The 72089-nt window shown below is 48.4% G+C and overlaps 2 long non-coding RNA genes across 2 annotated transcripts; both read left to right on the plus strand.

Moving 5' to 3' along the window:
- Positions 1–32003: 32003 nt before the first annotated feature.
- LOC145541973 (uncharacterized) lies at positions 32004–36411 on the plus strand. The gene is made up of 2 exons (XR_014079480.1): positions 32004–32200; positions 36282–36411. It is a non-coding gene; the product is annotated as an uncharacterized LOC145541973 (long non-coding RNA).
- A 13606-nt stretch (positions 36412–50017) lies between these two features.
- LOC145541974 (uncharacterized) lies at positions 50018–59210 on the plus strand. The gene is made up of 4 exons (XR_014079481.1): positions 50018–50638; positions 54495–54574; positions 56132–56306; positions 57122–59210. It is a non-coding gene; the product is annotated as an uncharacterized LOC145541974 (long non-coding RNA).
- Positions 59211–72089: the final 12879 nt, after the last annotated feature.

Below are 72089 nucleotides of genomic sequence, written 5' to 3' on the forward strand. Positions count from 1 at the left end.
AACCTACTCCAGGCCTTATGCCTGTGTAAAGACCTTCTATGGAGGTGCCTTTGTGGGCATTCTGATGTCTCTTTTGCTTTAAAAAACATGAGTGGGGAAAGGGAAAACCTTCCAGCATCTGCTTCCTTTTTTTTTTTTTTTTTTGAGGATGAAGAAAATAATTTTATTAATTGTTGGCAGTTTTTAACCAGTATTTTAAAACATACTATTAATATATATCGAATTTAAACTGCTATTAATATGAGAAGTTTCACTGGAGACCTTTACTATCGTTGTAAAGAACTATGGGGAAATCTCTTTTATTTTATTTTTGTGTGTGTGTAATTATTTTTTTTTAATTTATTTTAATTGGAGACTAATTACTTTACAATATTGTAGTGGTTTTTGCCATACATTGACATGAATCAGCCATGGGTGTACATGTGTTCCCCATCCTGAACCCCCTCCCACCTCCCTCCCTATCCCATCCCTCAGGGTCATCCCAGTTCACCAGCCCTGAGCACCCTGTCTCATGCATTGAGCCTGGACTGGAGATCTGTGTCACATATGATAATATACATGTTTCAATGCTATTCTCTCAAATCATCCCACCCTCGCCTTCTCCCACAGAGTCCAAAAGACTGTTCTATACATCTGTGTCTCTTTTGCTGTCTCGCATATAGGGTCATCATTACCATCTTTCTAAATTCCATATATATGCATTAGAGGTGGCTTTGTGGGCATTCTGATGTCTCTTTTGCTTTAAAAAACACAAGTGGGGAAAGGGAAAACCTGCCAGCATCTGCTTCCTAAACTACTCGCACCTGACACAGTCACAGTATATTTATATGCACTTGCCCAAGACACCCCCCCACCCACCCCCATGTAAATGACAGGAGTGTCGCTGTCAGTGGTGATTTGCATTTAGATTATCCACAAATCTCCTCCCTATTGTGAGCCAGTGGAGCTTAGAGTGAATTGTGGTTGATGGAGAAAAAGGTCTGGTTTATATTTGAGTAATTCTTTCCAGTTTTCTATTTTCCTGTTCCTTGGGGGGTTTTAGATGAAGTTTATGGATCCTCTGTTTCAGCTGCTCACACAAGGTTGCAATCATGTTGTTGGCTAAGGCTGAGATGTTATCCAAAGGCTCAACAGTGAAGAAACTGCTCCCAAGGTCACGTGTCTGTTGGCAGGTCTGTTCCTTGAAGGTTGTTGGACTGAGGGCCTCAGGTCCAGCAGCTGGTGGCTATTGGCTCAAATCTACTGTCAGTTCCTTGCTATGAGGACATTCCCCATACAACCTATTCCACTGAAGCATGCAAGCCAAGAAGGCAACAGAGAAAGTTGGCTAGCAAGAAGAAGGCCACAATCTTTTGTAGCTGGATGACGGAAGTGACCTCCTATCACCTTGTGTGTATTAGTTGCTCGGTAGTGTCTGACTCTTTGCAACCCCATGGACTGTAGCCCTCCAGATTCCTCTGTCCATGGAATTCTCCGGGCAAAAATACTGGAGTGTTTAGCCATTCCCTTCTCCAGGGGATCTTCCTAACCCAGGGATCAAATCCGGCTCTTCTGCATTGCAGGCAGATTCTTTACCGTCTAAGCCACCAGGGAAGACCTTGACTGTATTCTACCATTAGAAACCACTTGAGGGTCCTGCCCACTCTCTTCTCCCAGGAAGCAGAGATCATGAGGCCATCCCAGAAGGGTCCCCACCACAGGGTAATTCATTAAAGCTCTTAACACAGCAGTAACTCAGCTTCCCATTACATCCCACTTGACCTCTCCGCATCTCTACCCTTCATCACTGTTTATTCATTTACTCAGTCATTCATTTAGCAGGTGTTTGCTGACACCTGCTCCATGCCAAGCCCTGGGCTGAGCGTTGGGAATGAGATGGCTCAGCCCTAAGCAGCTCCCATTCTAGTGGAGAGAGGTAGGAAGTCATAGGAATGTCATCCCCCAGGCCACTTGGCCCTCTCTGCCCACCATGCACCCCACACAGGACCCTCAACAGGGTGAGGATATACATGACATCCCAGTCCCTTCAATGTTCCTCTTACATCAGCTGGGCAGCACCTCCTCTTCAGAAACAAGACATTTGGAGGCCTCCCTCCTCTTTCTCTCTCCCAACCCCCTGCCAAAACTTTCTTTACGAACTACAGAAGACAACTTGTTTATCCCAGGGCTTTGGTGCTGGGAACGCAGGCAGATGGCACCAGAATTAGCAGCTCAGTAGACACAGAAGGTTCCAAACACAATCAGCTCAAAACAGCCAGAACTTTTCTCCCTCTCCCAGCCAAGCATGGGGAGCAGTGCTCCAAACCCTTTCCTGGGTCATTGCAGCCAGAGGCTCAGAGAGAGGTCCCAGGGCCCAGGGGCCTCAGGAAGAGGAGAAAAATGACAAAGAGTCATCAACTGCCACCGCAGAGAGGCAGAGATGGCTGTTGACCATCTCTGTGAAGATGGCTGTTCACTCTCTCCTTTCACAGTGCAAGGCTGGTGCTGGGGTTGGCTGTCCAGCCTGGGGTGACATTTCTCAGCCCCCATGCATCCAAGGGGGGCAGGAGGCACATTCATTCTAGCCGGTGATAGGTGGGTAGAGATGAGGTGGACCCCTCTGGGCTGAGCTGGTTACTCACCTGGTGACCTTCACCTCACTCAATCCCCTTCCCTGGTGATCCCAGAGGCCTTGTGTGGAGATGACATCATCACCGATGGAAGGAGCCTGGATCCCTGCATCACTGCTCAGAGGAGGTGCCTCCCTGCAGGAAATCCTCAGACCAGCAACCTTCACGTGGACTTCATGAGGAGAGAGACCAGCTCTTCCTGGGTGAAGTCACTGGGATTTGAGGGCTACTTGTTACAGCATCTCACCTGTACTGACTGATACAACCTGTCCCACTCCTCATCCAGCCCTTCATGCAGGGACTTATCAGGCTCTTCTGGGTGCTGGGCTCTGTGCTGAGCACTAGGCAAAACCATAAATAAGAACCACAGTCCCCTGCCCTCAGGGAGCTCTTAAGTGTACTTGGAGAAACAGCCAAACTAAAGGAGGAGATGATAACAACAATATAACAGACGATTGGGTGATGAGACATCAAGTGACAGATTTGGGGAAGTTGTGGGGATGAGGGGACCTTGAGAGGGTTGCTGTGAAGTGCCTGAAGGAAAAGGGAAAGGTTGGGTGAGAGGAGCTTTCTCCAGAGAAGACAGGTTGCTGGCCACGTGCCCCCACCTTTTTGCAAATTACTTCATTCCATCCTCCCAACTACTTCAGGGGGTTGGGAGTTTTTATTTCCCTTTTCACAGGGGTGGACTATGGCCTCAGAGGTGGATTGAAGGAGCCAAGTCACACAGTCAGGATGCATGTTTTTTGTGATTTTTGCTCTTTCTTATTAGGAGAGGTGTCTGTAAGAGTCAAAGACACCTGGGGAAAGGCAGGCCTCATGTTGGGCTCTGACACTTGTCTCTCCCTCACCTGCAGGGCCAGGGCATCTCACACTGTATGTGTCCACACGCCACTTTGGACACTGGTTCAAGTGCAGAGTCAGGCTCATTACAGATCTGCAGTGGGGCCCAAAGTTTCACCAGCTCCCCACTGATGCCACCACTGCTGGTGGCCACTGTGAACAATAAGAGTCTAGAACAGAGAGCAGCCTGTATTTTTGGACCCAGCTGGTTTGACCTCACAGTCCAGCACTCAGCAAACAGGCCAAGAACTTGAGCTACTCAAGTCCAGAGAGGAATTTTTGGAAGAGGTGGGGTCTGACCCTAGAGCTGAGCCCAAGGTCACAGAGGGTTTTGGAGAAGCAGAAAATAAAAGGGAGGGTGAGACTCTGGTCATCCAGGCCCTTTTGGGGTGGGAGGCTGAAGGTCAGAGTAATCTGTTTGAGGACGTGCCACTGGGTAGACCAGATACCCAAAACAGGCACAGCTCAGGTCCTTTATTCTCTTTCAAGAGCCCAAGGGGATAGGATTCTCTCTGACCCATGGAATCTGTGTATATACGGTTCAGCATGAAACATGCCTCTGGAGAAATGTTTTACTCCAGAAGGCTCTTCTGAGGGCAAAGTCTGAAGAGGTCTCTGATCTACCAGGTGCAAAGTAATTTGTTCCTGATAAAAAGAACTAAAGAGCCTCTTGATGAAAGTGAAAGAGGAGAGTGAAAAAGTTGCTTAAAGCTCAACATTCAGAAAACTAAGATCATGGCATCCAGTCCCATCACTTCATGGCAAATAGATGGGGAAACAGTGGAAAGAGTGGCAGATTTTATTTTGGGGGCTCCAAAATCACTGCAGATGGTGACTGCAGCCATGAAATTAAAATACACTTACTCCTTGGAAGGAAATTTATGACCAACCTAGGCAGCGTATTAAAAAGCAGAGACATTACTTTGCCAACAAAGATCTGTCTAGTCAAGGCTATGGTTTTTCCAGTAGTCATGTACGGATGTGAGAGTTGGACTGTAAAGAAAGCTGAGTGCCAAAGAATTGACGTTTTTGAACTGTGGTGTTGGAGAAGACTCTTGAGAAACCCTTGGACTGCAAGGAGATCCAGCCAATCCATCCTAAAGGAAATCAGTCCTGAATATTCATTGGAAGGACTGATGCTGAAGCTGCAACTCCAATACTTTGTCCACCTGATGTGAAGAACTGACTCATTTGAAAAGACCCTGATGCTGGGAAAGATTGAGGGCAAGAGGAGAAGGGGATGACAGAGGATGAGATGGTTGGATGGCATCACCAACCCAATGGACATGAGTTTGAGTAAACTCTAGGAGTTGGTGATGGACAGGGAGGCTTGGCGTGCTGCAGTCCATGGGGTTGCAAAGAGTCAGACATGACTGAGCAACTGAACTGAACTGAACTGAACTGAAATGTCATGGGGCAGAGAGGGACCATTTTTAATGTTCAAGGCATTCTGCCTTCCACTGCTCCCCACTGACCCAAGTCTATGAGTTTCCAAGTTTCTCCTCTGCCTGCTGTCCTCACTTGTGCCTTAGCAGAAGGCTGCTCTGTTTCTCTTCCTTCTTCTCTCCCTTCCTCACTTTCTTTCTCCTCATTCCCTTCTTTCTTTCATACTCTGTGCCCCACACTATTCTAAGCTCCAAGGAAACAACAGTGGGTGAAATGGGCACAGCCCAGCTTCTTCCTGGAATCCCCAGCTGCTCAGAGGAGATGGCAGAGGAAATGATTAAGGGGACCCCTGTCTGCCCTCTGGAGACTTGCCCTTTCACAGAACCCTGGGGGTGGAGAGGGACACATATGTCAGAAGTGGCAATCCAGAGACACTCCATGGTGCAGCAAAAGCACAAAGTGGGAGGGGATGACTAACCCTGGGTATCAGGGAGAGCTTCCTGGAGGAGGAGACACTTGATCTAACTGTTAGGCTGTATGAGTGTGACCAGCAGAAGGTAGTGCCAGGGCAGACCATTGCACGAGGACCCTCTTCCAACTTGTGGTTATTGACTGAATAAATGGATGAATGAATGAATGAGTGCAATCAAGACCCTCCTTCTGGCAGCAGAATTGGGTGTGGCATCTCCAGGCACTGTCAGAGCTGGGTGAGCTCTGACAGCCGTGCAGGTAGGTGAGGAACAAGGGCTTGGTGACTCTCAGTCCTGTAAGGCCCAGCTCTGCCCTGTATCTTCTCCTCAAAGCCCTGTAATTGACTTGGGGTGATTGTGATTCTCTTGTTTTTATCCAAATGGCCCCAGCAGGTCTTTGGTTTCTCTCCTGACAAGAGATCCAGCTGATCATCACAATTGCCCAGGCATTCTGAAAGGAGCTGACCCTCCCTGAAACCTTAAGGATACATCTGACCTCTCCCTGGTAAGAGGCTTGAAGACAGAGACTTGATTGCTCTCGTCCATCCTAATACCCCCTCTCCAAATTCAGCAGGACCAGGCATGTAGTTGGTACTCAATAAATGTGTGTCAAATGACTGAGGGATGTCCTGGGTGGTTCAGTGGTAAAGAAGCTGCCTGACAGTGCAGGAGAGGAGGGAAACCCGGGATCAGTCCCTGGGTCTGGAAGATCCCCTGGAGGAGGAAATGGCAACCCTCTCCAGTATTCTTGCCTGAGAAATCCCATGGGCAGAAGAGCCTGGCGGGCAACAGTCCCTGGGGTCACAAAGAGTCGGACGTGACTCAGTGACTAAGAATTCACACAAATAACTGAGGGAACATCCTGCAGGTGTGGTTGCTCCTGGTTGCTCTCTTCTCCTCCTCTAGAGGCCCTGTTCCTCCCTCCCAGCATAGTGAGTGCTCCACCTTTAGATCAGACTGTAATGACACCTCCCTCCCTCCCAATGCACCTTCCTGTGGTCTGAAGGCTAATTTGGAAACAGATCTAATCACACCAAGCCCGCTTCCTGCCTTTTGTCCTCCATTTGCAACACTCACTGATCCCCTGCTCACGAGATGAAGACCCCAATCCTGAGAGTAGCATTTGAGGCCCTCCTACAATTTTGCTCCTGTTCCCTTTCCAGGCTCTCACCCATTTCCTGCCCTCCAATCACACAGGTCTTGAAGTTCTTCTTGGTCACCAAGAGTCCTCTACTGGACACTTGGACATGCTGTTGCCTGTTCTGAACACACTTCCTCAGCCCCAACCTCACTTGATAACCGGTTTATTCTTCAGATCACAGATGTAAGTTCATCCTTGCTCAGTCATGTCTGACTCTTCTGTGACCCTATGGATTGTAGCCCCCCAGGCTCCTCTGTCCATGGGATTCTCCAGGCAAGAATACTGGAGTGGGTTGCCATGCCCTCCTCCAGGGGGTCTTCCTAACCCAGGGATCAAGCCTGAATCTTCCGTGTCTCCCACATTGGCAGGTGGGTTCTTTACCACTAGGGCCACCTGGGAAGCCCCCATCTCCTCTGGGAAAACTTGAAATTCTCCATTACATACTCTCATAGCACCATGAGACTTTCTTTTAAAACACTTGTAATTTTAAGCCTTTTTTTGGGTGCAATTCTAGATTAGTCTTTGTTTCCCTTTCTAGATCATGAGCTCTGTGGGGCAGGGTTCATGATGATTTTGCTTACCTTTGATTCTCCTAGCATGGTGGCTGTCACACAGCAGGTGCTCAACAAGTGTATTAAAGAAATAAATGAATATTGTTGTTTCAGGTCTCAGAAATCCCCAAGGGTGGAGAATACGTCTCCATCACAGGGCTAGTACAAAGGTCAGGCAGGAGAGATGTCTAGGGTATTTATTAATATGTATTTAAAGAGGTGTTCTTTTATCTTCAAATGCCTCATACCAACCAGAGGGAGTAGACAAGAGGAAAAAATAGATTTGAGATCTAAAAGAATCATTGACTCAGCTCCCAGTCCCATGTCTGAAAAGCTCACCTGTGTGGAGAATGGATGCATCTCCCACGAATGTACGCATCTGGCTCCCAAAATAGTCTCAAGAATATCCTGTGGCAGCTGAACTGATGTATGTTTTTATGCCTGCGTAATGTTGTTTTACTTCCGCAGGCTCATTATAGGGAAATAGGCTTCAGAGGCAGAACAGGGAGAGGAATGGACTAATTTTCCCCATTGTGGGAAAAATGGGGGATTCTTACCTTTGCAGGATGTGCTCAGTGGGGAATTTGCAAGGGAAATCATAAGGGCTGCAGGCAGTGCTGTGCTTGGACTGGTGAGGCATTTTTCAGGGATAGCATCTGGTGGGGCCAATTGACTGATGGAATATGGTCTAATGGCCTCATTGGACACTCGTGAGACCACCATCCTCTTAGAGAAGACTGGCAAGATCACTGCCATTCTCGCTTCCATTCAGAATCACCTGGAACAGAAACCTAGTGAACAGGAAGTTCCCAGGAACTCCTCCTCTGCCCCACCCACCACCCTTACCTGGGAGGCACCTCCAACCTTGCCAGGGACACAGCTCCACCTGCTGGGTGGAGAGGTACCCAGGTACCTGCTCAAGGAGAATTCCAGACCCAGAGATCTAAAGATCTGGGAACAGCAAACTGTGGGGTGCCTCTTCCTTCCTGCATGCTTTTCTCTTCCAGTTTGTCCTCAAGGTCAAGCTTAGTCTCCCCCTCCTCCAGGAAGACCTCCCAGATGTCTCCAGCCTACACTGGTCTCTTCCTTTCCTAACACCTCTCCTGTGTTCTGAGGGACAGGGTGGGGTGGAGGAGGGAGCAAGGGCCATAGTGGCAGAAGGCTGGGGTTTTGACATGCTCTGCCATCCTGAACTCTATGACCTTGCAAAAGTTATTTGACTTCTCTGAGGCTCCATCTCCTTTCTGTAAAATGATGTATTTTCATTCACTCATTCATTCATTCATGTGTCTGTGCATTCATGCACTCCATGGTGATGGAAATTAAGGTGCAATTTCTGTTGAAGCTCAGTGTCTGCTAGGAATATGAGGGATGGCATTCTGGCACCCAGCTTCCATCCCAGACCTGCCCTCAGTGTTCTCTGTAGGGCACTCAGCTTCTGGGCATCCTGGGGTGACAGGATGACAGATTAGGCAGCTTCTCCCTGAAGGAATGTAGGGTCCCTATGTCCCTGCTCCTTGGGGAGATGCCTGACAATACTGTCACCCTCCTCCTCAGAGTCCAGGATGCAGTGTGGCGAGCTGGCCTGGGAGGCTGAAAGCCCTGACCCCAGACCCCACTCTTCCTAACTAGCTGTGACTCTCTGGGCAGGTCACATTACCTCACATCAGCTCCATAATAGCCAAGTGAGCAGATACTGCTACAGTGGAGAAAGCAGCTGACTGTTCATCCTTCTTCAGTCTTTGGAGGGATGGTCCCAGTTAGGCAGTCTACAGCTGGGGGTGAAAGGAAGGGGTGAGGCTGAGGGATACAGAGCAAGAGAGATGGCCAGGCTCATTCATTTTTTCTTTCGTTTGCAAATGTTTATTTAGCATCTTTGATGCACCAGACACTGTGTTTCCTGGTGGTGGCCCCATAACAGGATTAAGTCTTACTGCCTTGTGGGTGATAGAAATATATCACAGACTCGTAGAGACAGAAAAAGAGATGTGTTGGTTCCTGAAACTGGAATATAGGGGAGATGGGTGGCTGCTGGCTTCAAGTTTGCCTTGATCCAGGGATTCCTGGATCTGCGCAGGCAGCATTCTGGCACTGGGTGAATAGTAGGGACTTGGGTGGGGGGAGGGGGTTCATGTTCTGTCCGCCTTGACCGTCCCTCTTTCTCTCCTTCTTTCAGAGATTTGTTCCTCTGTGCTGGCTTCATTTGTAGATAAGCACCTGTTATGACAGCCACCAGCAACTGTGGTCCTCCAACTGACCAGCTCAACAACATTAAGGGAAAGGAAAAGCCTATTTATACCACTTTCATTCAAAGTCCGAGGGCAAATTCTGATTGGATTAACCAGGGTCATGTGCCCATATCTGAGCCAATCACTAAGCCCAGAGGAATGGAAGTCACTGATTGGCCAGTGCTGAGTCAGGTGTTCACCCTTAAAGCCATGGTGGTCTCAGTGCTGGGCAAAGCACCCAGAATGCATGGATGGTGGGTGAGAAGCACAGTTGCTGAAGGAAAAGGAGAACATTGGTGGGAGGTGAGGGGGAGTAGAGGTGGGTTCTGAGCAATTGCAAACAATCTCAAGGTACAGGCTGAAACTAAATCCTGCCTGACTACTGGGCTGGAACGACCAAACTCACCTGGGCTCATGTGGTCACCTTAGGGACCTTCATAATCAGGAGACAGTGCACCTGCAATCTAGCAACCCCCTCTGGATCCTGACCACCTGGGGCAGGTGATCGCATTGGCCTTTGGTCCACCCCGGCTGACCCAGCTTCTTTCTGGCCACCCACAAGGAAGCATGGGTGGGTAGAGCTGCAAAGAAGCTGGCTGTCCACAGAGTACCTGCTGATTGAACCTGCCTCTCTGCCTGTGTGACTCAAGTGAGTTCCTCAACCTCTCTGAGCCTGTGTCCTCATTTCTAAAATGGGAATGATTATCATTATTGTTGTGAGGATTGGTGATGACACCTATGAATCGCCTGGTCTCCAGCATGTCATAGGCATTAGTGATAAGAGATGGATACAGGAGGTGCTCCTGGAATGACAGCCATTGCTATGCCTCTAGTCTGGTGCTTTGTAGGTGGGATGGTGTGTGTTGCTGGCAGGTCAGCCTCACCCATCTGACCATGACCTCTTCAAGTGTAGAACATTGCTGAGCTTTCTTTCTGTATCCAGAGCCCTGCACACAGCCGGGTACTCGGGGTTGACATCTGCTGAGTCATTGGAAACTGACATCCCAAAGGAGGGAAGGAAGCAGAGGGCACTTCCACTTTGTGCTCATTGTCCAACAGCTGCCAGGCCTTGAAACCCTCTCAAAGGTCTGTTTTCAGCCACACACATCTCTGAAGGGCATAAATTTCTTGGCAGCAGAGGGGTTATTTAAAGTCTCCTTTAAAACAGCTGGACCTTGATGGAAACAGAGCTGTTGTCACTGCTGGGGCCCAAGAAGTGCATAAGAAGGGCAGGGACACACATGCAGGATTAATTCTAGACCTTTCAGAGATGCCTGCTTTATAGCTGTGTTTAGGGCATAAAGATGCCAACTGGCCTCAGTGGCATGAAAGGACAGCCTGGTGCTCACAGAAGCAGGAGACTTGCTGAATGATACTTCTGTCTTGGGGATATGGGCAGACCTGTCCACTTTTTCTTTTAATCTCCCTCGTAGAAGTTTGCCAAGAGCTGGGTTGTGAACTGCAGGGAGATGCTGTTTCAGCAAGAGCAAAAATAGGCATCACCAGCAATCATGGATTCATCAGCCCAGCCTCATGGACACCCACTGGGCGCTGGGCCTTGTGCTTGCTGGTTAGAGCACTGAGAAGGGGGTGGGCACATAGTAGGCTCATGACAATTCTTAGCTGTTATTCTGATGATGTTTAAGATGATGGTGACAATGATGGTGGTGGTGGTGACACCCCACCCCCCGCCATTCCCACCTCCTTTCTCATCATCAGGTCTCAGCCCCACTCTGGCTGATCCATCCCCCACAAGGCTCTGTCATTCAGAGAGGGCTTCTCTCCTTCTTGCTGGCTTAGTTAATCCTAAAACTTGCATCTCAAAGGAGGGCACCTGTGTTCAGCTCTGGGATGCATCCTGCTCCACTTAAAGTGGGAACCAGCCAGGCCAGAGCTGACTGGCACAGAGCTGTGTCTTTTGGATTGTGGTCCTTATGTTCACAGTTCATAATCAGGCCAGTGTCTGTTCTTTCTTATCTCTTACAGAGATATTGTCATGCCAGAATGTGTGCCATTTTCCCGGGAAGGTCCGATCTAGGCCTCCCTGCCCAAAACCATCGAATGTTAGGTCAGCAGAGGAGGGAGGAAGCAGGAGATCATTCTGTCCAACCCTTCCTGGGAAGTTGGGGAAACTGAGGCCCAGGGTGGGGATGTGACCTACCCAAGGTCACTGATAGAACAGAGACCAGGACTGGCTCTCCTCACCTGTGGTTGATTCTCTTTCAACTCCACCTTTGCCACGTGGATGGATCCCAGGCCTGGGGCTGGTGGGGCCGGAATCCCAAACCTGGCACATATGGGGGAGGAGAAGATCTGGGCAGGAGGTGTGGACCTGTGTGAAGGGGGTGATATTAAACCCACGGAGTAAATGCCTCATGCTGGAGCCCCTCGGACTCTGGAGGGAACAGTGACTGAAGGTCCCCCTAGTCCTGACTGAGCCAGTGCACGGACTTGAACCTGGTATCAGGGAAGCCTAGGCTGAAATTGTCATAGATTCTCAGTGAAATGAGAAAAATCAGGTCAAGGTAGTCTGATGGTATAATTCCAATTATTCTTTTTGGAAAGGTTTGTTTCTTTAATGATGAAATGGACAGAGGAGCCTGGTAGGCTATAGTCCATGGGGTCACAAAGAGTCGGACACTACTGAGCACACACTGGCATGCACTGCCATTTTTACTTTTGGTTGAACTTTTCTTTTTTTATGAAAGGTCTGTGAGAGTAGATCTTAGTTCCTGCTTTGGAACTTTCTTTGCAACTGTGAGACAGTTTCCGTAACTGTTGGACTCTCCTGGCATTTTGTGCACAAATGCATTTTGTGTATAATGTTCCTCAAACTAACAAGCCTTTGTTCTTGAAATTAGTTACTACCATCCAGAACTTGTGTTTCCTTGAACCCATTTTGGGAAAGCTGGCATTTCAAAATCAGCATGAATTGTCAGTGAACTCTCCCAGGAGTTGGGCTGGGCTTTCCTGGAAGTCTGTGCTCAGGGTTGAGGTGTGAACACATGTCTGTTCTATTCCACTGCGATATGGGGTCATAAATCATCCAGTGAGAGGCACGGGAGAGATGGCACCCCACCCTCCTAATCCAGCTCTGATACTGAAATCTCAGGGATATTCCAACAGCAGCAGGGAAAACACTGTGCCCCGAGAGCCTTGGGCTTATCACAGCACTCTTTGTAATTTAGACTTCATCAGTCTCTTCAGAATGTTGCTTGTGTGTGACTACAGGGCAGATCATGGGAACAGGATCCAGCTGCTGGAATTTTTGAAAGGTGTGAGTCTCACTGGAGTGTCTGGAGTCCCCATCTGTGTGGAGACAGTGAGGGGCCTCTGAAAGTGAAAGCATTAGTCACTCAGTCATGTCTGACTCTTTCGCGACTCTGTGGTCTGTAGCCCGCCGGGGTCCTCTGTCCATGGGGTTCTCCAGGCAAGAATACTAGAGTGGGTTGCCATTCCCTTCTCCAGGGGATCTACCCGACTCAGGGATCGAACCCATGTCTCCTGCATTGCAGGCATGTTCTTTACTGTCTGAGCCACTAGGAAAGCATGAGGGGCCTCTGAGGTCTGGGTTTTGTGGCAGGTTTACTGATTACATCATTGCCAGGGAGGTAGGGCCTGATCAGGGCCTTCAAGGCCCGGTGTGGCCCCTTTCCGACTGCATCTTGGGTCTCATCCCCCTTGGTCACCACCCTCCAGTCACACAGGTCTCCACACAGGCCCCGTCTCCTCTCCAGGCCTCTGCACCTGCCGGACCCTCTGCCTCATATGTTTCTCTCTGTCTCTCCTGATAATTTATCCAGATAACTCTTGTCTTCGTGTCTCCACTGAAAAACCTCTTCATCCTTGGTCTTCTGCCCCCATACAGGACATGAGCTCTCCCATTAAATTGTCCCGTGTCTGCTTCTCTGATGTCTGTCTTCTTCTCAGAACCTAGACTATACAGTTCCTGAAGACAGAAACTGTTTCTGGCCTGTTTACCAATGTATTCTCTGTGGAAACCTGGCACATTACGTGGTCAATGAAACTGATGTTGAATAAACAAAGAACAGAATGAGCTGAGTGAATGAGTTACCTTTACTCATGCTGGCATTAATTTCCACAACTGCATGCTCCTGTATAGATTCAACCTCCAAAGGATGCGTCCCCAGCCATGGGACTCTCCGCCTGACCGCCCGTGTCCCCTCTGACCACTCATGCCTCCATGGACGCACTTCAGCCCAGTTTGGCCCTGTCACTCAGCCTCACAAAGTGCTTCCTGAGTTCCCTAGTGTGTGCACAAGGCCGGCTCCCTCCTCCCTGGCCCTCTGAGGCTTCCTCAGCTGGGGACACAGGTGTTCATCCTTGCTCCCTTCCCCACTTCCAGCCCATCGACAGAGAAAGCAGCCCAGCTTTGGATGCACTTGAAACAAGTCATTTGTGGGGACAGGAAGGGGGTAGTATGTGTGTTCACGTTAGTTGAGCATTTGGTGTATGTCAGGCACTATTCTAAATCCATTAAAGGTGTTAAATCATTAATCCTCTCAAAAACTCTATGGCCTATAGGCTATGATTCCGCCTTTATAAATGGGCAAACTGAGGCACAGCGTGGTTAAGGAGCTCGTTCAAGGCCCCCGGTAGTCATTGACACAGTTGGGATTTGGACCTGGGTTTCAAGTGTGCTGCTTGGAGTCTGGGGCAGATGGTTCTTCTCTTGGGGAAAAGAAAGTTGTTTCTGGGCTTCCAGGAATGTGAAAAAGCAGGACTCTGTAGCTAGAACTTAGCACTAGTTCTTAGCAACACCCTGAAATCGGGGTGAGACCCTGACAGCCTGAGATGGAGGGGTCTGGGGAATATGGCATTTGCGGGGAAGAGAGGGATCCTGAGTTAGGGGTTTAACACAAGAACAACATGCTGGGGGTCAAAGAAGGGAGTGGCTGGCCAGGGAGACTCCTGGAAGCCTGGGGCAGGGATTTCTGTTTCCTTCTGGTGCTGTGATTCCCTACACTGCGCTCTAAGCTTCTGCAGCATCAGCGCAGGTAACAGCCTCCTCTTAGTGATCCTGTGGGAAATGGAGGAGGCTGGCAGGTTTCCCAGGCTTGGGTGACATGGCCAGAGAAAAGCTGGTGGCTGCAGGAGGCCAGGCAGGCAGAAGAGACTGTGGAGGACCAAGGACTCGATCTGGACCACAGGACAAGTGGGGCTAGGGGGACACTTCCTCACACCAAGAGTCCTTGTGGTCACGATAACAGGGCTGGACATCCCCATCTCAGGGGTCCTGGCTGAGGGCAAGTTATTCGCATATACAAGGCAAAGGTGCCCTCAGGAAGCACAGACCCAGGACAGGACACAGATCATGGGAATTACGCCCTGTGTGTGCAAAGCCTTCTCCTTCCTCCCCTCTTCCCATCGTCCCTCCCTCTGCAACCTCAGTTGGAAGAACAGAAATTGACTCTCCTCAGCCACAGCTCTCCTCCCATCCATCTCCACTGAGATATTTGCCTGGTGAATGAAAACACTTGTTTTCATCAGAAACTTGGGAGTTGAAACTGATGCTTCCATTTATCTCTCATCTAGAGCCTCACAGAGCTCCAAGGGGGCTGAGCTGAGCAGTGAGGTGGATGAGCCTGGCCCATTAGGGGGCGATCTTGGATCAAGAAAATGATGCTGGGCAAAGACTCGAATCTTCCTCTCACCTGCCATTCCTGCCCCCAACTGTGACCATGATTTGTAGGATGGCATTCCCAGAGTCAGGGTAATCTGGGGCAGGAAGATGGATTTGATAAGACTTCGCTTGTTAATTTTTGGCACTCACTTTATCTTTATGGAAGGGATGGATCAGTTGCTGCCATGTTCTATCAACACTGGCTTTCTTGGCCAAGCTGTTACCAATTATGACTATTGGGGCAAAAGAAGATCAATGTGTTTAACAGTGCCACCCAAACAAGCCAGAGACCATGAGAAAATAATTTGCCAAATATATATCTGATAAAGGTCTGTATCCAGAACCCACAAAGAACTTGCAAAAGTCAATACTAACAAAACAAATACCTGGTTAAAAAGATCACTTTTGAGCAGACACTGCAGCAAAGAAGAGATAGGGATAGCTGATGAGCACATGAAAAGATGCTTAACATTGTTAGTGATTAAAAAAATGCAAAATGAAACCACAGTGAGATACCACTTCACCCACACTAGGTTGGAAAAGTAAAGCCAACAATACCAAGCGCCAGAGAGGATAAGGAGCAGCTGGAACTTGCCCATACCGCTGGTAGGGATGCAGACGAGTATAAACACTTTGGAGAACAGTTTGGCAGTTTCTTAAAAAGCTGAAAATATTCCACCACACGACCTGGTTATTTCACTCCAAAGTATTTCCCCAAGAGAGAAGAAAGCATGGTGATGGTGGTTTAGTCACTAAGTCGTGTCCAACTCTTGTGACCCCACGGACTATAGCTCACCAGGCTCCTCCGTCCATGGGATTCTCCTGGCAAGAATGCTGTAGTGGGTTGCTGTTTCCTTCTCCAGGGGATCTTCCCAACCCAGGGATCAAACCCGGTCTCCTGCATTGCAGGCAGATTCTTTACCAACTGAGCTACAAGGGAAGCCCAGAAGAAAGCATTCATCTGTACAAATACTTGGGCACAAAAGTTCATAGAAGTTTTATTTGTAACAACTATGAACAAGGGGAAAAAAAGCAAGCAAATGTTCATCAGTAGGTGAATGAATAAACAAATTGTGGTCTACCCATACAATGAAATACTCTTCAGCAATAAAAAGGAATTAAATGTTGATATATACAACATCAGAGCTTCTCTGGTGGCTCAGACAGTAAAGAATAAGTCTACAGTGCAGGAGACATGGGTTCGATCTCTGGGTCAGAAAGATCCCCTGGCTACCCACTCCAGTATTGTTGCCTGGAGAGTTCCATAGACAGAAGAGTCTGTTGGGCTACAGTCTATTGGGTCACATAGGGTTGGACATGACTGAGGGACTAAGCGTACACACACATACAAATACAACATAGATGGATCTCAATGTAACTATACTGACTAAAGAAGCCAGACAAGTAAGAACATATCCCATATGATTACACTAGATAAAATTCTAGAAAATGAAAACCAACTGATAGAAATAGAAAGCAGATTGGTTGTTGCCCAGAGTGGATGTGGAGATGAGAAATGTGAAGGAGAGATTACAGAAGATCAGGGTCATTCGAGGGTGATGTGTATTGCTATGGGCTGAAGTCTGCCACACAAATTCCTATGTTGAAACCCTAACCACCAGTGTAATGGTATTAGAAGGTGAGAGTCTTTGATAGTGGATTAGGTCGTGATGGTGGAACCCTCATGAGTGGTTAGTGCCTTAATAAAACAGCCCCCAGGTAGACAAGATGGTGAAGTAGGAAGACCCTGAGCTCACCTCTTTCCTTGGGAACACCAAAATTACAACTATTACAGAGAGACTACTGATGAAAAAGACCATAAGACTAGTGGAAAAGATCTTCTACAACTAAAGATATAAAGAAGGAACCACAATGAGCTAGGTAGGAGGGGCAAAGACAGGGCATAAACAAGACTCATATCAAGACCCACAGTGGGGGGATAATTACAACTGTGTTACAATTGCAGAGGTTCTCCTCAAAGAGTGAGCGGTTCAAGTCCCACATTAGACTCCAAAGCCTGCAGATCCTGCCCTGGGAAGATAAGCCCACAGAATATTTGGCTTTAAGGTCAGCAGGTCTTACTTCATGGTGAGTCAGAGACTCCACACAAAATCCACACACCCCAGAACCCAGGGTGGAAGAGTAATTTGAAAGTAGTCTGGGTTAGACTTACCTGCTGATCTTGGATAGACTCCCAGAGAGCCAGGAGACAACTGAAGTTCACTCAAGGGACATAGATGCAAATGGCAGTTATTTTAGGGAGTTCATTATTGCCACACTGGTGCTGGCAAATGCCATTTTGGAATCCTCCATCTAGCTTATTAATGCTGGGGACTTGTCCCACTCACCAGCCTGCTGGCACTAGTACTGGAATACCTCAGGTCAAGCAACTAGCTGGGCGGAGACATAGCTTCACCCACCAGCAGGCCTGATGCCTTAAGACCCCATGAGCCCACAGCTAATGTAGGACCTGGCCCTGTCCCACAGAGGGTCTAGGACCCAGCCCTACATGCCCATTGCACTGGTATTAGCTCCAGAACCCCAGGGCCTTGCAGCCAAGGACCTTGGGGCCCAGCTGAACTCCCCAGCGGACCTGCACTAGCTGTGGGGCCAGCCTCACCCACCGGTGCACAGGCCTCAGCTCAAGGATACTCTGGGACCCAGTCCTACATACCAGTGGGCCAACACACCAACTCTAGGATACCCAGGGTGTCCTACTAGTGAACCAGTGAACCAGCACTAGCTCCAGGGCTCAGCTTCATCCACCAGAGGGTGACCACCAGCCCCAGGATATACCTGAGCCCAGGCCACACCCACCAGCAGGTGGCCACCAGATGCAGGACTACCACCATCCCACAACCAGACATGTCAAGACACCAGCAGCCTGGCATCAGCTCCAGCACTCCCTGAACTCCTCAGCCAGGTGCCCCAGAATGCAGCCCCCCTCACCAGGGGGCCAACACCAGCTTAGGGATACCCTGGACCCCTACTCCCCCAGCCAGCCAGGTCCAGAAATGACTCAACCAACCAGTTGGCCAACACCAGCTCTAGGACCCCTGAGAGGCCTGTAGCCAAGAATCCTGAGACCTGGCTCCATCCATTAGTGAGCCAGCAATAGCCCTGTGACCCCTGGACCCAGGCCCTACCCACCAACAGCCTGACATTAGCCCTGGACCCTCTGGGCCCTGGTCTCACCCAGGAACAGGTGAACACCAGATCTGTGATGCCTTTGACCTCTCACCCATACACACCAAGATCTAGCCCCACTCACCAGCCATCACCAGCTTTGGCATATCCCAGACCCCACAGCCAGTGATGTCAGAAACTAGCCTGATCATCAGCAGGCTGACACGAGATCTGGGAACCCTGGCCCAACTACTCATTCCAGAACCTAGCTCTTCCCACCAGTGGTCCAGCACTAGCCCCAGGTCATCCTGTGGTTCCACAGCCAGCCGCCCCATGACCTGGACCAACCAACCAGCAGCTGACAGCCTTCGTACAAGTCAGAGCCTGGCAACCAACTGGTTCAGGGGCGAGCCACATGTGTCATACCACCCACAATCAGTTTGCCATAACAAAAGACCCCATACAGTCCATATAGGAGTACCCTTGGAACATTTAGTTCTCATGACCACTGCTGAGATACATAGGACATCCCCTACAAAAGGCTACTTCTCCATGGTTGGGAAACATAACCAAACTATGGAATACATAGAAATAAAAATAGAAAATAAGTCAAAATGAGTCAACAGAGAAATATATTCCAAATGAAGGAACAAGATAAAACACGAGAAGAACTAAACGTTCTTTCCTAGGCAAGAATACTGGAGTGAGTAGCCATTCCCTTCTCCCGGGGAGCTTCCTGACCCAGGGATCGAACCTAAGTCTCCTGCATTGCAGGCAGATTCTTTACCATCTGAACCACCAGCAAAGCCCTAAGTGAAGCAGAGATAGGCAACTCAAAAAAGAGTTGAAAGTAATGATTGTGAAGATGTTTAAAGCACTAAGGAAAAGATTGAAGGAACAGAGTGAGAAGTTAGAAGTTTTTTTTAACAGAGAATTAAGAAACATAAACAAGAACCAAACAGAGATGAAGAATGCAATAACTGAAATGAATAATACCTTAAAAGGATTCAACAGTAAGTTAGATAACACAGCAGGATGAATCAATGAGCTGTAATACAGAGAAGTGGAAATCACAGAAGCTGAAAAGAATAAAGAAAGAAAATGAGGACAATACAAGACACAACATCAAGCATATTAACGTTTGCATTATAGGGGTCTCAGAAGAAGAAAAGCAAGAGAAAGAGGCAGAGAATATATTTGAGGATATAATAGCTGAACATTTCTCAACCCAAGAAAGGAAAAAGACATCCAGGTCCAGGAAGCACAGAGGGTCCCAAACAGGATCAACCCAAAGAGGACCATACCAAGACACAGTGTAACTAAAATGAAAAAAAAATTAATATAAAGACAGAATATTAAAAGTAGAAAGGTAAAAATAGCCAGTTATAATAAAAAGAACTCCTATATGATACCAGCTACCTTTTCAGTGGAAATTCTACAGACCAGAAAGGCGTGGCATGATATAAAGTAATAAAGGGAAAAAAAAAACCAAACCCTACAACCAATAATACTCTACCCTGTAAGGCTTTCATTCAGATTTGATGGAAGTTTTACAGATAAGCAAAAGTTTTACAGATAAGCAAAAGCTAAAAGAGTTCAGCACAACCAAACTAGCTTTGTAAGAAATGTTAAAGGAACTTCTCTAAGAGAAAAAGAAAAGGCTACAACAAAGACCATGAAAATTTCAAAAGGAAAAATCTCATTGGTAAAGGCAAATATGCAATAAAGGGAGTAAATCGTCCATGTACAAAGCTAGTAGGAGGTTAAGAGACAAAAGGAGAGGACTTCCCTGGTGGTCCAGTGGTTAAGAATCTGCCTTGGAATGTAGGGACAAAGGTTTGATCCCTGGTCAGGGAACAAAGATTCCCACATGTTGCAGAGCAACTAAGGCCACATGCTAACACTAGAGAGCATTCATGCTGCAACTACTGAGCCCAAGCACCACTCCTAGAGAGTCCATGAGCCACAGTGAAAGATGCTGCAAACACAGCCAAGATCCTGCACATCGCAACTAAGACTCCGTGCAGCTAAATAAATATTTAAAAAAAAAACAGAAGTAGTAAAATCATTCATATCCGTAATAAGTAGTTAAGGGATACACACACACAAAAAGATGTAAACTATAATGTCAGAAACAGTAAATGTATGGGAGTAGTGAGTAAAAATGAAGGGTGTTAAAATGCATTTGACAAACAAAAATCTAGAATAGGTACACAAGAAGAGAAAGGAATCCAAGCACAACACTAAACACAGTTATTAAATCAACAAAAGAAGAGAGCAAAAAAGAACTACAAAAACAACCTAAAACAATTCACAAAATGGCAATAAAAAGATAGCTATTAATAATTAATTTAAATGCAAATGAGCTAAAAACTCAAGTTAACAAATAATTCTAAAATGTGCATGGAAACACAAAAGAACCTGAATGGTCAAACCATCTTCAGAAAGAAGAACAAAGCTGGAAGTATCTCACTCCCTGATTTCAAACTGTACTACAAAGCTAACTCACTAAAATAGCATGCTACTGGCCCCAAAACAGACACCCAGATCAACAGAATAGAATAAAGAGCCCAGAAATGAACACATGTTTACATGGGCAATTAGTTTTTAACAAGAATATAAAATGGGGAAAACATAAGTTCAATAAGCTGTGTTGGGAAAACTGAATAGCCACAGCAAAGGAATCAAATTGGACTATTCTCTCATATCATGTAAAAAATAAATTAAAAATGGATTAATGGATTAAATATAAGACCTAAAACCATTAAACTTCTAGAAGAAAACTTTAGGCAGTGAGCTATTTGACATTTGTCTTAGTAATATACTTTTGCAAATTTGTCCTTGGGCAAACAAAAGCAAAAATAATCAAATGGGACTATATAAAACTAAAAAGTTTCTGCGCAGTGAAGGAAACTATCAACAAAGGAAAAGTCCACTTACTAAATGAGAGAAGAATTTTCAAACAATGTATCCAATAAAAGGTTAATGTCCAAAATAAACAAAGAACTCACATAGCTCAAGATTAAAAAAAAAAATCCAATTAAAAAATAGGCAGAGAAATAGACATTTTTTTCCAAAGATGTACAGGTGTCCAATAGGCACATGAAAAATATGCTCAACATCATTAATCATTGCTATTTATAAATTTTGATGCAAATAAAAATCACAATGAGATATCACTTCACACCTGCTAGAATATCTATTATCAAGAAGATAACAGATAACAAGTGTTGGCAAGGATGTGGATACAAAAGGAACCCTCATGGACCATTGACGGGAATGTAAATTGATGCAGCCACTATGGAATCTCAAGCTGGAATGAAGATTGCCAGGAGAAATATCAATAACCTCAGATTGGAATCTCAAGCTGGAATGAAGATTGCCAGGAGAAATATCAATAACCTCAGATAGGCAGATGACACCACCCTAATGGCAGAAAGTGAAGAGGAACTAAAGAGCCTCTTGATGAAGGTGAAAGAGGAGAGTAACAAAGCAGGTTTAAAACTCAACATTCAAAAAACTAAGACCATGGTATCTGGGCCCATCACTTCAGGGCAAATAGATAGGGAAAAATTAGAAACAGTAACAGACTTTATTTTCTTGGGCTCCAAAATCACTGTGGATGGTGACGGCAGCCATGAAATTAAAAGACACTTGCTCTTTGGATGAAAAGCTTCGACCAACCTAGACGGCATATTAAAGAGCAGAAACATCACTTGCCAACAAAGGTCCATCTAGTCAAAGCTATGGTTTGTCCATAGTCATGTGTGAAAGTGAGAGCCGGACCATAAAGAAGGCTGAGCGCTGAAGAATTGATGCTTTTGAAGTGTGGTGTTGGAGAAGACTCTTGAGAGTCCCTTGGACAGCAAGGAGATCAAACCAGTCAATCATAAAGGAAATCAGTCCTGAATATTCATTGGAAGGACTGATGCTGAAACTAAAGCTTCAATACTTTGGCCACCTGATGCAAAGAGCTTATTCATTGGAAAAGACCCTGATGCTGGGAAAGATGAGGGCAGGAGGAGAAGGGGGTGACAGAGGATGAGATGGTTGGATGGCATCATTAACTCAATGGATATGAGTTTAAGCAAACTCTGGGAGACAGTGAAGGACAGGGAAGACATATGTGCTGCAGTCCATGAGGTCACAAAAAATTGGACACAACTGAGGAACTGAACAACAACAGTTATGGAAAACAGTAAGGAGGTTCTTCAAAAAGTTAAAAATTGAGCTGCCATATGGTCCAGCAATCCCACTCCTGGATATTTATCTGAAGAAAGTGAGTGAAGTTCTCTCAGTCATGTCTGACTCTTTGTGACCCCATGAACTATAGAGTTCATGGAATTTTCCAGGCCAAAACACTGGAGTGGATAGCCATTCCCTTCTCCAGGGGATCTTCCCAACCCAGGGATCGAACCTAGGTCTCCCGCATTGCAGGTGGATTCTTTACCAGCTGAGCCACCAGGGAAGAAAACAAAAACACTAATTTGAAAAGATATACACACCACTATGTCATTCCAGCATTATTTACAATAGCCAGGATATGAAAGCAACCTAAGTGCCTATTTGGAGAAGGGAAGGGCAGCCCACACCAGTATTCTTGCCTGCAGAATCCCATGGACAGAGGAGCCTGGCGGGCTACCTTCTGTGGGGTCGCAGAGTCAGACACGACTGAGTGACTAACACTGCTACTGCTACTAAGTGCCTGTAAGCCTATGAACGGATAAAGAAGACATGATATGTATACACAGAATGGAATATCACTCAGTCACAAAAAAAGGATGAAATCTTGCCGTTTGCAATAGCACTGGTGGACCTATATGTGAAATCTAAAATACAAAACAAATGAACAAACATAACAGAAACAGTTTAGAAACAGATAACAAACAGGTGATTGCTGGAGGAGAAAGGGGTTGGGGAGGAAATCATTAGGGGAGGGAGGTTAAGAGGTACAGAATTCCAGTTGCAAAATAAACACTATGGCTATGAAATATACAGTGTGGGGAATATATTTAATAACTATGTTGCATCTTTGTGTGGTGATGCGTAACTAGACTTATGGTGATCAGTTTCAAATGTATGGAATTACAAATAAGTATGTTGCATAACAGAAACAAGCATATTATTGTAGGTCAATTAAACCTCAAAAAGAAACAAAGCAAGAAAACTCATTGAAAAAGAGATCAGATTTATGGTACCAGAGGCAGAGGATGAGAACTAGAAGGTAGCGGTCAAAAGGTACAAACCTCCAGTTGTAAGATAAATAAATACTGGAGATATAAGGTGCAACATGATAAAGATAATTAATATTACTGGATGTTATATGTGAAAGTTGTATAAAGAGAGTAAAACCCAAGAGTTCTCACTACAAGGAAAGACATTTTTTTTCTGTTTCTTTAATTTTGTATCTATGAGATGATGGATGTTCACTAAGCTTATTGTAATAATCATTTCACAATATATGAAAATCAAACCATTATGCTGTATATCTTTTTTTTTCTCTTTTTTTTTTAGTTTATTTATCTATTTTTTAACACTACAATATTGTATTTGTTTGCCATACATTGACATGAATCCACCATGGGTGTGCATGTTTTCCCCTTCCAGAACCTCCCTCCCACATCCCTCCCCATCCCATCCCCCTGGGTCATCCCGTGCGTGCATCGTCTCTTTGACCTCACTTCCCCCTGTCCTCTTTCTTGTTCCCTTCATTCCAGCCACCCAGACCTCCTTGTTGTCCCTTGAATATTCCTGATATGATTTCTTCTCTTGTTCTCTTCTCTGCCTGGCACAGTCTTCCCCCAGATAGTCACATTGCTCCTTCTCCCACTTCCTTGAGGTCTTCACCCCAAAGTCTGTCAGTCACTGATATGACCGTATCATGCTCTGTAACAAACGACCCCCAGTTTCACTGGCATTTGACACCTCATGGGTCCCTGCAGGCTGGGTGGGGCGACTCATCCAGATGGGCTGGTAGGTTTTGCTTCCACTTGTGGATTTTCTTCCTGGCATCTCAGCTGGGGCCGAGGTTGAGGAGCAGCTCTCTATCGTTAAGAAACTTTTGGCCGTGGCCAAAGCATAGGAAGGCGAGTGTCTGCATGTGCATATTTCAAGCTTTTGCTTGTGTCACGTCTGTTAACATCCCATTTGCCAAAGCAAGTTGAGCTGTGCAGTATATACCACCCACGGGAAGAGAGGAATGAATATTACCAATGATCCAAATTGTCACTGTTACCTGCCTAGGGGAGTCTTCCCTGACCAGCCTTCTAAAATTTTAATCCCCAGCTTGACGTTTACTATCCTTCTTCTCTGCTTTGTTGTTTTCCTGAACACTCATGACCCTGTAACTTAATGCACATTTAATTTATTTATCTCATTTATTTTCTCTTTTTCTCACTGGAATGTAAGTATGCTGTATATCTTAAACTTACACAGTGCTATAAGTCAATTACATCTCAATAAAATTGGAAGAAAAAAAATAGAGTCCCTAGAGAGCTCCTTCTCTCTTCTGCCAAGTGAGGAAATTACAATGAAAGGATGGCATTTATGAAACAGGAGGTGGGGCCTCATGAGACACCAATCTGGCGGCATCTTTATATTGGTCTTTCCAGTCTCCAGAAGGTGAGAAATAATTGTTTGTTGTTTAAACCACCTGTCTATAGTATTTTTGTTACAGCAGCCTTGGAAGGATTAAGACAGGCTGTTTATTATCTTGATTGTGGTGGTGATTTCGTAGGTATATACATATGTCAAATTCATCAAAATTGATACATGAAATACGCACAGTTTATTGCATGTCAATTCTACTGCAATGAAGCTGTTTTAAAAAAATTAAAATGTCACTACCTTGCAGTGTCTTGAGAGCTGTGAAAGATGAATGCACAATGCTCAGTGGTATAATGTGTTTTTGGCCCCAATTCCTCATTCCCTCTCTGCATCGGTACCCTTGCCTTGTAGCTTTGCAGCACCCTTCCAGTGTGGATGGGCACCTGTCCCATCCCTTGACAGAAAGCATATGGCTCCCCCATATGGCTTGCTTCTGGCAGGGGCATGTCGGCAGATGTGAAGCTACCATGATAGGCTGTGCACTGAGGCTGCCTCTTGCATCTCTACCATTGCTGTGAGAACATGCCCAGACTGACCTTCTAGAGGATGAGAGACTAACAGAGCGGAGCGGAGTTTCTCTGGTCACCCTAGTCAAGGTCAGCCTGCACTGACAACAAGCCTGGACCCACCCCGTCCCCAGGCTTTTTTTGTGAATCATCCAAGATCAGCAGAGCTAGTCTAGCCAACCCATAGCTGACTTCCCATCCCAGAGAAGTGAGTAAAAATGTAGCAATAACCAAGAGGTTCCATGATTGATGTTAAGCGGTCTCACTGTGGCAATAGATAACTGATTCAGGTCCTAAAAGAGGGAAGGGCCTGGGGTTGTCTGGGAACGCTTCCTGGAGGAAGTAAAGCAAGTTGGGTTTAATGAACATGAACTGGCCAGGGGAAAGATAAGGGGAGGGCAAAAGAGGAGAGACAAACAAAAGCCTGTAGGTCTGGCAGAACTCGGTGCAGGAAATTAGGACAATAACTCGATGTGGCCAGAGCCAAGGGTGGTACAAGAAGGAAATGGGATAGAGAGAGAGGTCAGTCCACATTGTGAAGGGCATGAATGCCAGGCTAATGCATTTTTAGAAAATAGGGAGTCAAGGCAGGTCTTCAGTGAGGTTATGATTTTAAAACAATCTTGTGGCTAGAGCTAGGGGCAGATTGGAGCCAGCAAAATGGGAAGCTGGGACCAACAGTGTAGATGAGCTGTTGAGCAAGGGTGGCCTGGATTCTGTCTGGGAGGGAGATCCTTTGAGAGCCATTCAAGGGATGATGATCCCAGAGGGTGTCTGTGTAGCTGGTGCTTCCTTTACAGTTTTTCCCTGTTTCAGGCTCACCTAAACCTCACCACAGAACCCTTGACTTGGGTCAAACTCACCTCTCACTGTAGGCAATTAAGTGAAATTTTCCATCAATTTTGAATGGTTTGCAGATGAATAAGAACTGGGCAGTAGCTTTTAAGGCTTCAATGACGAGTCTCACACGATGCTTGCAAGGTTACTGTATTCATGAGATCCCGTACTTGCCTTCTGTGTTATTGTGAGTTAATTACATGGTGTCTAAATGCATCCCTTGATAATTAACCAATGTTTAATTAACATTGCGCATTGATTAAATGGGGATGCTGTGGTTGTGTGGCATAAGGAAGAGTGTTTGCAGGAAGGTGTAATTGACATTGATGAGGGGTGTGGGCAGTTTCACAGCTTCAGCTTCTAAATGGCCTCTCATTAACTCCCTCAAGATGAGCTTTACAGCCTGGAGCAGGGTTAAAAGTTACTGAACTGCTATCTTCTAGCTGTGTTTGTGGCTCCAGGCAATTTGCAAAACCTGTCTGGGTGGTGGTTTTCCCTTCTTTAAAATGGGGTAGCAATATCTCCAGCACAAGTTAGTTCTTTGCTCTCAAAATATACCACTCTGACCTGAAGGAAATTGCCCTCCTGGTCTGTCCCCACCGTAGCCTGTAGCCTCTGCAGACAAAGGGCCCTGCTCAGTCCCTTGGGAAAAAAACATGGATCCTCGTCCCTCTTCTGGGCTTGCTGTAGCCTAACATTAGTCTGCCTCACAGCGAGTGTAAGAATAGTGCCTGGTGTCACAATCCCTTCCCAGAAGACTTTGGTCCTCTACACACAGACAATCTGCAAAGATTCACCATCTTCTAATATTTATGCAGGAGATCAGAATATTAGACAAGGTGAGCATATGGTGCTAAAAATGCAGGATAGATTTACTGGGTCTAAGACAAAAAAGCTACGTTCCCGTGGTGCCTTATGGGGCTGAGTGGGAGACCCAGATCGAGGGAAAATCCACTCTCAGCCGATGGGAGATTCCGATGGGTTTTTCTCCAGTGGCAAAGGTTCACTCATGAGAAGCTCAGCATTTTAGAACTTGGAAATCATCAAAAACTGGACTCTTAGGTTACTGCATTTTAGAGCTTTTAATAAAACCTTAAACTATAAGACCTGAAGTCAGATGTCAGAATCACAGGCTTTTAGGATTTCATCATCTTGTCCAGACACCCAACCAACAACCAAGTCATTCATATATGTGAGAGTAAAGACTTCCAGACAGAGGGAGCAGCAAGTGCAAAGGGCCTGAGGCAGACATGTGCTTGGTGTATCTGAGGAATGGGAAGACTCTGTAAGACTCTGAAACTGGGGCACCTCAGGGATAAGGGGGAGCATAAGGGGGAGACCACAGAACAGGTACTTCCCTCAGGGGTAGGCAATTCAAGGGTAGGTGCTGTGCATACAGTGGGGGCTTAATAAAAGTCTGAATGTGCTCAGTTCAGGGCCCCACACAGCCAGAGGGAGACTGACGATGGGCACAGAGGGAGAAAGGGATGAGGAGTGAGGGGGTTGATGGGATGTCAGACTGGGACGAGGGCAGAGGTTAAGGTCCTGGATGCTCTCCTTAAAGAAGAGAAGGGAAGGGGGTGAGCTGTACATGGAGGCCTCCGGGTGTGGCTGCAGACCACAAGGAGGTGGCTGTGGCCAGATGGACGGGAGCATGTTACACAGGCAAGAACTGAAGTCCAGGTTCTGTCAGGGACCCCTGTGTAAGTTTGGGCCACAGGGTCACCAAAGAACTTGGCCTGATGACAGGGCCTCTGCAGTGCTCAGGACTCATTCTTGCAACTTGCAAACAAACTCAAGAGTACTGGTCAGTGTCCTGTGGCTGCTTATAAATGCCACCCCCACCACCCCCGAATCAGGCAGGGGACATGCTGAGGGTGAGGGGGGAATAGGACAGGGAGAGAGGCCAAGAGAGGCAAGCAGATCACCCAGCAGTGTATACAGGTCTCTGCGGGATTCAGAGAATACAAACCAATGTCCACTAATGGCTGAGCACCTACGGTATGACAGGGGGTTTATACCTCCATTCACTCATTCAAAACTTTTCATTGAGCACCTTCTATGAGCCTGGCCTCAGGCTAAGACCTGGGAAGACAAGTGAATCAACAGATGTGGTACCCCCTTCATGGGGTTCATGTTCAAGTGAAGAAGATGGGGTCAAAACCCTTCAAACAGACAACCAAGTGAAATAGAGACACAGTGAGGTGGATACCATGGAAAAAACCCAACAAGGGCTGAGACAGAACTTTGCCTCCTCACTCAGCCTAACAAAGCATCCTGGATTTACAAGAAGGTCCTCTTTATGAGCCCACTTTAGAGCCAGGAAAGGCCCAGTGAGGCAGGTAACATGCTTGGGCCACATGCCTGAAAAGTGACAGGGCCAGGATCCAAGCCCCCTGACGGCAGACACAGCAAGCTGTGGCTTGTCCTTCCCACCTGCCCCATCCCTGGATGAGGGGCTCTCAGTAAGTGAGGGGGATACACTGCTGCCCTGGAGACCACAGAACAGGTACTTCTCCGGGCAGAAGGGGCTGTGAGGTCAGGAGGACCTGTGTCCCAATTCTGCATCCTTCACTTGCTTGCTCTGTGTTTCTGAGTGTGTTCACTGATTTCCTTGCATCTCAGTTTCCTCCTCTGTAAAATGGGAATGATAACCTGTACCTTAAATGACTCTTGTGAGGATCAAATGAGAATAAGACAAAGCACCCAGCATAGGCCTGTGCACATGTGTTACAACGCTTCCAGGCACACAGTAGGCATTTAAAAAATTTGCCCCATTTATTTAGAGAGAGGCTTGTTTCCCCCTCTCTCATTGATTTCAGAAGTCTTTTTCTTAACCACACATGCAGGTGATGGAAAGAACACAACGACCAAAAGCCAGAGGAGGCTGAGGCTCTAACCCCCTGCTGAGTGGGCTCCCTGGGTTACTGAGTTTCCCCATCTGTAAAGCTGGAACATGATGCCCCCCGAAAGCTGTCGTGAGGGTTGGAAGTGGTGATGTAAGTTCAAGGCCTGGTGTGGAGCCATTATGGAGCGGGCGCTAAATATACCAGGTCACATTATTTGGAGAAAGGACTCCTGCTTCTTTTTGAGCTCGGAACCTCTCTGGCTTCTAAGGGTGTGTTGGACAGGAAGAGCTGTGAGGCCAGAAGCTGGAAGAGCCAGAGATTGGAGTCCCTCCTGTGCCTACTTGCTGCATACCTGGTGTGAATCGCTGCACCTCCCTGACCCTCTGTCTCTTTGTCAGTGAGACAAAATTATGTTACTCCTAAATGAGAACCAGAGCTTCCCTGGTGGTTTGGTGGTAAAGAATCTGCCTGCCAATGCAGGAGACATGGGTTTGAGCCCTGGATTGGGAAGATCCCCTGGAAAAGGAAATGGCAACCCACTCGTCTTCTTGCCTGGAGAATACCATGGACAGAGGAACCTGGTGGGCTACAGTTCATGGGGGTAGCAAAGAGTCAGACACGACTTAGTGATGCTAAACAACAGCAAATAATAACCATCAGCAGGGCCAGGTGAATCACATGAGACATCCCAGAGAAAAAGACAGAGCGAAGAATTCTCTGTCAGGCTGTATAAGTGGCCAGATGGACATGCGGAGGAATAGCAGACACCCTTTAAGGATTCACTGAAGGCTGGAACACTTCATTCCTGAACATGTTTATGTAAATTAATTGGATCACCTGTTCTCAGCATCTTTTAACTGCAAAACCAATTAAATTTCAAATGCTCAGCTTGTGGCCCAAGAAGGGAAGGCAGAGCCTGGGTTGGCAGAAAGCCACAAAGACTCTGCCTTTGTGATGGTCACGGTGGCCCCTCAGCACTTCCAGTAGCCTCCACCTGCTGGCCAAGACCCCATAGAAGGAGCCTGGAAGGTGGCTGAGGCTCTCGGAGAAGGCAGGCCTATGGGAGTCCGGGACTAGTGGCCTCCTAATTAGCAAGCTGAGTGGCACGGGTCAGACAAAGGTGTGGATGTTTCTGGGTGGTGACCAGGGTGGCCCAGCGTCAATGTCCCTCTTTACCCTAGCACCTGTCACTGTCTGACCTTTCTCCTTCTTGACAACATGTCAACTGAGTTCGCTGCTCTGGGTCTGGGGCTGAGAAGACTGCCTGGCACACAGTAGGTGCTCAACATGAACGAGTGAATGAATGAATGAACAAATGAATTTCAGCACAGTGAAAGGAGGGATTTTCACAGGGTCAAAGCTGTCCGTGGTGGGATGGGCAGCCTCAGGAGGTAGGGTGTGTTAGGGCTCTTAGAGGGAGGAGATGCGGGCATTGGTTGAGGGTAGATTTGTTCTGAAAACCCCTGCCTGGCCCCACGTGTGCACCTCTCCCTGTCTGCTCCTCCCAGAGATTCTGGGTTCCTCTTTCAGGCCAGGGGTGATTTGGGGTCATCAAACATGAGCTCAGCGTGTTGCATGCAATCCATGAGGTTGCAAAGAGCGGGACACGACTGAGTGACTGAACAACAACAACACATGAGCTCAAGCTCAGTTTTCGTAACTAATTCAGGATAAGCTTCCTTCTTGTTGACTCAGTTTTTCTCATTCATAAGTGGCCCTTCAGTTGCCCTTCAGTACCCAAGGGGGATTGGTTGCAGGATTCCCCCGTCTCCAGCAGACACCAAAATTTAAGGATGCTCAAGTCTTTAAAATTGTGTATTATTTGCATATAATCTACACATATCCTCCTGTATATGTGAGATCATCTTTAGATTACTTATAATACCTAATACAATGTAAATGCTATGTAAATCATTGTAAATACGATGTACGTCCTACGTACATGGTTGCTGGTGCACAGCAAATTCAAGGTTTGCTTTTTGGAAGTTTCCAGAATTAAAAAAAATTTTTTTTCAATTAGTGCATGGTTGGTTGAATCCATGGATGCAGAACCTGCGGATATGGGCGGTTGACTGTAACTCCTGAGGCACTAGGGGCTGTGGAGAATGCTGGCGGGGGGGGGCGGGGGGAGGAGGAAATACACTCTGTAAAGGAAAAACACACACACAGAATAGATTGACATTCCCCCTGCTTCCAGATTCTGTGAATGCACATAGTCCGGGCTGACAGCCATGAGAGGGGGGTCTGGATGCACCAGATCCTGCTGGGAAAGAGGTCCAGTCAGCTAGTCTCGAGTAAGCCAAACATCAGCACAGCCTGCATGCAAGCTTCCAGGTCTGAGCAGCCTCAGGAGGGAGGTGTGGGCCACAGTGGGGGTGGCAGTGAGGGTGGGTGGAGGGAGGAATGGATTCCCTCTACCTCCTTCCGGGCAGCCTCACTCCTCTGCTCTGCTCCGGTTGCTGCATCACGTTTGGGAGAACATCCTGATCCATCAACACGAGCAGCCGGCGAGACGTTTGCACACTCGTGTGCGTGCTCAGTCACTCAGTCGTGTCTGACTCTTTGCCACCCCGTGGACTATAGCCACCCCCCACACTCACCAGCCTCCTTTGTCCATGGGATGTTCCCAGGCAAGAATTTAGAGTGAGTTGCCACTTTGTCCTCCAGGGGATCTTCCTGACCCAGCAATCAAACCCATGTCTCTGGGGTCTCCTGCATTGGCAGGAGGGTTCTTTACTGTTGAGCTATCAGGGTAGCCCCTTGTACACTCATTGTGGGGAGGATAACTCAGGTGGCCTTGTGAGATTCTTCATTGGTTGTGTAAATGTGGACATGGCCTGGGTGGACAGCCCACCTGCTTTTGAGTTCCCATGAGGCCTAGGTTTGGCACAAGAGATGCAGGAAGCTTGAGGTGATGTGAAGATGGTGGACATGTCTGGTGGAAATTAGTGATCAGGGAAATTATTCGATAAATCATCATGATCAAGAAAAGAACTGTGGCTTCTGCATCTGAGGAGCTGTTGAGTGATGATTCCTGGATCCTCCTGCCCTAGTATTTGTCTTTCTCTGAAGGTGATGGATGCAAAAGCAGCTCCAACCAGCCTGGTGCGGGTTACCAGGCAACCACTAGCATCTGTCCCTACCTCACTCCAACTGTGATGTCATGGGGGCTGCTCGCAGAGGGGCCTAGGCACATGAGGTCACAGCAGAGCTCTGTGCACCATCCACGTGGCCCCAGAGCAACCTAGAAGTGCTGAGGCTTTGGGGCATGGTGCTGCAAGCCTGCCCTGCCTACAGTACCAACAGACCAGAGGGAGGAGCTTGGGAGTCTATGGAGTCTAGAGTCTATGGAGTCTAATGTCTATGAAGCTGATCCAAGCCCCTTCACCACTTCTCTTGATCAGGTACATGAGTCACTGTGTGATAACAACACCAGCTTTTGAAAGGAGGAGTGATCTTTAATCACTATTGCCTCCCTCCATGAAGTTCCTGGGACTTCTTTCACAGTGTCCTTACACTCTGCCTCCAGCCTGGTACATATAGCCAGTAGTAGAGAGTATAGAGGAGAGTTTTGGAGGCTGTCAGATCTGGGCTCAAGCTCTGCCTCAGCTGTGTGACCTTTGGCCAGTTACTTAACCATTCTGTGCCTCAGTTTCCTCATCTGTAAAATGAGGACTCCAAGGGTTCTTACCACACAGGACAGTTATGAGCTAATGGAAGTAAAGCCAAGGACATAGCAAGAGCTCGGTAAAGGGCGGCTTTCATCCTCAGCATCACCACCACCACCCCCGCCACCACCACCACCATCATCATCATCACCTTCTCTCTGCACACACTGAAATATTATGCACTTGGGACATCTCCATAGTCAATTCTTTTTCTTACCATTCTATCATCAGCATTTTCCCACATCACTGAAAATTCCTCAAAAGCATGATGTTAACAGCTTTGCAATTGTACCTCATTTAGATGCACCATAATTTACCCTACCATCCTCGCCTACCAGGCACTTGGAGGATTTCAGGCTTTTCTCTTATGCACATCGGGCTGTGATGAACGTTCTGGGCCTCGTGTACCGAGTCCCTGACCACATCCTCAGGACAGATTCCTGCTGTGGAATCATAGGGTCCAGAGCAGCCATGTTTCTCAGGCTCAGGGTTTTTATCACCCAATCACCTTCCTGAAAGTTGTCCTGATGGACGCCTCCCACCCCCAGCAGCCCACGAGGGTGCCCATCCCGACACCCACAGCCCTGGCCTGTGCCTCCTACTTCCCAGCTACACTATCATTGCATCACATTCCCAGGTGTCCTGAAGTCTCACAGTAGCCTGGGGGTAGGAAGCTTAGGTAGGAAGTCAGAGGAGCTGGTCCCGCCCCACCTGCCCTCACCTGCCAGAGGCATGGTTCGGTCTCTCTCCTCTGGGTCTCCACTTACCCACCTATTGCAACAGCCCCCCAGCTGTCTCCCTCCCTCCAGCCCATCCAGTGTACAGAACAGGGCCTGATTCCTAGCAGGTGTCCAGTGACTATTTATTGAAGCCTGAATACCAAAGTGCACTTTACAAAGAACAATGTGAACATCATACTCGCATTTCTAGACCTTGCCAGAGTTCACCTCAATGAAAAGTGAGAAGGAGAAGGTCAGGGGAGGAAGCACAGAGGCCTGAGGGGCAGAGCAGGCTTGTGGGTGGGGCCAACCTAGCTTGTGGGTGGGGCCAGTAACTCATGAGTGAGTGGCAGCCTGGAGCAGAGAATTAACTGTTTTAGAACCAGGAAATGGGATCACAGCGTCCTTGCAGGCTCACTGTAAACCTTATGGGACTGCTCTGACCTGGGAACGCAAGCCTCCCTCTGCAGAGAAGCACCCCCAGCTCTCCCTAACTTGCGGGCCCCTGTACCCCTGTTCCCTCTGCCCTGGGTTTCCTCTCCTTTTCCTGCTCTGCAGCTCCAGGTCCCAAGCACAGCCTTCAGCACAGCTGTGTTTCATCATCTGTGCATTTACCTGCTTCTGTCCCTGGTGTTACTTTGCTGACAAAGGTCATCTAGTCAAAGCTATGGTTTTCCCAGTGGTCATGTACAGGTGTGAGAGTTGGACCATAAGGAAAGCTAAGTGCTGAAGAATTGATGCTTTTGAACTGTGGTGTTGGAGAAGACTCTTGAGAGTCCATTGGACTGCAAGGACATCCAACCAGTCCATCCTAAAGGAAATCAGTCCTGAATATTCATTGGAAGGACTGATGCTGAAGCTGAAGTTCTAATACTTTGGCCACCTGACGCAAAGAACTGACTCATTGGAAAATACCCTGATGCTGGGAAAGATTGAAGGCAGGAGAAGGGGACAACAGAGGATTAGATGGTTGGAGGGCATCACTGACTTGATGGACATGAGTTTGAGCAAGGTCCAGGAACTGGCAATTGACAGGGAAGCCTGGAGTGTTGCAGTCCATGGGGTTGCAAAGAGTCAGACATGACTGAGCGACTGAACTGAACTGTCCCTGGTGTTATATCATGACCTCGAGGTGTCAGGGCAGGGACAGGCCTACCACAGTCATGACTGTGTCTCAGGTACAGGGTGGGCACACAGTGGACCTTGGTATGTTTTGTGAATTAATGGGGATGAGAGTGACTTAGTTCAACTTTGAGGCAGTGACGAAGGAGAGGGGGCTACTTAGGATTTCCAAGGGTTTTTCTGGATAAAAAACTCCAGGGAGGAGCAGGCTGGGGGCAAGGGGGCAGGCGGTGAGCTCTGAGATCCCTGGGCCAGGTCAGCAGGAACAAGGCCTGCTGCAGCCTCCCCTTCTCTCTCCACCTTGATGGCCTTTGGCTATGACCTCATACATTGCCTAGCCCTGTGGTCTGGGGAATGGAGCAGATCTTCTTATGAGGGCACTAATCCCATACACTGAACTGAACTGAACTGAATCCCATACACAAGGGTTCCACCCTACTGACCTAATTACCTCCCAACAGCCCCACCTCCAATTATCATAATGGAGATTTGAACATATAAAGTTTGTTGTTCAGTTGCTAGGTCATGTCCAGGTCTTTGCAACCCCATAGACTGCAGTAAGCCAGGTTTCCCTATCCTTCACTATTTCCTGGAGTTTGCTCAAGCTGATGTCCATTGAGTTGGTGATGCCATCCAACCATCTCATCCTCTGTCATCCCCTTCTCTTCCTGCCTTTAATCTTTCCCAACATCAGGGTCTTAACCACTGAGTCAACTCTTCACATCAGGTGGCCAAAATATTGGAGCTTCAGCTTCAGCATCAGTCCTTCCAATGGATATTCAGGATTGATTTCCTTTAGGATTGACTGGTTGAGAGGACAGAAACATTGAGGCCATGACAATGACCATCCTCACTTTACAGATGAGAAGGTTAGAGAGCTACAGGTAAAAGACAAAGCCACTATTTGTGAGTGTAAGATGCCTTCCATTTTTCAGCATTGTTTATTGGTTGAGATGCTCTGAGTCCCCTCACTTGATGTAATATTTTTTATTTGAAGCTTGGAAGGACACTCTTCAGGGTCTAGAGTTGGGCTGCCTTGAGAGGAAGCTGCTCTGCTTTCTGCTGTGACATCCCTGGCTCAGAGCCCCTTGCTCCAGGCACCCCCTTCCTCTCATCCACAGTCATTCGCTAAGCCAATGCTGAAACAGCTGGCATCAGGCAGTGGAGGAGCCATCTGCAGCCAGGGACAGAGGTGATCCATCACAGCTCCTCGATGCCTGACTTGGATGGGGGCGGCTGCACAGAGGAAGGAGGAGGAGACAAAGAGGCCTCCGGACGTGGAGGTGGAAACAGAATCCATCACAGACCCTCCTTCTGTGCTCCCTCCGATATGGGATAACAACCAAGCCTATCTCCTCATCCATCTCCAGTGATCTGCTCCATAATACTTATCTTGAAGATTCACTGGAGAATGGGTGTGGGTTCTAGACCCTCTGACCAGCAGTGTGACCCTGAACAAGAGCTGCTCCTTGGAGTGGTGGTGGTGTTGGTGGGGGTCTTTATTTATCCATCTGCACAGTGAGGAAGTTGTGGCAGCTCAGGGATTCCTAACCTTGGCTGTGCACTTGAATGCCCTGGAGTGGGATGGAACTTTAAAAAAGACAGACACCTGGACTTCTTGCCCAGAGATTCAGACTCTGCCAGCCTGAGGCTATATGATAGCATGACTATAAGCCAAGACTCTGGAGTCAGACAGTCCTGGGCTTGAATCTGCCTCTCACTTGCTGATGACTGTGGACAAGTATCTGCACTTCTCTGGGCTTCTCATCTGTGGAATGAGGATGGTCATTTTTATGGACTAAATGTTTGTATCCTTCCACAATTTATATGTTGAAATCTAACCTCCAATGTGATGATATTTGGAGGTGGGGCCATTGGGAGGTAATTAGGTCCTGAGGGTGGAGCCCTGGTGAATGGGATTAGTGTCCTCATAAGAAGACCAGAGAGCTAGCTCACTCTCTCTTCTCCATGTGAAGATACCATATGAAGGCAGCTGTCTGCAACCCAGAAGAGGGCTCTCACTAGAACATGACCATGTTGGCACCCTGATTTTGGACTTCCAGCCTCCAGAACTGCAAGAAGTAAATGTCTGTTGTTTATAAGCCACCCAGTCTATGATACTTTGTTATAGCAGCCTGAACAGACTAAGAGAGTTATGGGACCTAGTACACAGGTTGCGTGAGGAGATAATGGGACAATGAGCCCAAGGTGCTCACCCAGAGCTGGGCACGCAGTGGGGCCTCCAACACTGCCAGTGATTGCCTTTGAGTCTCTGGTCATGTGACTCCTCTGAGCTTGAAGCCCCACCTCCCTGCCCCGCGCTCTCAGACTCCCTGTTCCTGAGTGTCTCCTCCCCTGGAGTTGCAGTGCCTCTCCCTGTTCTTCCCTCTTGATCAATCTCCCTTTTTCTTCTCCAACTTAACAAACAGCTTCACTTAAAAAGCCATCTGGGAGGATGGATGGCACCAGGCACACTGTGCAGAATAAGTTTTCAGAGAGAAGAGCGGAGAAAATAAAGGCATAGCACACGACTCCAATCTTACTAGGCCTTTGGAGGAGAATTGCATTTCTGTGTTGTGCACCCCCTGCTCTGTACCCCCTCCGCCCCTGCAACCACACAGCCTTTCCAACATGCTCGGCTCCATCTTCATTTGTCTTTAAGAAGTCCTGCTCCCAATGTCTCCAACTGATTCCCTCCCTCTGGATAAACTCCTCTCTCATTCATGAAGGTGGGGGAGGCCACAGCTGAAGCTTTCCTAACCTGAGACTCTCCCCTTCTGTGTGAGCACCATCCCATCTCTCCCTCCCTACAGGAGTCCCATGTGAAGGTTATCTTCTTCTCCAGTGCAGATTTAGGGCCAAGGGGTAGATGCCCTGAGAAGCAGAGATGTGTCCACAGTTGGGATGGGTGGGTGGCCCTGGGATGGGTAATGAGCTTACATCACTGGAGGTATGCACAGAGGATGGGTGAGCACTTAGCAGAGAGGGCTTGAAGGAGATGAACTAACAAGAGGCTGGGGGCATGGGCTTTAGAAGCCAAGAGATCTAAGCTGACTCTTGGTCATGTTGATTGCAAGGAGTTTGACCTTCAGCCATGACCTATGCTCACCAAGCCTGGGTTTCTTCAGTTGGAAAATCAGGCAAATTTTCACATCCCGGGGTTGTTATGGAGACAAAAGGACATAATGTGTGCAAAGCACTGAGCACAGAGTGCATATTATCATTACCAGGAAGAGGAACTGGCCAGGATTTTGACACTTGAGCAATTTAAGATTCAAAACTAATGTGATATAAAAAACCTAAATGTCTGAGATTCTATAACTCAAATGCCCTAAGAGGATAAAACATAAGATCCTAAGGCTTCAAGACAGTGTGATGGTGTTATTCTTCTCATCTAATGCTTGCAGGAACCTGAGGCTCTGTGATTCCCAGATTCACTCTGTATCCCCCAGCAGCAGAGCCTGTCTCAGTACCGGCAGGAGGTTTGAGGTTTGAGCCATCTCCAGGGCCCTTTTCCCTCTCTCCTTCCAGTCTTGTCTCCTGTCTCCAGTCTTGTGTCTTGATTACTACCAGCCCTATGACTTCTATTCCACCCCCTTTTGCCCAAATCCAGTAACTTTAACCCAGATACACCAGGTCCCTCAGCTCCAGCCCCATGTTCTGTGTTTCCCCCTCCATACCTGTTCCCCTTCATCTTCCAGACCAATGCTGAAAATTGAATCTGATGAGTCTCGTTTGAGTCTCCCTCAACTCCCAGTGGAAATCAGCATCCTGCTTCTGAGTGTTTCCAGAGCACTTGGTCTAAATAAGGATCACAGCAGTTATCTGTTTGACGTCTTACTACCATGGGGAGGAGACTTGTCCCCTGACCCTGTGCTCGACGCACCGCTGGGGCCCCTCCAAGAGCCCTCCACAATCTCCCAGGGCGCCTCCCACCTCTCTGCCCCTCCTCTCTCTCTCCTGGTTCTTACACAATGGAGCCTTCTCTGGAATGACTTATGCCCTCCACCCAACTCATATATTGAAGCCCTAACTCCCAGTGGCATGCTATCAGGAGGCGGGACCTTTGAGGGATGATTAGATTTCATGAGGAGGAACCCCGACAATGGGATTGATGTCCTTATAAGAAGGTGCCAGAGAGCTAGCTCCATCTCTCCTCTAAATGAGGACACAGTGAGAAGTCACTGTCTGCTGCCCAGAAGTGGGCTATCACCAGAACCCTGCCATCCTGGTACCCCGACCTCAGACTTCCAGCTTCCAGAACCGTGAGGAGATTCATTTCTGTTGGTTAAGCTCCCCTGTGGTCTGTAGCGTTTTGTTCTGGCAGTCTGAACTGATGGAGACAGATTTTCGTACTGAGAAGAGATACTTCATAACAAATACCTAAAACTGTGGCAGCAGCTTTTGACCTGGGTAATGGGGAGAGGCCAGAAGTGTATTGAGTGTGTGCTAGAAATATGGACATTAACAGGAATTCTGGTGAGGTCTTAGGAGGAAAGAGGAATGTGTTACTAGAAATTGGAGCAGAGGCAAAATGGCAAAGAACTTGGCTGAACTGTGTTCTAGTATTTTGTGGAAGACAGAAGCCACAAGTGATAAAATCATGTATTCAGCTGAGGAAATTTCTAAGCAAAATGTTGAAGGAGCAGCTTGGTGTCTGCTGATTGCATTGAGTGAAATGAGAAAGGAGAGAGATGAAGTGAAGAGGCAATTGTTCAGCCAAAAGGAGCCAGAACTTAAAGATTTGGAGTATTCTCAGCCTCTCCATATTGCAAAAAAAAAAAAAAAGAGAGAGAGAGCGAGAAACTTATTCTGCAGAGAACACAAAATGTGTGGCTGAACAGTCGTTCGATAAAGAGCTCATGGGTGTGACTCAGGGACTTAAACAGCCATCTCTGCAGAAGCCTGGCATGGAGGTGGGACCGCACCAGTGGAGACACTACCAGCTGCAATAAAGAGACAGAGAAGGTGAGATGGGATGAAGGAAGACTGTCAGATTCCTTGGATTCTGTGGGACTGACCTATAAAGCTATTCAGCTGTGAACAGGCACTACGTTTCAAGGAGGACCCCCAAAGGCAATTCGAGGATCGTCAAGGCTGCCATGTCCAGTGTGGCCAGAGCGCACAGGCTCAAGAGGCAGGGCTGTTGCTTCTGCCTGGGTTTGAGAGAGTGGGGTGGGACCCATGCAGAGAGCTTAGTGTCTGGTGCCCTGTCCAACAAAGGGATGGGACCACCCTGCTGAGCCAGAGGCTGACACTACTACCCCAGTGGACCTGGAGGGCAGAGCATTGAACCAAAGAGCTCTTGACATCTGCCTTGCTGGGTTTTGGACTCTTGGGATCTGTCACCCTTTCCTTCTTTCCTAGTTCTGCCCTGTGGAATGGGAATGTCAAGTTCAGGCCTATCTCATCACTATATTTTGGAAGCACTTACCTCTTCTTAATCCTAAAGAAAATCAACTCTGAATATTCACTGGAAGGACTGATGCTAAAGCTGAAGCTCCAATACTTTGGCCACCTGATGCGAAGAACTGACTCATTGGAAAAGACCCTGATGCTGGGAAAGATTGAAAGCAAAAGGAGAAAGGGATGACGGAGCACGAGATGGTTGAGCGGCATCACTGACTCAGTGGACATGAATTTGAACAAACTCCCGGAGATAGTGAAAGACAGGGAACCCTGGCATGCTGCAATCCATGGGGGTCACAAAGCGTTGGACACAACTTAGCGACTGAACAACAACACCAAATCTCTTCTCACAGGTTCACAGCTGGAGAGGAATGTTGCCTCAAGATGAATCATACCTTGCATCCCATCCATATGTGATTTAGGCAATATTTAGATTAGGCTCCAGACTTTAGAGTTGTTGCTAGAAGGAGTTAAGAGGTTGGGAGCTGTTGGGATGGAATGAATGTCGCTTACATTCAAAGTGAAAGTGAAGTCATTCAGTCGTGTCTGACTCTTTGTGACCCTGTGGACTGTAGCTTACCAAGCTCCTCCATCCATGGGGTTTTCTAGGCAAGAGTACTGGAGTGGGTTGCCATTTCCCTTCTCCAGGGGATCTTCCTGACTCAGGAATCGAACCTGAGTCTCCTGCATTGTAGGCACCAGGGAAGTCAAGAGTGGAAAGCTCTGGACTGAATTGTGCCGCCTCCACTCATATGCTGATGTGATGCGATATATGATATGTAATGACATTTGGAGATGGGATCTTTGGGAAGTAATTCAGGTTAGATGAGATCATGAGGGTGGGGCCTATACAATGGGATCAGTGCCTTTTTAAGAAACACCAGACACCAGAATGAGCTTTCTCTCCCTCTGCCTCATGACCACACAGCAAGCAGACAGAGTTCTGCAAGCCAAGAAGAGAGCTCTCATTAGGACCCCACCATGCTGGCATCCTGATCTCAGACATCCCGGCCTCCAGGTCAGGGAGAAAATTGATTGCTGCTGTTCAAGCCCCCCAGCTGTGGCTTTTTGCCATGGCAGCCTGAGCTAGGACAGTGCCCGGCTCCCTGCATCACCCTCCCCTCTCCTCGCTCTCCCTCAGTGAGCTCAGCCATGCCTGCTGACCATCTGCTGTGCATGTGCTAACAGCCCCCCTCTCTGCGCTGTCACCACCCCACCCCTCAACTACCATCCATAGCAAGAATCTCTGATGTACTGCATGTCCTCGCACTGGACACATGGTGCTGAGTTAGACAGGGTGTCCCACTTACTGGACCTCCTCATCCGGGGTCTCCTGTGGCCTCTGTCCTCTGAGTGGCCCACAACCTCCTGCCCCTTGATATGTTCGAAGTCTCAGCCTTCATCTTCTCCTCAAACCTGGTCCTCCCCACTGTTCCTGTCTCAGTGTTGCCCCTGCAGGCCCCACTGACCCAAATCAGAAACAAGGGGGGCATCGCTGACTCTCTTGACACTTCAGGGACCATTGAGTCCTGCCAAGTTTAACTCCTGTAACTTCCAGAGTCCCCAGTCCTTCACATCCACTGTCCCTGCCCCATCTCAGGCCCTGGGCATCTCTGACCAGACCTCTCTCCCACCACACCACCACCCACCTGGTCCCACATCCTCTCTGCTACTCCATCCTGTGACCCTGAGACTTGAGTAGGGGGCCCATCTTGGGGTTCCATTCTTTGTGGGGACCCTGTTCCTGCCTCCTCCAGCTGTGCCTCTCCCCTCAGGGATGAGGGGGGACAAGGGACAAGCTCCAGTCCCCCAACCCCAGAACTCCCTTCCTGACTGACCGGAGCCTGCTTCTAGGGTCCGTGTGACATTTGGACCCTCTTCCTGGGTCCGCTCCCTAGATGGCGACCTGCAAGGCCAGTATGCATCCCCTAAACCCCAGAGTTCAGCTCTGGGTGGGGAGGTGCAGACAAATCTTGCATGTTGGAGTGTCGCACATTGTGTGTGAGACCATGGACCAGCTGAGCCAAGGATGGGAAGGTAAGGGCTAGCCCAGATTGGGTCAAGTGTGAGGGGTCAGGAGCCGGCTGTCTCTGCTCTCTATATTCCAGGACTTGGAAATCTGTGGAGGTAGAAGGGAAAAACTTATTTGATTTGACAATGTGTTAGTTGATTTCTAACTCAGATATTTAGCCCAATGGTCTGTGGGCCTCACCTGTTCTCATGCCCTGGGCTACATATGTTAGGGGTGACCTGCACCCACACTCTGGCTGCCAGACAGTGATGGTCCTAAACCCAGGACAGGCACACTGATCCCCAGCCTAGTGTTCCTCATGGCCTTCACAGGCCTAGGGCTGGGAAGAGGTTGCATGAACTGGAACTGAGCCTTGTTGTGCCACAAAGACCAGCAAGTGCTCAGTGTCCACCTGACATGTCCAGCCCGGAGTCCACCTGCTGGGGGAGGCACTGGAAGCTGGCCCAGTGTCGGGGGCTGTGCCTGTCGGGAAGAAGAATCCTCAGGAAGTCGGTGCTGATGCTGGGGGACTGTGAATGCCCTGCACCCTTAAGACCTCAGCCCTCCCATCCAGAAAAGGAGCAGGCTGAGCCCAAGGCCTCTGGGGACCTTTGTAAGTCCAGAGTCCTGGGTATGCCCTGTTCCCATGCCCCCGGCAGCCTGTGTCCAGTCCTGGCAGCCACAGTCTCTGATCCCAAAGGCTCAAGCTCAGCCTTTGCTCCTCTCACCTCTGCTGGCAGGACCTGGGGGCAGATGCAGCTGTCCCAGGAACCTGGGTGACCTACCCTAGGGTCCTGAAGTGAGGAGGGAGCGACTCTACCTGTGCAGTGGGAACGGTGATGGAACTCTGCCTGGGCTCAGTGGACCTGACTCTAGAGGCTGGAGCCTGGCTGAAGGCCTCTGCTTCAGGGCTTGCCTTCTCCAACCACCTGTTTCCATGGCAACCAGAGCCCTTTGGATGTAGCTGGGTCTCATCGTCACTCCACCCCACCCCTGGGGAGAGAAGGTACCTTTATCCTAGGTGAACAGCTGGGAGGCCATCACAGCTAGGCCTCGGTGGCTGTCATGCCTGTGAAATCCATGACCAGGTGAGGGAGTGACTAGAATCCAGGAGCCCTTCACCCCGGCTTGTTTTTGAAACAAACCAGGGATGCTGATGTTTTTGCTTTTTCTCAGCCTGTGAAGCTGAAAGCACTGTCCTCCACTGAGATGTCAGAGCAGAACTCCCAGGCAGGGCCCAGGTTTAAGCCTGTGCACTGGGGGCCCGGGAGGCTGGAGGGGTGGATGGGGCCTAGGAGGAAACCTTCCTGCAGGAGTTCTGACACCTGAGATGGCAGCTGGCAGAGGCCTGGTCCTCCCTGGGCTCAGCCCACTTCCATTCTGGGCTGACCCTGCCCTGGTTCCTGCCCATTGGATCCTACTGATCCCTCCAGGGGGGTGGTGGGTCCCAACATGGCCCTGGTGAGGCTCCAGGTTTGAGGGAAACAGACAGGGGTTTGAATCCAGTTTCCAGCCCCAGGCCTTGCACAAGTCTCTTCCCTTCCTTCCAGCCTCAGTTTTGTCATCTGTAGAGTGGGGATGATGAAGCCAGCTAGCAGGGTGGTCATGGTATCAACAGGATACACAGGGACCCTGACCTGAGATCAGTTCTTTTGCAGAAAGAAACTCCGCCCATGGGCACTAGACCTGGGAGACAAGGTACTTCAGTGACTAAGAAGGAGAGTCAGCGCATCTCAGGAGTGGCTGCCACGGACAGGGCTCCCACAATGCACCAGGCCCTGTCTGTGCTAAGAGCTGCCCAGCCTCAGCCTCAGCACTCTCAGCATCCTTGTTTGCATGTGAGGATCCAATGCTCAGAGAGGGACACCACTTCTCTCCAAGATGCACAGGAAGGGCAGAGGCAGGAACCAGCTCACATCTACCCTAAAGCTCAGCCCTTTAGGAAGAGCCTGTGTGCCCTACTTCCAGCGCCTTCCTGGTTTAGCCTCTATCCTCCCCAAACCCCCATGCTAGCTGATGCTGGCTTGGGCTCGGAATGTGCCCCTTTCTCTGGACTGTTCATTTCCCTGCAGGCTGGTTCCCAGGCCAGCTCTCAGACCAGCGATGTCAGGACATCTGTATTGAGGGCTGTTAATATAGACACATTTTAGACTCAGAGAAGAGCTGCTCTGAAAGCCGAGGAAACACCTGATGGAAAAGAAGAGCGACTGCAGCTTTGGGAGCTGAAAAGGCAGCAGCAGGGGAGGTTGGGCCTTGCACTTGGCAGGAGGATGGGGCAGGGTCGGGGAAGGGAACAGAGCCAGCCTTTCATGGATGGAGAGGGGCCTCCCCAGGCAGGTGGGATTGAGAGCTGTCTGGGAGACCTTTCCTGGCCTTGAAGGATGGCAAGTGATGGGGCAAGGCCACCAGCGGGCTGTGGGACTCACACACTTCTAGCAGTAGGCCTCTCCTGTTCCCACCTTTTACCCACAACCAGTGACACTGCTGATGTCACCACCCCTCTGCAGAGCTGTCCACAGATCTGCCCTTCATTGTTCTTACCTCCCCTGCCTCCTTTTGCCAGCATTCAGTCCATGTCCTACTCTATCACCGAGACCTGCTGTGTGAGCCTGGATGTCGGCAGGCCCCCCGCCTGCACAGCCTGTCTCACTCTGAACCCCACTGTCCCCTCCAGCCTGCTCTGTCCTCCCAATCAGCCCAACATCAGCGATGGAGCCAACTGCCGTCAATGCTCCCAGCTCAGCACCCCACAAGACAAGCAGGCACTGAGCCCTCCTGGGGTCTCCAAGTCCCAGCCCCTCTAGCCTCTCCACTGACAGTCCAGACCTGTCAGCTCACACTCCAGGGGCAGCACGGCCTCCTTTCTCCTCCCAGCCTTCGTCTTCTTCTATGTGGACAGAAGATCTTCCTGATTCAGACCCGTTACTTCCCTCCTTCAACGCCCTGGGTGATTCCTTGCTACTCTTAGGGTCATACCAGTATTACACCACAATACCAATGCCCTTTGGTATGCCTTCTAAGGCCATTCAGTTAGTCATTCAACAAATACCTATTGAATCACTGTTATGGGCTGCATACCTCTAGGGATGCCATGATGATAAAACAGCCACAGATTGCTGCCTTCATGAAGCTCACATTTCTAGGAGATGAAGACAGATGAGATACAGTTGGGATGTGCACAGTATGTAACATGGAGATGGGCAGAAATTAAGGAGAACAATAAAGCAGGGCAGGGAGGAAGTTAAGGGCTAGGTCTCAGAGACACAGAGATGGGTGGGGAGGCATCAGTAAGAAGGTACATTTGAATAGCAGCCTAGAAGGATATGAAAGGATGAGCCCTGTGGAGATCTGGCGAAGAGCATTTAGGAACAGCAAGTGCAAAGGCCCTGGGGTAAGAACAAACCTGGCATGTTCGAGGACCAGCTGGGAAGCACCTTCCCTTTCAGCCTGGTGGGGCCTCTGTTAAGGTTAACTTTATGTGTCAACTGGTCTGGGCTAAGGGCTGCCCTAATAAGAGGTAAAACATTATTTCTGCGTGTCTGTGAGGGTGGTCTCTGGAGAAGACTAACATTTGAATCAGTAGACTCAGTAAATCGCCCTCAGCAATGTGGGTGGGTATCACCCAATAATCCATTAAGGCTCATCTAGAATAATAAGTCAGAGGAAGGAAAAATTCCACCTCTGCTAGAGCTGGGACATCCGTCACTGCAACTGGTTCTCTGGTCTTCAGACTGAGACTGGGACACCATCAACCCTTGATTCTCAACCCAAGTTTGGACTGGAACTACACCACTGGCTTTCCTGAGCCTCCAGCTTGCAGATGGCACATCTTGGGGCTTAGGTTTTATGACCGCATGAGGCAATCCGTCTCTATTTCTCTCTACATTCTATTGATTCTGTTTTTCTGGAGAACCCTTTCTATGCAGCCTCTTTGTCCTGGCTCCCTTCCTGCCACCATCTTCACCCTACACCCGCCTCCCACCACCACCAAAATGTGTCACTCTCTCTCAGTCTGTGGCCTGCGCTGTCCCTTCTTCAGAGATGCTTTCCTATGCATTTCCTCACACTCTTCATTCTACAAGCCCTCCCTGAAGCTCTGCCACCCTCCCCCACACAAGGACACAGCTTTCTCTGTGTTCTCAGGTCTCCCTCTGTCGGGCAGACCTTAGAACCTCCAAGTCATGGCTGTTCCTCTAGTGTGCCAGGCACAATCTCACCCCAGGGCCTTTGCACATGCTGCATCTGCTCCAAGCATTTGCATGACTTGTGTCCTCACTTCCTCTAGGTCCTTACTCAGATGTCACCTCCTCAGAGAGGTCCCCAGGTCCTCCACCCTTCTCCACCTCTTTCCTTTGCTCTCTTTTCCTTCACAGTGTATATCATGACCTGGCAAAGAAGACACTCTCTCGCTGGTTATCCTTGGTCTCCCCAGCAGACTGTGGCTCCAGGGGGCAGTGATTTATCTAGTCTGTGATGTTCACAATTGTATACCTAGTGGCTAGAACAGTGCCTGCCCTCAGAGACTGATCTATTTGGGGAATGAAAAATGAATGAACGGAGGCTGTTGATCACATGGTACCAGAAAAGCATGTTTCTGCCCGGGACCCTTCTCCCCCTGTCCAGCCACTCCGTGGGCTCAGCAGGGCCAAGCATGGGGCCAAGCATCAGCATGGGGCCCCAGCATCAGCATGGGGCCAAGCGCATTAAAACATCAGCAAGTGTTTCTGCCCGAGTGAGGGAGCTGATGGATGGATAGACAGGGTGTCGCTGAGAGCCCAGGGTTTAAAAATAAACCGGCTCTCAGCTCTCCCGTGTGTCATTTCTAACTTCCCATAAAAGCCCTTGGCAGAGCAGATTTCAGTCACTCGAGGGGGATATTCAGGTTCAAGAAATAGAAAGCTTACACGTAAATACTTGTAAATACAAAAGCTTATAAACACATTAAATGAACCCAATGGACAGAGCCCCTTTCCTGCCCTGGGAAGGCGGACACAGTGCAAGGAAAGAGGATGGATATTTGGGAGGTTTGTGTTTCCGCTGAGTGGTATCTGGGGCAGCTGAGGGCAGAGGCCTGGGAAGGTGTAGGGTCTTCTGCTGGGGGCACCCCCAGAGCAGGTGGCTCTGTCCATAAGAGCTCTGGGCTTCCCCTCCAACCGCGGGGAGGGTGTGAGAAGACCCTGCCTTGGCCAGCGCCCCAGCCTTGTCCTCCCACCGTGGGAGAGGGAGAATAAGGGGAAGCCTCCCACGACCTCCCTCCAGCCGGGGCCTCACCTTGCATGGCCCCCCAGCCCCCATCAGCCTCTTGGGGTGGGCAGGGGCTCTTTCTGCCATGTAGCCTTAGCCCTCAGCTGGGGTGCTCCTGGGGGGGAGGGGTGAGGATGCTTTCCTTGTTCCTTCTTCCCCCATGGTCCTCTCTCCCCAGGAGGCACGCACTGCTGTCCCCGATGGAGGGGTGTCTCCGGCAGGGCTGTGCCCTGCGCTCCTCCAGACACCCAGCTGCCTCCCACCCCTTTCTCCATGAGGCCACACACACCACACGCCGAACTGGGCTCACCCGCTAGCCTGCTCCTCATCCACGTTATCACTCAGGAAATGGCAGCTCCACTCCCCAGCTCCTCGGCCAGAAACCTGGGTGTCTTTGTGACAAATCCCTCACCTCCAACCCCACCACCCCCAAGGTGGAGTGTTTCACCCTCCAAAACACCTCCCGGACCTGGCCCTGTGTCCATCCTCTCCTCACTGCTCTACACTCCTGCCTGGACCTTCACCTCCTCCGTGGGCCCCCTGTTCCAGCTCCAGCCTCCACAAGGAGCCAGAAGAGCTTCTTAAATCCTCAAACTGATCAGGTCCCTCCCTTACATCAAACCCTTCAGTGCTGCCCAGGGAACCTTGAGTTATCCCCACCCTGCCGTCGAGGCAGGTGAGCCCTGCAGGGTCTGGCTGCTCCCCCTCCCCACCTCATGCTACCTCCTCATCACACTCTGCCCCAATGCCCTTCCTTCTCCCCTCTGACACCCTTCTTTCCACCCCAGGAACTTTGCACATGCCGTTCCCACTCTGTACATTACTCTGTCCCCACCCCCACTGTTTAGGTCACCAGCTCATTCAGGTCTCAACTGAATTGTCAGCCCCTAAGACTCCCATCTGAGTTAGTCCCCTGCATGATCCTCCCACATTGCCTCGTGTACATAGTGTGCTTGGCCCTGTCCCAAAGTCCAGCTGTCTGTGTGACTTTTCCTTGAAGGGCCATGTCCCCCTCCTAATGGTGAGCCCCAGGGTGTTCAGGCACCCTGACTGGTGTGTTTCTTTGTCATTCGTGCAGCCAATATGAACTCCTATCACGTGGCAGGTGCTCAGCAAATGACCTGGATAATGGGACCATAAGAAAGGAAAGGGCATAAGAAATAAGTAGCCTGTGTTCCTTAAAAGAACAGAAATAACTTAAAGTGCTGTTAATTGTTGTATGGAGGGAGGTGGACTTTTTACTTTTTTTTTTTTTTTTTGTAACTCACACTGCTTAATCAGAGCTGGTAATTACAACTCTTGTTTCTGGTTTGTGCCTCCTCAACTTGGGCCCCGAGGGCAGGAACCATTTCATATTTAAGCAGAATTAGTTCTGCGATGCTTTCATGGGAGCTGGAGCGTGCTAGAGTGTGGAGTGTAATTCTCAGTGATGCTAATTAGATCACGGAAACAGGCTGGCCTCAGGGCAGGGCTTCTGGGGGTGGAGGGGAAGGGTCTCCCTCTAACAAGCCTGAGAAGCCAGCCCCATCTGCTCTACTAATCCCCTCACATGTCCCCAAGCCCTGGCTCCCAGGGGAAAGGAGGCCATAGTCCTTTCTGGGATGCCTCTCAGACTTCCCCTGGGGGGCAGAATAGCAGCCGATACCCAGGGCAAAGGGGGTTGCTGCCACTCTCCTCCCACGTCCATCTCAGGGGCTTCCTGGAACCTTTCTTAGGTATCTGGTGGGGCTGTGATGGGCAGGCTGGTCTGCTTCTAAACATACAACTTCCTCCTCGTTCCTGCTAAGGATGGATGGGATCTTTCCAGGACACAACTGCTAAGTCGGGAGGTCAGTGCCACTATGAGGCCCTGCCGGCCACTCTCAACCACTTGCTTCCCAACTTCCTACCAGTCTCTCTCTGAGTCCCTCTCTTTTCCACAGCTCTCCTGCTGCCTCTGTGGCTGATCCATCTCAGTCCACTTGGCTGAGTTTTCCTCCATCTCACCCCACATTGGACCAACTAACCCATTGTGACTGGTGTTCCTCACAGATTGGTTCTCACTCTTACCACTGTCTATACTCTTGGGGCAGTCTTACCTGCAATGGGGCATCAGCTACCTCCTCCAATGCTAAGGATCCCAGACCTCCATCTCCAGGGTAGCAGACAAAGATATTGCACTGGCTCTGTCACTGGGGGCTCCAATGGTAAAAGCATCTGCCTGCAATATGGGAGACCCAGGCTCAATCCCTGGGTCGGGAAGATCCCCTGGAGAAGGAAACGGCAAACCCAATCCAGTATTCTTGCCTGGAAAACTCCATGGATGGAGGAGCCTGGTGTAGGCTACAGTCCATGGGGTCACAAAGAGTTGGACATGACTGAACAACTTCGCTTTTGCTTTCTGTCACTTACACACAGCAGGTTGCTTCACCTCCCTGAGCCTCAGTTTTCTCACCTATTGAAGGGGGAAGATGACATCTTCCTCACTTAAAGGTCCTCTGTGATCAAATAGGTCAGGACTGACTGGTCAAAGGCCCAGGTCACAGTAGGTGCCCCCCACACACTATCTCTTTCCTGCCTTTGAGATTTCCCTGAGCCGGTACTCCTTCATGGAACCTTCAGTTGATCCTTCTGTGGGTCCCCCAGAGGAAGGGGGGGCTCTTTCAGGTGGGGTGGTCAGGAGAGACCTTTCAGAGGAGGTGACACTTGATCAGAGACATGACAAAGTCAGGGAGTGAAGCCAAGGAATATCTGTGCGAGGAGCTTTAACAGCTGGTGCAAAGGCCCTGTGGTGGGCATGTACTCGGAATGTACCAGGGGTGTCCAGTAGCTGGTGTGTCTGGAGTGGAGTAAGCGATGAGGAGCACGGTGGGAAATGGGGTTGGGGAGAGGTGGGCAGGTCCAGATCCAGAAGGGTCTGGTGGACACTCGCAGGTGGGGATGTGATGGTGGGAAATGTCACTCCCCCGGGGGTCAGCAGGGATCCTATGTGACCATAATGTGACATTGGGACTTCCAAATTCAAGTCTAACCAGCCAAGCTGCTGCTGGTTTGTCCATCTCCCTGCAGAAGGTGTGGAGACTGTCCAGAATGCCCTCTCTGCTGTCCACACTCTTTCCTCCACACCATCCCAACCAGCTTGGAGAGGAAGGACACTGTTGCTGGGAGAGGAGCATCAGAGGACCCATCGGTGCCAGTCCCATCCCCAGGCCTCTGCTGGCGATGTGATGTGTAGAGACCAGAGCAAGGGTGACAGGCTGATGCTCACCCCACACCTGTCTCACAACAGAGTCTCAGGAACATTGCATTCTGGTAAGATCTCTGTGGGAAGAAAAAGCCTGGTGTTCTGTGGAAGAGTCCCTGAGATGCAGCGTGGAAAACGTCAAGGGGAAGAGGGGACCAGAGAGAGCCCATCATGACCTACAGACTATCCTGCCTGCTCTTCCTGCTTGTTGGCTCTGCTGAAACCACCATCCTCCTCTCCCTCCTTAGTCTCTTCCTCCTCCTCCTGCTTCTCTCTTTCTCCTTTCCTCCTTCTCTTTATCCTTTCTTGCAACAAACAGTAACTGATTTTTCTCTGTGTGTGACCCTAGGGTGTGACATCCGGCCTCAGTGGGATGCCAGACAACCGATAATTCCAGCATCCTTTCACTGGCCATGTGACGCTGCAGAGGGGCCAAGGAGATGCAGGTTCTGTCTGGAGTAGGGGGAAAGGGGACGGGAGAGGGGAGCATTTTCTCCACAAGCCTCTCTGTTCTGGGCAAAGTGCCAGGGCCTAAGAGCTCTTAAGGGCCTGTGAGAATGTTTAAGGCCCAGGAAAACAATTTATTTGGCTTCAAAATATAAAGGGAAAGCTGCAGAGTTGAAACTGATAAATGTTTAATCAAATGTCTACAAAGCATAATATTTTCAACTGCTCACCTTTTCCTCCAACTTAGCTTCTGCATAGTTACACATAATTTGTATTTAGTAGGGGATGTGGGGGCATTTTAAGATGTTTGATCTGATGGGGGGAGGAGTTTCTAAAAGGGAGTGTCTGGGTCTGGGAGAGTCTTATAAGATCCATGGGTATGTGTGTGTGTGTGTTCTCAGTGGTGTGCAACTCTTTGCAATCCCATGGACTGTAGCCTGCCAGGCTCCTCTGTCCATGGGATTTCCCAGGCAAGAATACTGGAGTGGGTTGCCATGCCCTCCTCCAGGGGATCTTCTTGACCTAGGGACTGAACCCTCGTCTCTGGCATCTTCTGCATTGGCAGGTGGGTTCTTTACCACTGCGCCACCTGGGAAGCTTGGTTTAGTCATGACGAAGCAAAATGTGGAGGATAGGGAGAGAAAAAATAACACAGAGACACAAAGCAGACTCCAAACTCCCTTCTTGGGTCACTTCTGGAAACAAGTCTATTTGCTCTTCTTTCTCCCCAGCCCTGTAGCTCAGGTGGTCAAGAATCCACATGCAGTGTGGGAGACTTGGGTTCCATCCCTAGGTTTGGAAGATCCCCTGGAGGAGGGCATGGCAACCCACTTCAGTATTCTTGCCTGGAGAATCCCCATGGACGGAGGAACATGGCAGGCTGCAGTGCATGGGGTTGCAAAGAGTTGGACACGACTGCGCCCCTGAACTGAGCTGAGCCCCTGTGGGGCCCTCCCTTCCAGGAGAGCAGAGAACACTGGTATCCTCAGGCTGGTGGCACTCCGGGGCACGGGGCTGTGAAAGGAAAAGGAATTCTGCTATTAAAGCACATTAGTTCTGGTGTCTGGTCTTTGGGGAGAAGAGCTTGCCTGGTAATTAGGGTTGTTAGGGGAGATAGAGGCGGCGATGGTATTGATGCCAGGGTCGACCCAGAGCAGCCAGACCCGAGGCTGCGGGCGGAAGAGGGGAGGCCCTGGGACCGGGCCAGGTGGGTGGGCACCTCTGTGTCTTCTCCAGAAGGCAGAGAAGGACCCGCGTCTTCCTGGTGTGGGAGACCCCGCGGCGGTCCCGGCTCTGACCTGAAGGTGGCGCTGCCGATCCTCGCAAGGGGAGGTCAGCCGGGATGCAGCCCTGTGCCTGGAGGTGGGGAGAGTCTGGAGAGAATGGAGCGAGTTGGTCAGGGAACCCGGGTAGGAGGAAGGAGGAAAGGCAAGGAGAGAAGCGGGGATGGAAAGGGGACTGGAGGAGAGGACAGAGAGAGAGAAGCAGGGGCATCAGAGGAGGGAGGAGGGAATAAGCTAGGGCGGGAAGGGGAGGAGGGGGAGGAGGGGGAGGAGGCTTCTTCCCATCCAGGGCTTGGAGAAGCCGGATCCTCTTAGAATCCGCCCCCCACCCCAATGCCTACAGAGGGGTCGCTTCCTCCCTGACCCCTTCTCCCATCCCTGCGTGGCTCCCAGGACGCTCAGGGTGAAGCCCAGTCTGCACAGCCCAGCCCCATCCTCTGCGATCTGATCCCAGAGGAGTCCTGTCCTGTCTTTCCCCACCTTCCTACCCCTCATTCCACACCCACACCCCAGCCCCAGCCACCCTGCACTGCCTGCCACTCGCAGGGCTTCCGGCTCTCCCTCTCTGCCAGACCTCTGCGGGTGCCAAGTTGCTGCCCCCAGTGATAACTTTCTCCCCCATCTACCCCGCCCTCCTCACCTCCCCCCCCCCCGCCTCCCCCCCTCCCCCCGCTGGCTCCTTGCTTCTCTTCCAGGTCTCAGCATGGGCACCACCTCCTCCCAGAGGTCCTCCCTGACTTGAGTCCAGGGTCAGGGTCCTCCCTGGTCTCCCCATCCTATGCAGCCTCTCCCCCTATCTCAGCACTGATCACTCTGGGTTATGATAGATTCATCTGTTTCCTTAGTCAGACCAGGAGATTCCCCAAGGGCAGGGACATGGCCTCAGCCCCTTCAGTGTCCCCTTTACGGCCAGCCTGGGGGCTGAACAGGCACAGGTGGGCCACAGACTATGCCAGTGGGATGAGTGAATAATCAGATGAAGGGCTGAGTGCGGGAGCAAAGGCAGAGAGAGACAGGGAGGGAGAACACAAAGCAGGGAAGAGATGGACTAGGAGAGAGCGCGCTGAGCAGGGCACCCTGGCCCCCAGACGTGAAAGGGGGTCTCTTTCCTGAAGTCGGCCGACTGCCTGGCTCTGGACCCCCCTGAGCATCCAGCAGTTCTTCCTTATTTTGGGGTACAGGTAACAGAACCCGCTCAGCTGCGGGGAAAGGGTCTCTCAGGTGCTTAAGGCAAAGCAAACAGCCAGAACTCCTGAGGTACCTGGACCCAGACCAGGGACGGGCACCATTGAGAAGGCACCTCATTCTCCATCTCTCTCTGTGGGACTTCATCCTCCACCCTTCTCAGTGTCCTGCACACTTGGACTTTGTTCATCATCAGCTCAAACAACCAGCAGACCCAACTAGCTCCTTTTAGTGTCAGTCTCACATTTATAGAAGAGATACTGCCCATCTGGGGCAGGGGTCTGCCCTGATCCTGTCCCCATGGGGTTGCATGGAACAGGTCAGTGTCAGAGGCCCAAACAGGGCTGCTGGGGGCAGTGCAAAGCATAGGGACACCGGGGGGGCAGGAAATGCCAGGGGCAGCCTCACCAAGGTGTTATGGGTTCAGGATCTGCTCCTTGTCAGGCACGCTGCGGGGTCATTTCACGTCTTGGTCAAACACCACCTGACAAGCCCTAGTATCCCCATTTTACAGATGGGCGGCTCACTGCCTGTGTTCTTTCCATTTCCTGAGCTTCCAGGCTCTGTTCCTTCCTCTGCCACCATCCTATTCGGTTTCTTTGGTCCAGCCTCTTTCTTCTTGGGACCTCAGTTTTCTCCTCTGATAAACCGGGGAGACAGAGAGAGCCACAAGGTCCCTTTCAGCCCTGTCACTTGGGAGGGGGTCCCTTTGCTCCACTTGGAGGCAGCCAGTGACCTCAGCAATGCTGGTGATCCACGCCCTTCTCTCCCAATCATTCTTTTGTTGTTCGGGGCCCTTGGAGAAACCCCTGGGTAAATATTAATAATGCAGGTCTGCCTTCATGTCTGAGAGAGAGGATGAATCATTTCCTGCTTGCCTCCTGGGCTCAGGATTGTAGCTGAAAATATGCTGGCTCTTTGGAGCAGCTCTAAAGAGATCTGGGTTGATGGGGTCTTGTAGCTGAGGCAGAGCCATGAAATAGCTGCCCCCGCTGGCTGCCTCGAGGCCTGACCCCTACTGTCCCAAAGGCATGTCTGCACCGGAAGGCTTAGCGTCCAGGCTGGATCCTGCCCGTCCTTGCTGTGCGGCTCGCTCTGCCTCCTCTGCATGAGTCTACACAGCAGGGCTGGAGGAGGCAGGCTTACAGAGAGCTTGGTTCTCACCCCACTGAACCCTCCAAGTGCTCATCTTCCCCGGACCCGTGCTGGCCACATGTAGATGCATCTCTGTGTCCCTATCCCAAGTACATTCTTCAAGGGCAGGACCCCACATGTTATAGTCAGTACCCCCCAGAATTGGTGCAAGCTTCATCCTCTGAAAGCATCTGTCCAGCTAATGGTGACCCCCTCCCCACCTAGCCCTCCTCACCTACACGATTTTTTCCAGGTTATTTACAGGTGCTGATTGACCTGCCTCCTCCAGTGAAACCCGAGCAGACAGGCAGAAAACCCATCCAAATGGACCAGGTAGATTGTCTCTCTGAGAAATCTGGAGTGGGGACTGAGGGAATCTGTCTCCATCTGGGCTGTTCTCACTAATGGAGGTGTTTGCACTCGGGAGCTGTGACGACTGGCTTCCGTCTGGAAGGGGCAGCAAGAGAGGGTCCTGGCCACTCCTTAGGCCTGTCTCCTTCTGAGGTTGTGCTGCCTCCTCATCCTTGGGTTCTAGGAGATGTCATGGTGTCAGTGTCAGAGCCACCCCCCTTGTCTGTTTAAGCCGGTATGAGCTGATCCTTCTACACACTACCAGAATCCCGCCGACCCAGGCACACCCTACGTGTGCCAGGCAGTGCTCAGCTGTTTGACCTCATTACGTCACTTAGCCCTCTTATTACATCTGCCAGGTGGGCATCTCCGGCCTCCTGTTTTGCAGGAAACTGACATGGAGGGAGCTCAGATCACGGGTCTAGTCACCAGTCTGATTTTCCCACAGCCCTGGGTGCCTCTTCTCCCACCAGACCTTGTATGACACAAAGGGATTGTGAGCCAGGGGTCCAGAGGGACTTACTGGGGCCACTGCTTCCAGAACCCACTAACTCAGGGCCTGGGAGAGTGCTCACCAGGGAGCTGGGAACTCAGGGTGTTCCCAGGACAGCCCTGCGCTGACCCGTCATGGAGCTGGGAGGCAGGCGAGCTGAGGGGGGCCCTCTGCCCGTAGCTCTCTGAACAGCCCAGAGTTCCTGCAGGTGACTCCCTGCTCTGAGTCATTTGACTGGTCAGGGGTAATTGACATCTCAGAGTCATCCATTAGTCTCAGGGCCACAGATGATTGCTGGGTGACTGCAGCCCCTGCCCAGAGCAGGGACCCAACTGACCTTCCATTTTGGTCTCATAGCTGGGCTAGTGGGTTATTTACAGGGCCAGGGCACCCACTCAGACCTGACATCCCCTCCCTGTTGGTTCTCCAGCCACTGAGAGTAATTGGCCACCTACTGCTGCCCTCGGGGGAGGGTGACCCCAGCGCTTGGAGAGAAAGTTATTTATAACGAGGGGCACAGGGGGCAGAGGGGTCCCTGCAGCCTGTCCTGCTGACATCATTAGACCATGAGCAGCATTGATCTCCACATGTCCAAAAACTGTCTTCAAAGTCAAGGGCAGAAGAAAACCAGGACCCTGGAGACCATCGTCCCCAGCCCCTTCATTAAACTGCTGAGGGAATGACATTCCAGGGAGGGTAGGGATGAGCCAGAGTCACATGCTGAGGCTGAGACCCAGACAGGGTGTTATTAAGTGGATAGAAGATTCCATAGAAATCACAGGCCAGACAAGACGCGGCGCCCTGGGATTCAAGGCTAATCAGGCAGACATGGTCCGCTCCCCAGGGAAATTTACAGTCTAAGATGGGAGCCCGTACTACTTGCATGCTCAGTCATGTCTGACTCTTTGTGACCCCATGGACTGTAGCCCACCAGGCTCCTCTGTTCATGGGATTTTCCAGGCAAGAATACTGGAGTCTGTAGCCATTTCCTCCTCCAGGGGATCTTCCCGACTCAGGGATCGAACCTGTGTCTCTTGCATTGGCAGGCATATTCTTTACAGCTGAGCCACCTGGGAAGCCCCATCTCATGGAAGAGAAGCTGCTAATTCTCTGTGAACCATGGAGTATGTGCCACTGGGGCTGAAGATCTCGGAGTCAGGGAGGACTTGCCAGGAGAAAGAGGGAGAGACGGGGACAGAGAGAGAAGAATGAGCAAAAAGGGTGAGCTAGGCTGTGGGGGCGTCTGCACACACCCAGGGTGGGAGGGAGGGAGCGTGTGCAGGGTGAGCACAGCGGAGCAGCAGGAGTTGGGTGAAGAGGGACACAGGGCGGAGGCAGCCAGAGCACAGGGGTGGAGCGGGGCGTGGGAGGAGCCTGACTCACTCTCCTCCGAACTGTCAGACTGCAACCCTGCACCCCTTCCGGGTGTGGCTCTTACTGCAAGTGGATCCTTACACCAAAGAAAGCACCCACAGGCTGGGGTGATTTGCCATTTGTCCAGCTCTTCTCACCTGTGTTCTTTCATCTAGTCTTGAATACTGTCCCCCTGTGCAGGCGAGGAAACCGAGGCTCAGTTCAGGGGCCAGTCTAAGGCCTCCTAACTGGTGAGAGGAGAAAACAGAATTGAGTCTAATTCCCCAATTGCATTACCCCATCTTTCACTAGACTGCCAAGCAGGATATTAAGTAGGGGGAACTAGGGAGGGTTTCTCCCAGGATGTGGGTTTTAATCTGGTTTTGGAAAGAAGAAAGCAATGGGAATCAGATAACAGTAAGGTTGTGGGGAGGAGAGTCCAGATGTAGGACCTGGGGTGGGAGAGGTTCTAGGACCTGGAGTGGAAGAGGTACGGTCAGCTCATCAGTGAGAACAAGAGCGGCTGCATTTACTTGAGCACCTACTATGTGCCTGGACTTTGCAAGCACCTGAGATGTGTCTTGGAAGAAAAGTTATGACCAACCTAGATAGCATATTAAAAAGCAGAGACATTACTTTGCCAACAAAGGTCCGTCTAGTCAAAGCTATGGTTTTTCCACTAGTCATGTATGGATGTGAGACTTGGGCTATAAAGAAAGCTGAGCGCTGAAGAATTGATGCTTTTGAACTGTGGTGTTGGCAAAGACTTTTGAGAGTCCCCTGGAGACTCTCAGAGAGAGTCAACCAGTCCATCCAACCAGAGAAATCCAACCAGTCCATCCTAGAGGAAATCAGTCCTGAATATTCATTGGAAGGACTGATGCTGAAGCTGAAACTCCAATACTTTGGCCACCTGATGCGAAGAACTGACTCATTGGAAAAGACCCTGATGCTGGGAAAGATTGAAGGCAGCAGGAGAAGGGAACGACAGAGGATGAGATGGTTGGATGGCATCACCGACTCAATGGGCATGAGTTTGAGCAAGCTCTGGGAGTTGGTGATGGACAGGGAAGGCTGGTGTGCTGCAGTCTATTCGGTCACAGAGAGTCGGACACAACTGAGCGACTGAACTGAACTGAACTGAGTGTGTCAGTTCATTTACTCTATAGATGGCCTGTGATGTGGGCACTATGACAGCTGGTCAGTGGTCGAGCTGTAATCAGACCAGGGCTCTCTGGATAGAAACCAAGGGTCTACCTGCCACAACCCAGATGGAGCTACTGCTGCCAGAATGTCTCCCAGGCTCTGTGACTCCTGACAAGTTGCTTACCTTCTCTGTGCCTCTGTTTCTTCATCTGTAAAACAGGGATGCTAATACCCATGAAACACAAAGGCATTTTTGTTAATCAGAATGCTTCTTAGGAAGAGTACAAAAGAGTCTGAAAAGAGAGATCTATGTGATGACAAAAGCCAGTACCCTGAGGGCATGGAGCCGGCTGGTGTCAAGACTTTCTAGAAGGAGAGGGTAAAAGCTGTCTGCAAGAGATGGGGAGACCTGTTTCTTCTGGAGAAGAGGGTGTGGAGCACAAGAGGAGAGCAGCTAGGGAGGCAGTGACTCTGTGCCTACAAATTTGCAATAAGGCTAATAAATTCAGAAATGCTTGGTGTAGGTGGATATTTTAGAAACCACTGATGGAGCTGAGCTTTGCACTTTGAAATAAACCAAAATGAAATACAGTCAGTGAGGCAGATGGAAGAACTCAATTGCAGGAGGAGGGGTTCTGGGGTCTAGGACCACCAGTGGTCATAGGCTGCCAAGGGCTCAAGCTTTTTACATTAGGTTCTTCCAAGGGACAAGGGCACCCTAGCTTGCACCTGGTTTCCCTGACCTTGATAGTCATATCCACCTGCTTGTCATCTTCCTAACCCCCCCCAAGTCACCTTCTACTTCGGCAAAGGGCGAGCTTCCCGTGGATTCCATCCTCCGCTGCCTGGAATCTCCAGTCTCACTCCCTCCATGCTGTCATCAGGTTTGCAAAGCAAATTCTCACCTCCATGTGAAAGGCAAAGCAGGGCAGGTCAAACAAAATCAAGAAGAAACAAGAAGCCCTCCCTTAGCCTCAGCCCCTTCCACACCACCAGCTCTCTGCGGCCCCTACTCCCTCCCCTCCACCTCGAGCAGGTGGACGCAGGATGCTCTTCACCTCCTGCCCTGGCACCTTTCACGCCTCATCTACTGCTTCCGGATTTGTCAAGGTCACACTTATGACTGCTTCTCTGCTGGAGGTGTACGACATGAGGAGCCATGCCCCCTCCTTCTGGAAATGCTCTGACTCCGTGGTACTGCCTGCTTCCCTCCCATCTGCCTGGCTGTCTGTCTCAAGTCTCCCGTGCAAAACCCTCAGGGTTCAGGCCTGGCTTTCCCTGGTTGGAAGACATGCTCTTTCCTGTGCAAAGCTCATCAATTGCAATGGATATTTTTAACAACTTCATTGAAATATAATTGACATATGATAAATTAAACATATTAACAGTGATACATTTAAAGACATAATTAAAGGGAAATTTTGATAAGTTTTGACATACGTATACATTCATGAAACCATCACTGCAATCAAAATAATGAAAATATCCATCATTCCCTCAAATTTTCCTCCAGCTCCTTAGTCATCTCCCCAGAAAGCCCCATCCATCTCCCCAGGCAATCACTGATCTGCTTTCTGTCACTATAGGTTAATTTATGTTTTCTAGAATAAATCAATGAAATCAAGCAAGATGCATTCTTTTTTTGCCTGGTTTCTTTCACTTAGCATAATTCTTTTTTATTTTGCTTGACTTACAATATTGTGTTAGTTTCAGGCATGCAGCAAAGAGATTCTGTTATATATATATATATAAATATATATATATTTATATATATAAAATATATATATATATTCTGTTATATATATATATATTTCAGATTATTTTCCAATACAGGTTACTACAAGATATTGAGTATAGTTTCCTAAATTCATTTATTTGTGTGTGTATGTATCAAGAATTTATTCATTTTTGTAATGGACTACTCCACACAAATATACAATTTTCCTGTTGATGGATATTTGGGTTGTTCCCATTTTTATGATATCACAAATAAAACTGCTAAGAACATTCTTAAACACATCTTTATATGTACATATGTTTCACTTCTCTTGGGTAGATATCTAGAAGAGGAATTACTTACAGTATATGTAAGTGTTACTTTTTAACAAACTGCCTAACTTTTTCCCAAAGTGACTATAACATTTTACATTTCCACCAGCAGTGTATGAGCATTCCAGTTTCTCCACACCCTCACCAACACTTGGTATCATCAATTTTTTAATTTTTATGTGAGCAGTGTAAGGATCTCACTGTGGTTCTAAAATGAATTTCTCTAATTACTAATTATATTGAATATTTTTATGTGCTTACTTGCTGTCTGTTTATGTTGATTGGTTAAATGTCTATTCAAACCTTTTGTCCATGTCTTTAAGTTGTTTATTTTCTTGTTTTTGAGTTATCAAAGTTTTTTAAATATTCTGCACACAACTCCTTTATCATATTTGCAAATATTTTCTCCAGTCCATGGCCTGTCTTTTCATTCTCTTGACAGCATGTTTTGAAAAGTGGAAGTTTTAAATTTTTACGAAGTTCAATTTATCAGTTTGTTCTTTTGTATGTTTTGGGTTTTGGTGTCCAATCTAAGAAATTTTTGTTTAACCCCAGATTACAAAAATTTTTCCTATAATTTTCCCTAAAAGTGTGGAGTTTTAGGTTTTACATTTAGGTTTATAATTCATGTGAAATAAATTTTGAACATGGATCAAATTTCAAAAATCAGCCTATAGATTTCCAATTATTCCAGCACCATTTGTTGAAAATATTGTCTTTTCTCTACCAAATTGCCTTTCTACCTTTGTCAAAAATCAGATGTCCATATATGTGTGAATTTCCTTCTGGATTCTATTCTCTTGACCTATTCATCAATCTTGATATCTATACCACACTGTCTTTATTATCATAACTTTATAATAAGTCCTGAAATCAGGTGATGTTAGTTCTCCTTCTTTGTCCTTTTTCTTTAAACTTGCTTTGGCTAGTCTAGGTCTTCTGAATTTCCATATTAATTTGAGTATCAGATTGTAAACTTTCACACAAAAAAATGATGCTGTTGACTGGGATTGCATTAAATCTAAAGCCCAACATAGAGAGAATTAATATCTTAACAGCATTGAGTCTTCTGAGCCATGAACATAGTATATCTCTGCATTTATTTAGCCTTCTTTAATTTATCTCAACAGTGTTTTGCAGTTTTCAGGATACACTTCTTCTGCCAGATCTATTTCTAAGCACTTTTTATCTTTGATGCTGTTATGAATGGTATCTTTTCTCCTTTTTCTCCTTGGCTGTGCTGTGTCTTCATTGCTGCATGAACTTTCTCTAGTTGTGGTAAGTGGGAGCTATTCTCTTGTTGTAGATCACAAATTCTAGGGCACGCAGGCTTCAGCAGTTGTCGTTCTTGGGCTCTAGAGAACAGGCTCAATAGCTGTGGTACACGGGCTTAGTTACCTTGTGGCATGTGGGATCTTTCCAGATCAGGGATTGAACCCATGTCTCCTGCGTTGGCAGGCAGATTCTTTATCATGAACCACCAGGGAAGCCCGTAAATGTATCCTTTTATTAATTTCAGTTTTGATTGTTCATTACTAGTATACAGAAATTCAATTGATTCTTGTATATCCTGCAACCTTATTAAACATACTTACTATTTTAAATGGATTCCATTGCAGGTTTTCTATGTAGATGATAATGTCACTTTCAAGAAAAGGCAATTTTACTTCCTTATTATCAATCTGGGTGCTTTTTATTTATTTTTCTTATGTTATTGCTCTGGCTGGAACTTCCAGCGCAGTGTAGAAGATGAATGGTAAGAGTGGATATCCCTATCTTGTTTCTTGACCTTAGTGGGAAAACTTTCAGTCTTTTCCTATAATGTATGTTGTTAGATCTAGGATTGTTCTAGACACCTTTCATCAGAATGAGAATGTTCTCTTCTATTCCTACTTTGTTGAGGCTTTTCATGAGAAATTTATGTTGGATTTTGTCAAAATCCAATTGCATTTACTGAACTGGTCATATGGTCTTTCCTTTTAAATTTGTTAATATAATGGGTTTCTTTGATTGATTTTTGAATGTTAAACAAATCTTGCATTTGTGGGATAACCCTCCCGCTGGAACATGATGTAATAACTTTTTAATATACCATTGGATTTTATTTGCTAAACAAATATTTAGAATTTTTGCATCTATGTTCTTGAGGGTTATTGGCCTATAGTTTTCCATTCTTTTAATGTCTTTGACAGGTTTTGGTATCAGGATGATTCTAGCCTCATAAAATGAGTTGGGGGTTATTATTTCTGTCAAATTCATGTTATATTTTCCTTAAATGTATGATAGAATTAACCAGGGAAACTGTCTGGTTCTGGAGTTTTCTTTATGGTAGCATTGTAACTACAAATTCAATTTATTGAAAAGATATAGGAATAGTCAAGTTGTCTATATCTTTTTTAGTGAAATTTGGTAGTTTGAGTGTTTCCAGTAATTTGACCATTTCCTCTAAATTGCAACTATATTGTCATAAGGCTGTTATGAAAATTTCCTTACTATCCTTTTAATGTCTGTAGAATAGATAGTGATGTTATCTCTTTCATTGTTAACAATTTGTATTTTCTTTATTTTTAACTGATCACCCTGGGTATATAGTCATCATTTTATTAAAAAAAATTTGGTGGGATATACTTGGTTTACAACATTGTGTTAGTTTCAGGTATACAGCAAAGTGAATCAGTTATATATGTACCCACTCTTTTTTTTTTTAGAGTCTTTTCCCATATAGGCCATTACAGAGCACTGAGCAGAGTTCCCTGTGCTATACAGTAGGTCCTCATTAGTTATCTGTTTTATATATAGTGGTGTGTGTAGAGGGGGGTAAATTGGGGGATTGGGACTGACATGTATATTATTTTATTAACCTCAGAGCGTCAGCCTTCAGTTTTATGGTTTTTCTTTTTCTATTTTCAGTTCACTGATATCAGCTCTCACCTTTCTTCTTTCCTCTTGTCTGCTTACTTTGGGTTTAGATTTCTATCTTTTTCTGTATCTTAAGGTGGGATCTGACATACTTTATTTGAAACCCCTTTTCTAATGTAGGCGTTTAGTGCTATGCATTTCCCCATAATTGCTGGTTTAGTCACATCCCACGAATACTGATATGTTTTCATTTTCACTTAGGTCAAAATTACCTTCTTGGGGTCCTTTCAGCTCCCATAGTCCCTGAGTCACTGTGGGATGTGGGTGGAGCTGAGAGTAACTGGCCATGACACTGTGACCCACCACTTACTTTCTTTCTTTTTTTTTTGATTTTTTTTCTTTTTTTTTTTTTTAAATAAATTTATTTATTTTAGTTGGGGGCTAATTACTTTACAATATTGTAGTGGTTTTTGCCATACACTGACATGAATCAGCCATGGGTTTACATGTGTTCCCCATCCTGAACCCCCCTCCCACCTCCCTCCTCATCCCATCCCTCTGGGTCATCCCATTGCACCAGCCCTGAGCATTTGTCTCATGCATCAAACCTGGAATGGTGTTCTGTTTCACATATGATAATATACACGTTTCAATGCTATTCTCCCAGAATGTTCCACCCTCACCTTCTCCCTCAGAGTCCATAAGACTGTTCTATGCATCTGTGTCTCTTATTCTGTCTCGCATATAGGGTTATGGTTACCATCTTTCAAATTCCATACATATGCATTAATATACTGTATTGGTGTTTTTCTTTCTGGCTTACTTCACTCTGTATAATGGGCTCCAGTTTCATCCATCTCAATAGAACTGATTCAAATGTATTCTTTTTAATGGCTGAGTAATATTCCATTGTGTATATGTACCAGAGCTTCCTTATCCATTTGTCTGATGATAGACATCTAGGTTGCTTCCATGTCCTGGCTATTATAAACAGTGCTGTGATGAATATTGGGGTACATGTATCTCTTTCAATTCTGGTTTCCTCGGTGTGTATGCCCAGCAGTAGGATTGCTGGGTCGTATGGCAGTTCTATTCCCAGTTTTTTAAGGAATCTCTCCATAGTGGCTGTACTAGTTTGCATTCCCACCAACAGTGTAAGAGGGTTCCCTTTTCTCCACACCCTCTCCAGCATTTATTGCTTGTAGACTTTTGGATAGCAGCCATTCCGACTGGAGTGAAATGGTACCTCATTGTGGTTTTGATTTGCATTTCTCTAACAATGAGTGATGTTGAGCATTTTTTCATGTGTTTGTTAGCCATCTGTATGTCTTCTTTGGAGAAATGTCTATTTAGTTCTTTGGCCCATTTTTTGATTGGGTCGTTTATTTTTCTGGAATTCAGCTTCAGGAGTTGCTTGTATATTTGGGGGATTAATTGTTTATCTGTTGCTTCATTTGCTATTATTTTCTCCCATTCTGAAGGCTGTCTTTTTACCTTGCTTATAGTTTCCTTTGTTGTGCAAAAGCTTTAATTTTAATTAGGTCCCATTTGTTTATTTTTGCTTTTATTTCCAATATTCTGGGAGGTGGGTCATGGAGGATCCTGCTGTGATTTATGTCGGAGAGTGTTTTGCCTATGTTTTCCTCTAGGAGTGTTATAGTTTCTGGTCTTACGTTTAGATCTTTAATCCATTTTGAGTTTATTTTTGTGTACGGTGTTATAAAGTGTTCTAGTTTCATTCTTTTACAAGTGGTTGACCCGTTTTCCCAGCACCACTTGTTAAAGAGATTGTCTTTTCTCCATTGTATATTCTTGCCTCCTTTGTCGAAGATAAGGTGTCCATGCGTGGATTTATCTCTGGGCTTTATATTTTGTTCCATTGATCTATATTTCTGTCTTTGTGCCAGTACCATACTGTCTTGATGACTGTGGCTTTGTAGTAGAGCCTGAAGTCAGGCAGGTTGATTCCTCCAGTTCCATTCTTCTTTCTCAAGACTGCTTTGGCTATTCGAGGTTTCTTATATTTCCATACAAATTGTGAAATCATTTGTTCTAGTTCTGTGAAAAATACCATTGGTAACTTGATAGGGATTGCATTGAATTTATAGGTTGCTTTGGGTAGTATACTCATTTTCACTGTATTAATTCTTCCAATCCATGAACACAGTATGTTTCTTCATCTGTTTGTGTCCTCTTTGATTTATTTCATCAGTGTTTTATATTTTTCTATATATAAGTCTTTTGTTTCTTTAGGTAGATATATTCCTAAGTATTTTATTCTTTTTGTTGCAATGGTGAATGGTATTGTTTCCTTAATTTCTCTTTCTGTTTTCTCATTGTTAGTGTATAGGAATGCAAGGGATTTCTGTGTGTTAATTTTATATCCTGCAACTTTACTATATTCATTGATTAGCTCCAGTAATTTTCTGGTAGAATCTTTAGGGTTTTCTATGTAGAGGATCATGTCATCTGCAAACAGTGAGAGTTTTACTTCTTCTTTTCCCATCTGGATTCCTTTTATTTCTTTTTCAGCTCTAATTACTGTGGCCAAAACTTCCAAAACTATGTTGAATAGTAGTGGTGAAAGTGGGCACCCTTGCCTTGTTCCTGACTTTAGGGGAAATGCTTTCAATTTTTCACCATTGAGGATAATGTTTGTCGTGAGTTTGTCATATATAGCTTTTATTATGTTGAGGTATGTTCCTTCTATTCCTGCTTTCTGGAGGGTTTTTATCATAAATGAGTTGAATCTGAGGACCTCAGTTTTTACCACCCATCACATGAATATCTCCCAATGGCTGTTCCAGCTTCACTATCCTTTGATTAGTCTCAATTTAAACCCTTTATTTCCTGAGTGAAAGACCCGATTCCATACCCCCACCTCCTGCCAGAACTAGGTACATCACATGTGGTCAGGGCCAAGGTGGACCTAGAACCCCTGCTCCTGGTGCCCAGTGGAGAGCCCTTTAGTATCCAAATTACAGCTTACCCGGTGCAGTCATTGATCAGTTCCCTCATGTCAGGCACCATGTTAATCTCTTGCATATTATCTCATTTAATTTTTCTAACAGCCTTGTGGAGTAGGTGTGGTTCTCGTGCCCATTACAGAGATGTTTAAATCAAATCTCTTGCTCCAGGTTACACTTGGAGAAAGTGAAAAACTGTGGGCTCAAGTCTGAGTCTGTCTGACCCAAGGTCACCACCTGCTCCGGCCCTAGGCAGTTCATCTCTCACTTCACCTGACTCAGGACATATAGGCACATCCTTGGGGATTTTAGGAGCAGAGAAGCAGAAGAGAAAGACCAGGAGGAAAAGGGGCAAGGCTGGTTGGAGCAGGGAGAGAGCAGGAGGGAGATGCTCTCTAATTATGAAGAAGTCTTTTGACCTTTTCATGTTCATTCAGCTAAGTAAAAGGGGTTGAACTTTGCTGCGCTGCCTTGAAGTATAAATGCAGATTAATGAGGAAAATCTGCTTTGCTAAGCTTGGAGATCAAATTGCTAAACATGGAGATCAAATTGAGCATGGTATTAAGTCTGATAATGCCAACTCTCAGGGCCAGAGCCAGAGCCACAGCACGAGTCTGAGTGTGCTCACAAACGTGTCTCCAGATCCTGCTGAGAGCAGAGGTCTTCCTGTGCTGGAGGTGAAGCCCAGGGAAGAGGCAGAGGGACTCGGGTGGGAGTGTCTGTAGCCCACCCTCCTTTCTCTGGCTTAAGACCAGACAACTCATGATCTTGTAAGTGTGTAAGTGTTCATCACTCTTTGGGACCCCATGGACTGTATAGCCTGCCGGGCTCCTCTGTCCATGGAATTCTCCAGGTAAGGATACTGAAATGGGTAGCCATTCCCTTCTCCATATGACCTTGTACATTTCAGCAAAGCTTATGGCAGAGGTTTCCAGGGACTGGTCCTGTTGGTGCTCTGGGACCCTCAAAGACACTGCGTCCAATTCCACATCTGGAAATGTCCGATTCCACATTTGTCAGCGAGACTATTAGAGCCGAACTCAGGCATCTAATATGAGCATGGGTAGAGAGGCAACTGAGATGCCAAAAGGGAGAGTGGGGAGCAAGAGAAGGTGACTTCCTGTTCAAATTTCACCAGCTCAGAAACCTTGGGCAAGGTATTTCCTGTCTCTGAGCCTCAGTTTCCACACCTGTAAAATGGGCTCACTTCTCCTGCTATGAAGAGGGATGGTGAGGACTAAGTGACATAATACATATACAGGGCTTGGCATCTGGTTCACCTCCTCAGTTATTCAATAAATGCTTATGGATAAGCCCCAGGCAAACATCAGTCAGGAAGCAGACATGAACTGCCACTGGTCATGGACTCACTAACATCCATGAAGGAGGCTAAAGCCAGGGAAAGTCACCTAGGAGCTAGTGGGTCAGTGGCCCGAAAATTGAGCAGCCTCTACCCCTGACCTCCTGTGCAATTTTAGGCAGTTCATTCAGCCTCTCTGAGCTTCAGATTTCTTATCTGTGTAAAGGATGAGTGTCAAAGCCTGAGATGGCCGAGTGTCTGAGAGTATGCTTAGCCAGGAAGTTATGTCTTTCAGAGCCTATGGTTCTAGAAGCTTCAGTACCATGGATCTATCAACACAGTTGGGAATTATCAGAGGACAGGAGCAGTGATGAGGATTCTGCCCAGCATGGAACCCCAAGTCACTCCCTGCACTGAAGGTCCCCCTGCAGGGAAGGCATTGGACTCCAGGAGATAGAAAACATGGTGCTTGCTCTGCTCGGGCAGCCTTACAGAACTGGGAAGGCCAGTTGAACTCAAATCTGGGCTGTGTGACTTTGGCCAGGTCACCTTCCCTCTCTGAGCCTCAATTTCCTCATTTGTAACATGGGAATAGTCATACTTTACTGGGCTGATGAAGTGTGTGAAAACCCAGAGTCTGGTCTACCCAAGGCCTTGGTTATGCATTTGTATCCTCCCTGGTAGGGCCAGCAGTTTCTCCATCCTTCAAGACCTCATCCTCAGGGACCCAGGACAGCTTGGGGCTATAGAGACATTCTCAGGAACTTTGTGGTGTCACCTGGCTCTTTCAGTGTGAAGAAACCTTCTCTGGACAACCTGTTATCACCCCTCTGTTGATAATTCTCACACCCCTCACACTCTAAGGGACTCTGCCTGACACCAGGCCCTCCTACAGTGCTCACATGGATACCAGCTCTTAGCTCCAGCTGTTTGCTAGTTTGTCAGTGATGCCCCCAGAAGCTTTGCAAGGTGGGCCTGAACCCCACTTAGAGATGGAAAGGAGCCCAGAGAGGGTTCCAGAGTCAGGGTTGAGGCCACACTTGCCTGGGTTCAGAGACTGCACCCTCCCTGTGTCCACTGTCTTCCCACATGCTTGCTGTCTACGGGCTCTGTCCCCCATGGATGGCTAGTGTCATCACTGACTCTGGGTACCCCTGGAAGTGTGCTCTGTAGGCTAAATCCTTCTGTCCTCACCGCACCCTTTGGGATGGAGCCATCAGAACCTAAAGATGAGGTGTCAGCCACACTGCCCACCAGTGCCACTTCTGCTGCCTCACTCTGACACCTGTGCTCCTAACCCTGAGCTTCAGTAATGCACCTGCCATGTCCTCTGCCCAGGGCAGACTTCACCTGCCCTATGCCATTTCCAATGGGAAAAACACACTCTTGGTTCGGAGACCAAGTCAAGTGCCATCTGGTCTAGGGAATCTATCCTGGTCTCCCCGCCCAGGAGCCCCCACCTGTCTTACCCCAACTGTCTTTGGTTGAATCCCTTGACTCTGTGAAGGGGGTACGTAAACCCTAAGCTGCCTCAATGGCAGGTAGAATGGGGACAGCTCATCTCCCAAGATCCTGCCTAATGAAAAATGTGTGAGTGTTCCTTCTGTAAAGACACTGCAATGACCTGACCCCCTCCCACTCTCTGTCACCTCTCTCTGCTTTATTTTCTTCACAGCCCTTCATCAACTGGTGCCATATATTCAGATGTTTATTTGCTTATTTTCTTTTCCCTGTGTGAGGATGCCAGGTCCCCTGGGGCAGGGAACTAGAGCTGTTCTGTCCACCACCGGCTCCCTTGCCTAGAAGAGTGCCCGCACACACTAGATGCTCAGATGTGCTTGCTGAGTGAAGCAATTGCTAATGAATGGGGATCGTTAATGCCAGGATGTCTGGAGTCAGGAGATCTGTTCTTCTCCCAAGCTCCTGCGTGTCCTGAGCAGGTGGGGTCTCCTCTGTGAGCTTTTACCTTCTTATCTCTGTCATGGAGGCATCAACAAGAGCTCCTGCCTCTTGAGGTGTGGTTGCACCAGGATGAGACGAGGCCTCCAGAGCGCTGAGCATGGCTCCTGGTGCAGAGTGAGCTCTCAACAGACACTGTTCTCTCTGCAGCCGCACACAAGCTTCCTCACAGGCTTCGGGTTGCTGGACTTGGGGCAGGCAGCTCTGCTCAGAGCCTCTGTTTCCTTATATGTCAAATGGAAATCCTAATACCTGTCCTGGCAGGTTGCTGGCTCAGGAAGTGATGATGATGGTTGCTAAACTGATGAACAGCTCCCTTTGTGCTTTGCCCTAGCTTTATACAAATTGGTATATTTCATCTTCATTTCACCCCTAGGAGATAGGTGCTAACCTTGTCCCCATTTTGCTCTTGAGAAACTGAGGCACATGTCAGGGAAGTGACTGGCCCTGGGTCATCAGAGAGTAAGTGGTGTGCCCAGCACATCATGGGCACACGGTATGGCCCTTGGGTATGTGAGTGTCTTCCCTATGCCCAGCTCAGCCTTCAACCTGCAGCTGTGCCAGGCTAATCTCTTCTTAGCTGCCTTGAGCCTCGCCACCCCCTACCCCCCACTTGAGGCAGGTGGTCTTTTCTCCACTGTTAACTGTTCAGTTGTTCCATTGTTTATGAAAAGAAGTGACCATGTTGGTCAAGGAGGGGGTGCAGAAGGAGGCAGGTGAAAGGAGTGTGAAGATGATGGGAAAGTGGGAATACTGTTTTAATCAATAACAGAGAAGAGCAGGAGGAATACAAGCCGTGTTTTTGGTATGTATTTATTTATTGGAACTCTAAGGGATTTTCAAGTCTTTGCAAGACTTGTGGTGGAGTGCAGTCAGGATGTGGCTTTGTGGACATGACTGCCAGTGGGGAAAGAGATGGGGAAGAGTCGCAGTGGACGCTCAGCCCACACTGGCTCCACTCAGAGCCTGGTGGCCTGGGGGTAAGACCAAGGGCTCTATAGGAAATGGACACCTGTTGGGCAGCTGACGAGCACCAGGTAGTGGGCAGAAAACAAAGAACAAGAAAGGCCAGACCCTGCCTTATGAACACGCGTGGGGGGCGGCAGAAGGGGCTATACCAGAAGCACCTTAGAATGGGTTCACTGACCAGTTGACCCACTCATGCTATTATGCTTATGTTCCTGGGGTTACTGCTCTTCTGGAGGAACTTGTACCACTGTCACTAATAGGAGGGAGTCACAAAGCAGGGAGGTCTGTGCACACCTTCAGCTCCAGGATCTGTGCACCTAGGTAGCAGAGAGCTTCTCCCAAGCTAGTGTCTTGCTGGGGAGGAAGTCAGGCAGCTCCAGGACCCACAGTGCCCAGTGTTCAGGTGACCCTTCCAAGGGCATGGCCACGTTCACCTGCAGGGAGAGGAGAGAGCAGGGGGCGGTGAGGAGATGGGGACAGCAGAGGGCGGGAGTGAGGCTGGGAAGAGAAACCCAGGAAGACAGGGATCTTACTCCACGAGCCAGTCAGGACAGGTTGTGTGTGTGAAACATGAGATGGAGACAGGGAATGCTTCCCTGACCTCCCAGACAACACACACACACGTACACATGCACAAATGCATACATGCACACACTTGCACAATACACACACACGTGCACACATGTGGACACACAGGCACACATTCACTCACTGCTGTGCACACACACCAGAACACATACATTCACTCACTGGTGTGCACACACACTGACACAAACACAGCACCCTTCTCCACGGAACGTGTCCCGTCCCAATTCCACATTTGTCAGCGAGACTATTAGATCATCGCGTTCCCTCTGCTAGACAGTGGGCAACTTTGGGGGAGCTGGAGTGCCTTCCCAACATGAGGCCCAGGGCCCAGCACATAGCTCTCAAAACAGGTGTTTGTTGACTGAACAAATGAAAGAAAAAGGGAGCAAACCAAGTGACAAGCGGCAAGGAGGGGCCTTGGTTTGGGCGGCTGGCACAAGGCTGACAGCTGGTGAAAGAAACGGCTGTGTACATGGCTGGGGAATTTCTGAGTGACTTCCCAGAGAAGTCCTTCATCTCACTGTTGAGATCAAAGGCCCTACTTGACCCTGAAGAATCTTGTTTGTTCTACTTTTTAAACAAAAATCAGCACGGGCTTTGGGACCTGGAACTCGGAGAGTGAAGGCTGGGAAGAGCTATATCCGTGAGGATGGATACTCACACGGGCTCCAGTTTTTTAAGCACCTCTCCTCGTGATAATCCCTCCAGCTTAGATGAGGAGTTTCCAGTGAGCCTAAAAGGAACGGGCATTTATTGAGCGCTTACTGTATGTCATATCCAGCCCCGCACATAGATTAACCTGTTTAACCTTCACATCAGCCCTTCCAGGGAGGCCCTCTCACTGTTCCCAATGGGAGCCTGAGGCACAGAGACGTATGGACACTTTTCCAAGCCTCACAGCTGCTGAGTGGAGATGGTGAAGCCTGGGCTCCAGAATATCTCCAGCCTGGCTTGACATCTTTCTGTCTGAGTGACATGGGGTGTCCCTTCAAGCCTGGGAGCCCTCATCTGGAAAGTAGGAACACAGGAGGATCCCCAGAAGGACTGACTGCTGTGAACACTGAGGGAGACAATGAAGGCATTCAGCAGGTGCTCAATAAATGGTCCTCTTCTACACCCAGGCCTCCTGGTGACCCACGAGGATGGCTGAGACCAGCCCAAGCCAGAGAGAACCTAAATATAGCACTGGAAGGGGTTTAGGGCATTGACTCCAGCAGCCCCATTCTACAGATGAGGAAACTGAGGACTCGGAGGGATGTGAGTGGTCCAGGTTGCTGGTCTTGGGGGTGTCACATCTTCCCATTCACGGGACAGGGTTTCTTCCTCACCCACAGCTGTGGTTCAGACACTGCTTCTGAGTTTAGAAATACTGATAGTAACAACAGTCAAAGTATAGGGATGAGCAAGAAACTCGCTCCCACTGACCTAGGGCCAGGGCTGGTGTTCACCCCGCTCGTCCTGAGAGCAAGGAGAAGAGAAAGGCTTTTCTGTAAGGGGATGAAGCCTGAGGGCAGGGCCTGTAGGTGGCCTGAGGGTGGTCTTTCTAGAGCAGAGCTGTGGGTATGGCTTCCCACTCAGCACCCCTCACCACCAAGCACGTGCCTCTCCTTGGACTTTTCGGCCCTTCCCAGCAGCATCCAGCCCTGAAGATCACACCCTTCTCCTAGTCTGCTTCACTCTCCATCATGGTTAGGGCACTTCACTGAAAACGCATTTCTAGACTCCAGCCACCCGGAAGACTAATTCTACAAAAACTTACCCACAGAAGGACTAATGTACCAAATAACAATTTACCGAAAACTATTAGTGCTTAT

Source organism: Giraffa tippelskirchi, chromosome 3 (genome assembly GCF_054371585.1).
Source record: "Giraffa tippelskirchi isolate mGirTip1 chromosome 3, T2T-mGirTip1v1.2.pri, whole genome shotgun sequence".
Lineage (NCBI taxonomy): Eukaryota > Metazoa > Chordata > Mammalia > Artiodactyla > Giraffidae > Giraffa > Giraffa tippelskirchi.